We start from the raw sequence: 72,089 nt of genomic DNA, 5'->3' as shown, positions 1-72,089 counted from the left end.
AAGGGACAGAAGTGGCAGGGGTGCCCAGATACTTGCGGGCCAGGACAGAAAGCTGTGGATGGGCTCCCTCATGAGTGGACCACCACTGTAGTGGGCAGTCTGTTTCACTGATGGTGGGCTCTGCCCTGTAGCGGGCCAGAGCCCCGTTGGGCCCCTCTTCATCCTCTGATTCAGAGTCTGAATTAAACAGCAGGAGGCTCCTCTTCCTTGCTGGCTCCTCTGTGGGTTCTGGAGTGGCTCTGTTTGGTTCTATTCGCAGCAGTGCCTCAATGCTGGTCCACACACCTCCTCGCTCTCCTCTTGGTAGACACTTTAGGTCCTTAGAATCAGAATCAGGTTTATTGTCACATCACAGATTTACAGAGTAAAAAGATGGGTGAAATGAATGTTCATACATGGTTCCATAGAAAGAAAGAGGGGGGGGGGGGGGGGGTCAGGGGAAAGGGGGTCAAAAAGAAAGAGAAAAGAAAAACAAAGAAGACCATTACACATCACCTTAAAGCGTGGGCCGAGTGCTGTAGCCACCCTGGGCCATCCATGGTTGAGTGTATCTTGGCGTTGAGACAGGTCCTTTATAAAGTCACCCTTGAACCTCACCACATAGGCTGGGTCGTCATCTGAGACCTCCATGGTGTGGGTCAGGTGGCGGAGAGCAGGTAACACAACAGAGCACGAGACATACGTCTCACCCCCAAGGAGCTCAGTCACATATCTGCAGAGGATAGTTTAGGAAAGTGATTAATTATTGTGCCAGTTAATAGTAGATTAAAAACAGTAGCAACTTTATAATAGTCATAGTGATATTGATATTCAGTACAATACATTTAAAAACAGTTGGTGGGTGTTTACCTGCATGGTTTAAGGAGGGTCTCGAGCCTCTGCAGTCTGTCCCACTCTGCTGTAGTTAACATGGTGAGCTTGTGCTTCTGTTTGGCTAGAGTAACCTTCACAGCCTCTTGATTCTTCAACAGACGAGAGATCATGAACAGTGTCGAATTCCACCTTGTGGAAACATCCTGTATCAGTGGCTCTTGGTCTTGTTCTAGTTGTGTTTGCTCCTTGTGCAGTTCCTCTGTGTTTGAGGGGCTATGTTTAAAATGCCCCACTATTTTACGGCATCTTGCCAATGTGGCTGTGAACCCGCTGTCAGCAAGGCAAACTGTGATGGTCCTCTGCAACACGTGAGCAACACACGGCATGTGCTGGAATGTGAGCTGTCTCATTGCAGCGATCATGGTTCGGGCACTGTCTGTTCCGATTGTGGTGATTTTTTGTGTGATTTCCCAGGCCTCTGCCACAGACTCAAAATCTCCTGCCACGTTTTCAGCGAAGTGCCTAGTGGTTCTCTTCTGGATAGTTAAGGCAAATGAGTGAAGACGCCACTTGACGTCAATAAAGTGTGCCGTCACACCAAAGTAATTTGAATTGCTTACCGAGGTCCAATGATCCCCAGTCAGGGAAACACAATCAGCTTTCTCCAATAAATTCAATTTGTCTTCCTTTTCATTGTCATAAAGCTGCTGTACTCTTTTTGTCACTGTCTTTCTGCATGACAGCTCGTATGTTGGGTCAGACGATGCAATCTGTAGTACATTTTGCAGGCCCTTATCTTCTACCACTCCAAGTGGTCTACAGTCGAGTGCAATCCAGTGAGCCAGGCCGTTGGTTATCTTTTCAGACGTGGACTTAGTTACCCTGGTCCTGAAACCAGTCATCTGGTGGAGTGTGGGTTGGGTGTGGGTACTTGTACTCGGAGTCAGTCTAACATCCACGCTAACTCCTACGTGTTTTGCGTTGAGGTGATATTTAAGGCTCGATGTGCTGCGGTGATACGCAAATTCCTTGTTGCATAGCTTGCACACAACCATACTCTTGTCGACGCTTCCATCCTTTCGTTTTTTAAAAGAAAATTTCCCATCCACGGGGCCAAGCAAAGCGGTCTCGTCAGCTTCTTCGTTCATGTTCACTGTGGTTTGTTGTTGTCGGAAGTCAAGAACGCTAGTTGGTGCTCTAGTATAATCGGTCCGTCGAAACTCATTCATTCAAAAACATTCCGCGGTGCAAAAATAAGTGTGGTTAAAATGATGTTATTTATTTTTTGCCTAATTAATCTTAATTAACGTGTTAAAGTCCCGTAATTAATTAATCTTAATTAACGCGTTAAAGTCCCGGCCCTAATTGTTATTATTGCTCAGTTCAGTTTTTAATTGTAGCGTCTGTTCTCTATACTGAACTAAATTATTTGGATTACTATAAAACAATCAAAATGATATCGATATGACTGTTTATAATTTCATACAGCTATATCTATAACGAAAAAACATTTACAGACATCATATACGTCATTACATTTTTGTAAAATCACAGGCTTGCTTATCCCATGCGAATGCGCCATGCAAAATTCAGATGTGGGTGGGTAATTTCTAGATCACACGAGGTCCCCAGATAATACTAATCCCGTGCGATTAGGGCTTTATTTTAGACTAATATGCTTGCACTCTGTCACTGACTAGATAGGTATAGGTCACTCTTTACTAGGAACATAAGATATTTTTGTATAATCAGGACCAACATACATTGTATAGTTTGACATTTGCTCACAAAATATTTCTTACAAAAACCTCAGTAGCATGTAGTCAACATTAAGAATAGGGATGTGCCGATGAGGACATTTGCCACTGATTAATCAACCGATTAAACAACACCAGTGAGTGTTATCCATTAATCCTGTACATTTATCAAGAAAAGATGTATTTGTCATTAGCCAATTTTCCATCCAATTTTTCCACTGTTTTGTTATCGACAAAGTGAATATGCGTAAAAAAAAAGAAAAGAAAACTGCGCAATTTGGCGTCTCCAGCCTGTTTCCATTCCATGGGCCTTTTACCGATAACGTGTGCGAAATGACGTCATCCCTAAAAAAACCCTGCATTTGTCCCATTGTTCTATCACTAAAAAAAATCATTTCCATACATAATTTCACGTATAATCGCAAATCATATCATATCTTTTGTCCCAAATATTTGTAAAATGCACAGAGTAATTAGAAGATTGAAATGTACTTACTTTTTTCAGAATAATAGGCCTATAACTAAATGAAGAAATATTAATCAGAAGATCACAGAGAAGTGGGACAGTTTGTCTGATAGGACCGACTAACTAACTGCCTTTATGACGAAGCTCATGGGTTGTGACACAGGGCAGCTCATTTGTCTGAGTGCCTGAAGTTGAAAAAAAAAAATCAACTTTGAGCGGAAAAGCACCTGACGTCATGACGTTTTTTTTCTATTGTCCAATCGAATGAATGGAGAGGCGGGTGTTCCGTTATGGTGACCGTTACCTTTATAAGACTGACAGGACAGCTGATTCGGGGGTTTCTTAGCAACATAAAAAAAAAAAAACAACACAGCACACTGCGCTCTCGCGTTTTCGAACCTGAAAAACACGTTCTGTGTGATCGGGCCTAACACTGCATTTAACAATGCATTTATCTAATTCTGATCATTTTTATTCCAGGACTTTGGCTGTAGGAATAGAGATTAGAACTGGTACTTGTAATATAGCTCGTCATTTGTTTACCTTTTTGGAATACATTTCTCCACACGTCATCAACACTACTTACAACATTTAAAATACTGAACATATCAAACACTATCAGCATTCATTATGATATTGGGACACATCACTCACCTATGTCATTCAATTCATTTATGACAAGAACCAACCCACTGGCGGTCACTACATCAGGAAACACATCTTTATCCACCTCTGTACCGGTTTCATCTGTAACAGTCACTGCAAGATCTTCTGGTATTGAGAACTTCTCTTTCACTGCAAGCAAAGATGTTTGTCAATTTTAGGCAATGCTTTATTCACAACTTGAAAAAATATATACACCATTATTAATAACTTTAAATATCACTCACCCTCTGCTATAAACAAATCAAAGCAAGCCTCTGGGATTTTTATGAACTTCTTCTGATTTCGAAATTGTGCTTTGACAATCATTGTAATTTTGCGTCTGAACTCCTGGCTTGGAGAGGAAGAAACACCTCTTACTGGTTCCCTTTCGAGGGAACTCGCACTGCATCGAGACAACGCTTTGGGGATGCTCCCTTAGCATCAGCGAATCTGAAACCAGAATGCCAACTAGGCCAATCCGATTGGCGTGCGTGATGACGTCATTGTGACGGCATACCCGGAAGTATAAAAGGGGAGCTGGAACGTAATGGCAGTTATTGCTCTTCAGCAAGCGCTATCTGTCAAACTGTTTGTCTATTTACTGTTGTATGTCAGTGAAAGTGTGTGAAATGGAAAAATGTGAGAATGTGAGAGAGTTTAAGCAGTGTGTGCATCCGTGTCCCCGTTTCATGTCGGGCTCGGATACAGACCTGCTTTGTGTGCATTGCCTGGGCGTTCAGCATGCTCAAGCGGCTCTCGAGGGAGCCGCTTGTGAGCATTGTGAAAAGCTGACGCTCAGGGTGCTCCGCTCTCGGCTGGCCGCATTTGATGAGGCCGGCCAGCCTCGTGAGCCCCGTGGTTCTGGACCCGCGGTCGCTGAGGCGGCTCGGCGTTGCAGATCATGGGGCTCACAGCGGGACTTGTCAGAGGGTTTCGGGACTGCTGCGGCACTTTCCCGATCCTCCTCTGACAGTTCAGAGGATCTTCCTCCCCGTGTGGAAGCCCGCTCTGCGGCTTCTTCCCCCGGGGTGGGAGGTCCGGTGCTTGTTCTCTCTGGTTCCGAGGAGCCAGAGGAACTAGGCACCGAGGCGGGGGATGAAGCAGCAATTGTTTCATCGCTTCATCCACCCGCTCAAGAGGAGCTGGTCGAGGTGTTGACCCGGGCTGTGGCTAAATTAAATTGGCCACAAGAGGCTCCGGAAATCCAGCCACCCAGGAGGCTGGATGACCGGTTCCTCTCGCACCGGGTTCAAACACCTCGCCGGGGCCTGCCTTTTTTCCCGGATCTGCACACCGAGGTGTGCAGATCCTGGAGAAAGCCCTATTCTTCGTGTGTCTCCAATCCTACAGTGTTGGATTATTCCAATATTCTGGGGGCATGCGAGGCGGGCTATGGGGCGATGCCTCGGGTGGAGGAGGCTCTCGCGAGCTATCTTTCACCCGACTCTGCATCGTCCCTTAAGGCTCCGGTTTTGCCCACCAAACCCTGTCGGGACACCTCATCTTTGGTGGGCAAAGCTTATATGGCGGCTGGTCGGGCTGGCGGTTCCCTGCACACTCTCTCGGTGTTGCAGGCCTACCAGGCCGATCTCCTCAAAGAGTTGGACGAGGGGGATGGTCCCTCTCCGGAGGACATTCTGGAACTGAGGAAGGCTGCAGATTTGTCTCTCCGCGTCACCAAGGAGACGGCCCGCGCTATCGGCCGCTCCATGGCTTCCATGGTGACTGTGGAGAGACATCTCTGGCTGAATCTGTCGGGGATAAAGGAGAAGGATAGAGCTTTTCTCCTGGACTCCCCGATCTCGCCTTCTGGGTTGTTTGGAGACGCGGTTAACGCCGTCGTTTCCGGACACCAGGAGGCGAAGAGACAGTCGGCAGCCTTCCACTAGTACCTCCCTCGCCGCTCTAAGCCGGGGAAGGCTGGCCCTAGCGGGCAGCCTCAGCCGTCATCCAGCTCCTCGCACCAAAAGGTGCAAAAAGAGAGCGTCGCATCTAGAGCCCCTCCCCCGGGAGCCTGGCAACAGAGGCGACGCTCTCAGCAGCAGTCTTCAGCTCCTAAGGGCGATCTACGGAACGTCCTTCAGGCGCGGAAGGCTGCTGGGAAGAAGTCCTAGCTGCGGCAGGGCTTCAAAGAGCGGTCCCTCCCGTGGAGAAACAACCGAGGTTGTTTCCTCCACGGCGCTCTGGGGAAATCGATGTGGTAATCCCGCCGTCTATGACGCTTCGGGCCACATCGATTTCCCGCGAACGCATGCTGCACCAGCCGCCTCTGGAAAGACCTGCGGCTGGACAGCTCGCGCGTCCGCACACGGAGAACCGTTCCCAGCTACTTCCTGCCGGTCAGCCGCTTCAGGAGGTTGGGAACGGGAACCGTGCAACACCCGACACCAGCCTCGAGAGTACCAATCAATATCGAGTGCTTCCCTTTGGCCTAGCCCTCTCCCCACGCACATTCACGAAGTGCATGGATGCAGCCCTGGCTCCATTGAGACTTCAGGGCATCCGTGTGCTGAATTATATCGACGACTGGCTCATACTGGCCCAGTCGTACGAAGTGGCGGTCCGGCATCGAGATGTCGTTCTGAACCACATAAAGTGCCTGGAGCTGAGACTCAACACGAAAAAGAGCGTGTTGACGCCGTCCCAGAGGACAACGTTCCTCGGGGTCGTGTGGGATTCGACGACGATGCGGGCACAATTGTCTCCCGCGCGAGTCGAGACCATACTGGCGATGGTTTCAGAAATAAGGCTAGGCCACAACATCACTGTGAAGCACTTTCAGAGAGTGCTGGGGCACATGGCAGCAGCGTCCAGCGTCCAGCGTAATACCTTCTGGCCTGCTGAACATGAGTCCCCTCCAGTGGTGGCTGAAAACCAAGGGATTTCCCCCCAGAGGGAATCCTTTCCGTATGATCAGGGTAACGCGCAAATGCCTTCGTTCTCTAGTCATATGGAAGAAACCTTGGTTTCTGTCCCAGGGGCCAGTGTTGGGAGCGTCCTGTTGCCGGAAATCCGTTTCAACAGACGCCTCCCTCACTGATTGGGGCGCGGTCATGGACGGCCGCTTTGCGAGGGGCCCATGGGAGGGCCGTCATTCCTCCTGGCACATAAATTGCCTGGAGATGATGGCGGTCTACAAAGCTCTCAGGAGCTTTTTCCCGGACCTCCGCGGCCAACATGTCCTGGTACGGACAGACAATACGTCTGTCGTAGCGTACATCAACCGCCAGGGGGGATTGAGGTCGCGCCCTCTTTACAGACTGGCGCGTCAAGTCCTCCTGTGGTCCCAGGGGAAAATATTGTCCATCAGGGCAATGTATGTCCCAGGGGTCCAAAATCAGGGAGCAGACATCCTGTCGAGGCAGGGGCTGAGGCCCGGGGAGTGGCGACTCCACCCAGAGGTGGTGGAGGCCATATGCAAGAGGTTCGGCCCAGTGGAAGTGGATCTGTTTGCGTCTCGAGAGACGTCCCACTGTCCACTGTGGTTTTCCCTCACGCGTCCAGGATGCCATGGTTCAGACGTGGCCGAGGCTGCGTCTGTACGCATTTCCCCCGATTGCTCTGCTCCCGGGAGTCCTGGAAACTTCTGGTAGCACCCCGTTGGCCGACTCGAGTTTGGTTCTCGGATATCATAGCTCTGCTAGCAGGTCAGCCGTGGGAGATTCCTCTGAGGAGGGATCTTCTGTCTCAGGCGGCGGGTACGATATTTTACCCCCGCCCGGAGATTTGGAACCTATGGGTCTGGCCCCTGAGGGGACCAGGTACGTAGAGGCTGGCCTATCGGCGGAGGTGATAGAGACCTTACTCAGTTCCAGGGCTCCGTCTACGAGGAGACTGTACAGCCTCAAGTGGAATGTATTTTCCACTTGGTGCAGGGAGCGTGAGGTGGACCCAGTTAACTGCCCGGTGGCTTCAGTGCTGGAGTTCCTCCAAGATCGCTTCTCTGCAGGGCTTACCCCGTCCACACTCAAGGTGTACGTGGCTGCCATTGCGGCTTTCCACACTCCTATGGGTGATGGGCCTCTGGGTAGGCACCAACTGGTTGTACAATTCCTCCGTGGGGCTCGGAGGATGAGGCCTGCGGCTCGGTCCAGAGTTCCAACCTGGGACCTGGCAGTGGTTCTTGAAGGATTGGCTGAGGCCCCCTTTGAACCATTGGAGTCGGCTGGACCAAAGGACCTGACCCTTAAGGTGACTTTTCTCCTTGCCATTACCTCTCTCAGGAGAGTGGGAGATCTCCAGGCCTTGGCGGTAACGCCAACCTGCCTGGAGTTTGCCCCGGGAGGAGTAAAAGCCATCTTACACCCTAGGCCGGGCTACGTGCCTAAGGTGCCTTCAAGGGTGGTCAGGTCATTGGTCCTGCAGGCATTCCATCCTCCGCCTCACGTGACGGCGGAAGAGGGGAGGCTTCACCTACTCTGCCCGGTTAGGGCTCTTAGAGTTTATCTGGCGAAGTCTGCACAGTGGAGGAGATCGCTGTTGGTGTGTTTTGGCTCACCGAAGAAGGGATTGCCTGCGTCTACTCAGACAATCAGTAATTGGATTGTCCAGGCGATTACCATGGCCTACCAGGTGCGCAGTTTGCCTTCACCTGTGGCCGTGAGGGCTCATTCCACCAGAGGCATGGCCTCTTCGGTGGCCCTTCTTTCTGGGGTCCCCTTGCAGGATATCTGCGAGGCGGCCTGGTGGGCTACCCCACACACTTTTATCAGGTTCTATAGCCTGGATCTCCCTACGACGCCTGGTGCTAGGGTGCTCCAGTCCTAGCTGTGCCCGGTCTCCGGCTTCACACTAGGGCAGGTGCTACCCTTCGGTGTGGCCTAGTGGGTACTCGTTCCCCAAAGCGTTGTCTCGATGCTCGAAAGGGAACTGCTCGGGTTATGTATATAACCCTTGTTCCCTGAGAAGGGGAACGAGCACTGCATCCCGACGCCACACCTCGGCGCGCCTGGAGCGCATGCTTCAGAGCAATTACTACCGCCATTACGTTCCAGCTCCCCTTTTATACTTCCGGGTATGCCGTCACAATGACGTCATCACGCACGCCAATCGGATTGGCCTAGTTGGCATTCTGGTTTCAGATTCGCTGATGCTAAGGGAGCATCCCCAAAGCGTCGTCTCGATGCAGTGCTCGTTCCCCTTCTCAGGGAACAAGGGTTATATACATAACCCGAGCAGTTTTCTATAAATACAATCTGATTCCATTTGAAACAAAATTTGTAAAAATATCAAAATATTAAAAAGATTTTCAAATAGGGCAGCACAATATACATCAAAATGATCAATATTGTTACCGTGAAACAGTTTGCCATACCGCCCAAACCTCTATCAAAATGGTGTGTCCTTACCCTTAAAGTGTAATTTCCTTCCAGAACACAGTAATCAGGCCTACGACTTTGCTTGGAACTGAAAGAGAAACCCCAAGGGACATTTCAGAAAATATTCATCTAGAAACAATTATGTTTTACAATACAAATACATATTTTTGGCACAAAAAACGATGACAAGCAGACAGACGTTCACCTTCACAATGTAAGAAAAATAACTTCCCACTACTAACGTAGTTTGGACAGATGCGTTCGACACGGAAAAAAAAGGCTGCACTTTATTGCAGGCCATTACACAGTAACGTTAACTGTTATTTAAAAATATCTGTTGGTCAACTTTTTTACTGGCAACTGATCGTTTCAGCCGTAGGGAGACGAGTAAAGAGCAGTGCCTTAATATAATTTCTACCTCTATTCCACTACAAGACAGCAGTAAAGGCTACTGCCACTTTAAGACCTAGTGCATGGATATGCATCGTCTTTCTCAACTGTATAAAGTTTACTTAAGGCATATATACAGACTATGTCTGCTAGAATACTCATCAAGATGGACATGTTGACATACTTTTTGCGAGAGTTTGTCCGTTCAAGAGCAAGACTTGAAAGAGAATATTTGCGCGCTGTGAGACGTGTGCACGCTCTCAGATGAGTGCACACAGACACATTTTCTCACAGCACGCGACTTCTCATTCGCGTCTTCTGGCACTAAACCCGGGTGATGACGCGAAAATGACTGGTCATATTCGAACATACGGCATGCAATGAACAAAGCAAATACTAACAAATACCGTCTTCTGATCCTTAAACTTATTTAATTCACTACAAAAAAAATCCATTGGTCAGAAAATCCTTCCACACTGCTCAAACATTTCACATTAAACGTACCATTTAGAAACCACTCTCATAGAAGCACGGTCAACAAGCAGCAGGAATCCTATTAGAATTATTTAAAATCATAATTTGTTTTAGTCCAATGATAATCTTGATAGTGATAAAACACAGCAGACATTTGTGAGAAGTCAGAAGTGCTTCGCGCACGTGTGACGCTTTGTCGAGTGTGCTCGGAAAGAACATTCCCGAACGTGCCTACAGCGAATACATTTTTTTAAAACGTGCGCAGGCATAACGAAAGATGACTCTAAGCATAATCAAGGCTTAAATCGTTTATAATAAGGCATATGAAATGGGTTAATTAACTAAAATCACACGTGAGCTCACTGGCTGTCTGATCTTAGTTATTCGTTATTATAGTGGTTTTAAATCGAACAACGGATGACTACGATTAGACATTATAAATATTGGAATCAATTTACATTATATTTTTCATTTATCTATACTAGTATCAAGTGAAAATATCAGATACTTACCACCACTCTTTCAGTAGTAAAATGGCGTCCACCCGCACGAGGTCTGGTTCAAAACGACGTTTTGCATGTAAACTGGGGTGTGGCTTGGTTAACTCTAAAATAGAGTTAAGGTTTGGAACAACGTAAAATTACACCAACACTAATTTAAAGCTGACACTTCTGGTGTTAAACCCAATCTGTTAAGTGTTGATGCAACACTTTATTGTAACACTTTATTGTAACACTGGAGAATCAACACCGGTGAATTTGCTGTGCACACACACACACACACACACACACACAATCACACGCACTCACACACACACACACACACACACACACACACATGCACACACACACACACACACACACACACACACACACACACACACACACACACACACACACACACACACACACACACACACACACATCTGTGCAGGCAGACACACACACAGCCAAAATACATCAACATTTTTTTATTTTATTCACCTCTTAACATTCTTTTGTTTCATTTTCTTGTTAATTTAATACATTTCTTAAAATCAGTTTGTTGTTAGACTCCCTTCTTTGTAAACTGTCATAAACTGACTATATCAAGACAATTAATCCTAATCCCATCAAATTTGTGAGCGAGAACTGTAGTCTGTACATGCATGTGGTACTAAATACATTTTCCATTCTGTCCAGGAAAATGTATTAATACAGAGTTTTTTCATTAATTCTGGAAAACATCCTTATAACAATGACCTCGCATGTGATTGGAGGAGCCCGACGAGCTTCTCGCCCTCGTCCAATCACGTGCGAGGTCATGGCCATGACGCGTACAAAACTTGAAGACGAGCTTTAAACAGACGTGTTTTGGACTCTTTTTTTTATACATTTCCTGTGTTTTTGCTGCTTTGCTTTTTCGTGATCAACAATGACAGGACACCGTCTCGCCTTCAGCTCCCCTTCAACTCCTCTGCATGGACGCGGCCAACTTTTTAGACTATTTTTCAGCAGTCTGGCGTCTTCACAACTCTGAGGCAAACTTCAGGCGCTATGAACCAGAGCATGGGTAATGTAACGTTACGATTTAAAGAATATGCTTTTATTCAGCTGTATAAGGAAATGGATGCGTTAATAGATCCGAGCTTTAAACTGCACATTTTGTTTACACAGACTATCCTCTCCTCATAACGAAGCCGTGACCTCTTATCTGCTTGGAGCAATTTCCGCGAGTCCAGATTTAACCGCTGATCACGACGAAATTGTGTGTAAGTATAACTTCTAATGTTTTTCTCATTCCTTGTTTAATTTTATCGTGACTGTTTTTATTAATACCAGTCTCATGTAATTGTTTTCCAGCTGCCTGTAAGACGTATTATGAATCGACACGCCGGAGCTTCAGATACAAACAACCTGAACTTACATCGCAGACGGAAACTGCAAAGTTTAGCTCGGAGTCGATCAAGAAGAAAAAGGGTAAGATTTATTATATTAGATCCGTTTTTTGTCAATGTGAGTATTTTTCAGGTTGCTTATTGTCTTTATGGATTGTATTACAGTTGCTGGAAGCGAGAGTGTGCTGGCTGGCTGAGGATGAACATTTGGACATTTGGAAGTCCGCGACCATTGAACTCATATCTGATGAGGAAGACGGCATTGTTGATGGGGTGTCTGGATGGATTGTGCGGCCACCGCCCTCTCGCAGCCTGGAGCTCTCCGAACTCTGTGCCACTTTGCAATCCAGATTAGAGGCGATACCGAAATACAGGGCAACTCACCATATACGCCTGTGTTTCCCGAATGTTTTGGGCGCTTCTTTTTGACGTTTTTGGAGGACAACATAAGAGACATTACTGCTGCACTGTATATAGTTGTGTGTTTAACAATAAAGCTCTTTCTTTGAATAAACAGCTGTGTGTTTATAAATGAAGCTCTTTCTTTGAATAAACGGCCGGGTCCGGGCAAATTTTCCAATATATTCCTTGATGGTATGAATAGTGTAGTTCATAGCACAATAACATTAATATAAAACATAAATTATTACAACATAAATTATATATTTATTATTATTATTATTGGGGTTTACATTTATAATGAGCCAGGGTGACCAATAATGATTGGTTTGCAGTGATCTGCCAACCAATCACGAGGGATTTTTCTTGTTTAAAAGTAGTGGCTTCAGCCAATACTGAGTGAGTAAATTCAAGTCAGGCCGTTGACTCTCTGGTTTCGCTGCTATTCATATGCTAATTAGATGCGGTCTCTGATGATAGGTCTCTCCGTGGGGGGCTCTCCACCTACGTCATGGTTCGTTTACGACAATTTGTGGCACAGACGAACGCGACGTTCGCTGCCTCTAAATTGTCGAAAACTGCCGAAAATTAGGGAGATTTCCGGGAGTCTACAGGCGTTTACGGGGTCGAAAATCCCACTTTTCATGCAGTGTTGGGTGGTACAGGCTGGTGACGGGTCTGTGCAGACAACAGGCCACTGGGCTGGGACACAGACGGGTAACTGGCTTGTACTAACTGCAGAGCGCTGGGTTGGGGTACAGTCTGGTCCGGAGCCCTCTCTGGACTCTGGGCACGGGCCGGAGCCCTCCCTGGACTCTGGTCAGTGGCTAGAGCCATCTCTGGACGCTGGTCAGAGACAGGGGACGTCACTGGGCTTTGGACGGAGACATGGGGCGTCGTAGGGCTCTGGACGGAGACAGGGGATGTCCCTGGGCAGAAGGCCCAGATGTGGTGGCCATCCCAGCTGAAATCCTCACCACAAGGACGTCAGCGGCTCACACAGAGCAAAACGCTGTGTCCTCCAGCCTCGATGCCAGTCTGCCTATCTCTGGGTTGCCCTAAAGTCCTCTTCCGCAGAGACCATGGCCACCGGGTTCTCCGACCTGGTGACCGCCGCCACCAATGCTGAGCCGCTCAGCTGAAGTGCATGCATGAACGGAGTGGCTCTGATAGTCCCCCCCAAAAGAAGATCATCATAATTTCTGTGTGCTTCACTCATCTGTAGCCACCATCTGCGCCATCGATCGACCAATCTGTCTGCTTGGTGACCCGGGGAGCAGGTCTGTGGTGCGGCGCAGCTCCCGCTTGAGGGAAAGGCCATGGCCCTGGTCCAAGTCCTTCTGCAAATTGCCTTGGTACACTTGAAGTACTGCCATGGTGTGCAGTGCAGTACCTGTCTGACCTGCTGCCGCATATTCACTGCCATTCAAGCGAGAGGTTGTCTCTAGTGGCTTTGAAGGCAGGGCCGGAGCTTTCAGCGTCGATGCCTTAGCTTCACAGTTTACACACACAGCCCCCTCAAGGACTGAGTGTGCATGCTCCTTGCTCAGACACTGAACGCACAAGTTGTGTGTGTCATTGGGTGTCAAAAACCTTGGAAACCAAACTATTTCATTACATTGCTTCCTAGAAGTGTAGCCCTTAACCCTTGTGCACTCGTTATGGTCCGGGTCAAATTGACCCTAATTGGATTCAATACAATTCCCCAAAAATCACACTATGAAAAAACACATACAATCAGGTACAAACAATTCACTTTTATTATCAATACTTTTCACACATTACCAAGAATAAATATATGAATTTACGATTCATAAAAATACTTTTAACCACTATTTTTAATATTGGCCCTTGGGACACTTGCCTTTATATATTTAGAACAATAATATCTTAGTCTAAACCTAAAGTAATCTTGACCATCTATATAGCATTTTAAAGCTTTCAGACTCATATTTGGTGACTGATTTTCAAAAGAGATGACAGAGCAGTAGATAAATAGCGATAGATTCGTCATTTGTGATGCGGTGCCAAACTATAATGCGCGCTCTGACTCTTTCCATACGTTTTTTTTATATGCATTTTAGAGATTGAATTCAAATCAAATATTAACATTACTGCCCAAACTACTTCTGAATAGAATGTCTACTTCATAGATATTTTGAAAAGTATGAAAATATAACGTTCAGATCACTCAAACCATATATGGAAATCGAAGAGTCTACATGTCATCTAGTGGAAAACGTTGGTACTGCGCACAAAAACATATTTTTTTGAGATAACCTAAAATTTGGTAAAGAATTTGTTCAGATATTTAGCTTTGATTTTCTTGAGGTTTTAGAATTGAACATGTTTTGTAAAATGTATATTTTATATAATATATATATATAAAAAATATATATATTTATTTAACTTAATTAAAACTTTACTTTTACGACTTATACAGTGATGGCCGATTTCAAAACACTGCTTCATGAAGTTGTTAATCTCAGCAAGACACTGGCACTGCAGGACTAGAGTTGAAGAGCAACAAAATGTTTTGTATTTTGTGTCTGTACAGTTGCTTTTGAATAGCTGTCCTATATGGGTCAAATTGACCCACAAACTGCAAGAGTGTATAACATTTTCATATGCACATGTAACCCGGGTAACCCTGGCCACCAGTACACAAGTTAAAAGTTGAAAACAACTAAGGATGAGCGAAACATAAGTGTGTTAGAAGGACAGGAGAATCACCCAATCACCGATTGTGCTGTAGTGACAGACACTTGAATGGGCCAATAGCAGCAGCGCATCTAGTTCTCGCCTGCGCCTCTGTCAATGCATGCAGCGGATGAGAGAGAGTGAGTCAGAGGAAGCAGCTGTACGGAGCGATCTCTAGAAGCACGGAGCGATCTCTAGAAACACGGAGCGATCTCTAGAAACACGGAGCGATCATTCTGGAAAAAGAGTTAAATATAATGAAAGTATTGGATTTCTGAGTGGATGCGATAACTGAGAGAAGCTGCCGCCGAAGTGAGAAGAGGACGAGAATTGGAAATAGAGGCTGTCGCGGACACGCGGAGCATCAAAGCATTGTCAAATTAACTTATTTTTCCTTTATATTCTTTCCTTGGTGAGTCATATCTCAAATATTAATTTGATATGCAAAAAGAAAAGTGTTGCAAACTCTGAAGTGAACTATTAGAGTGTTTTTGAGTGTGATATTGGTGTTTGCATAGACCGTGTTCATAGCGTGCAAGCCAGAGCTAGTTTGCATGTGTGCTAAAGCTAAACGCATGTAGAAAAGGCTAACGAGAAATGTGACGGTGATGTTTAAGTGTCAATGTGTTCAATAAGTGTTGAAATATTGAGTTAATGTGTTCTTTAAAGTACATGCATGTCATTTTGTATATGAGAGTTTGAATTGAACATTGAATATTGTTTCTGCCTTGTGTTTTTACAAGGCTGGGTTTTTTTGAGAGATTGAGATCATCTATGGGAGTTTTCCTGTCCCATTCCGGACACGAGACGCAATTTAAGCGTATACACATGGCGAGCCACCCACGGATCTGATCTGCATGTTGAACTGTGTGTTAGAACTCATCGAAACTGGTAGGATAATTCCTCTTTGTTGCTTTTGAATAATTAGGACCTGGACTCGTTGCAATCTGCTTGTATTTTTCCTTCATTTTTCCATCTGAATCTTCAACGAACATTTGACTCTGAACTGAATCACTTGAAAGGAATCGATCTGAATCACTTGATTCATGCAATCTGAATCGATTCGCTGAATCTTGTAACTGATTCTCTTTGAAAAGAATTTGAGAAAAGTGATCTGTTTGAAATTGTACATTGAAATTCAGAACACATTTTGTGCATTTAGTTTTCTTAAGTGTTTGAACACACTTTGAAGTTATTGAGTACAACTTTTGAAGAGTTTTGAGAACATTTTCTTTTAGTTTTGTTCAATTTTGTTGGGTCACAAACAAACTGACACAGTGTTTACTTTTTTCCAAATGTTTTATTTTATTCTTTTATTGAACAAATTGTAAGAAAGTTGATTACCAACTCATTTGAATTGTTCAAACTACTGAATCCATTACCTGAAAACCAAAAGAGTGATTTTACAAATGTTGACATTTCATTGTGACATATTGAAATAATTGCTTGCATTTGCTTCAGGCAAAAGAAAAAAGACTAAAAGAGAAGAAATAGATTATTTTCTAATACAAATTCTCAACTGAATCAAGAACAAGCCTTTGTGTTGATTTTTCACCTACCTGCTGTGCTGTCTTCCTCTCTCAGTAGTCGCACCTGCCTTCTGATCCACCGGCCCATATCGAACGCTACAAAAGTGTGACACGTCAAACACGTTACACGCTACAACCTTGGCGAGCCAGCCAGGAGAGGGGGTGCAGCAGCGACTTGAGGTGAATAATCATTGTGATAAACACGTGCAGTGAACCTGACAGAAATGGATGTTGTGGAACGAGAGAACGTTAATGTGAAAAATGCAGTGATTGTCAGCGGCGTAACACCGTCTGAATTGGATAAAGTTCTAGAGGCATACCTATTGAAGTTTGGCTCTATACAACGCAGCTTGCTAATTGATGATCCACACTCTGAGTTTCATCATAGTGCAGTAGTTGAGTTCTCGCACAACTCTGCCATGTGCAACCTTGAGCCACACCTGCCGTTAACCATAGTGAGCCCCACTGATCCAGACACTGTGTTTCGTGTGCGCACACTGGGTAGTGTTTACACCCCCACCGTCAGTAGCGCTGCCGCAGAGTACTTAGAGAAATTGCAAGTAATAGTTAGTGCCAATGGAGAATCCCTACAAGATGTGCTCCAACGGGAGTTGATAAGGGTGAGTGGCATGAGAACTGATGCATCACCAAGAGCAGACCCTGGGCTTGTGTGACCAGCACCCCCCAGCGATTGGAAGAGTGTAAGTCACCTTCTGTGCTGAGAACAGAATTTGAAAACCCAGTCAAGGCAAGCATAGGCGCTGCGTCGCCTCACTGTTCAAACGACCCTGATGTCAGCTCTGCTGAGACAATATCTGTGAAATTGGGTAGAAAGAGGGTAGTGATGGAACACATTGTGAGGACAAGTGATCCTGTGTCCACGCATAATGCTTCATTCCGCCTGAAAGCTTTCTCTAGGAGGAGCCCTCGTCCAAACAACGAGCCTGATTTTGACACCTGGCGGGCAAGTGTTGATTATCTGTTAAATGATCCATCCCTTCCTGAGTCACACAAGACATGCAAAATTCTAGATAGCCTGTTTCCACCTGCTTCAGACATTATCAAGCATGTGAACCTGAATGCCCCATCGTCAGAGTGCCTCAAGCTGCTGGAGTCCATCTATGGATCGGTGGAGGACGGAGACGAATTATAAGTTTATAAGCACCCTGCAGAATCCTGGCAAAAGGTTGTCTGCCTACCTCCACAGATTGCACGTAATCCTGAGTACTACCATCAGACGAGACGGTGTTGCAGAGAGTGAACGAGACCGCTGTCTGTTGAGGCAGTTCTGCCGTGGCTGCTGGGACAACGCCCTGATAGCCGACCTGCAGCTCGAAAAGAGAAAAGCAGACCCACCTCCTTTTGCTGAATTGGCAATACTCATCCGCACAGCTGAGGAAAAGCAAACATCAAAGGAGGAGAGAATGAGGAAGCATTTGGGTACGAGTAAGCATCCATCAGTTCCCCTTAAACTGCGTACAGCAGCACACCAACAGTCTGCTTATTGCAGCACATCGGAGGAAGACGCTGATTCCCCAGCTCTTGCTGCTCCTAATCAGAAAGCCTCTAAGCAGAAGAGTAAAACTCAATGCCCTGAAACGTTTGAAGTTGGTGCTCTAAAGAAAGAGATTGCTGCACTTCAAAGCCAGGTTGCGGCCATCAGAACAGCTGCTAATCAGGATGTGAAAGAACGAGCTCAAGCAAGTGAACTTCAGGAGTTGAAAGGACAGATAGCGGAGCTAAAAATCCAAGTCACTACTTCCGGTGCACAGAGAAACCAACCTGAAAGTACCCCTCATCTGAGAAGCAGTCTGAGTAGATCCAATGTCAGAGAAGTCGATAGAAAGGGTAATGGGAGGCCACAGTATGGAGAAGCAAGCACCAACCGGCCTCGCCCATGGTATTGCTTTCGCTGTGGAGAGGATGGTCACTTGGCAGTCAACTGTGAGAATCCCCCCAATCCACCTAGGGTTGAAGAGAAGAGACGTAAATTAAGAGAAAGACAAGCTGAGTGGGATCTCCAAAATAGAACTACCACATTGCCTTTAAATTAAAAGTGGTCTCTGTCGCTGGGCGGACGGGGACTGGGAGAAAGAAACAAAGCCCTATTCATCGAGTGTTTAACAAGCATGCTAATGTCGGGAATTCTTTGAAGTTACCAGCTGGACTAATAGGAATGAAATGCACTGCACAAGTCAAAGTCGAAGGGAAGGAAGTGAACTGCTTACTAGACACCGGATCTCAGGTCACGACAATTCCTCTGTCTTTCTATAACAGTCACCTGTCTCAAGATTCTATGCAGCCATTAAATCGTCTGTTGGAAGTTGAAGGAGCAAATGGGCAGGCTGTTCCCTACCTGGGGTATGTCGAGTTAACCCTGAAGTTTCCTCAGGAGTTTTTAGGAACGGAGGCAGAAGTTCCGACATTGGCTTTAGTGGTCCCAGACTTGACACATGGGCCTCAAATCCTCATCGGCACCACGGTCTTGTATGCAAATCATGTGCAAGGAGACACGCCCAAGGTTAAGTCATACTACCATGGGTATCAAGCTGTAATAAGGATCCTGGAAGTTAGACGTCGAAGAGCAGGAACAAGTGTCTTGGGACAAGTAAAGGTGAAAGGAGGCATGCCTGAAGTGGTATCGGCTGGAAGTACAGTAGTTCTCGATGGGTACGTCAACATCGTTGGACCGCTGTCAGAGACCTGGGTGACAGTAGAGCCTTCAGCCTTATCTCCTTTACCTGGTGGACTGTTAGTGGCGAGTTGTCTCCATTCCTTGCCTCTGAAGTGTAACGTCCAGATACCAGTTGTGTTGAAGAATGAGACTCAGATTGATTTAATGATCGCGCCAAGAGCCGTGCTAGCTGAAATTCACGCCGTCCAACATGTGATTGAAGGAGAAAAGCCCATGCATGATCCTATGTACAAGGATGTGAATCCCATGAAAGCAGAGATCGCTGTTGACTTCTGTGATTCCTCTCTATCATGTGAATGGAAGAGGAGAATAACGGATCTAGTGAACTCAATGCCTGATGTATTCGCACTGCATGATCTGGATTATGGCCACACTGACAGGGTAAAACATCACATCAATCTCAGTGACAACACGCCTTTCAAGCAGAGGGCTAGGCCTATCCACCCCCAAGATGTTGATGCAGTAAGGAGACACCTCAAGGAACTACTTGATGCAGGCATCATCAGAGAATCAGAATCTCCCTTTGCTTCTCCGATAGTAGTAGTAAGGAAGAAGGACAATGATGTGCGCTTGTGCATCGACTTTAGGAAGTTGAATTCCCAAACCATAAAGGATGCGTATGCTCTGCCAAATTTGGAGGAAGCCTTTTCAGTTCTAACTGGCTCCAAATGGTTTTCAGTCTTAAAATCCGGCTTCTACCAGATCGAGATGGAAGAGGCTGACAAACAGAAAACAGCGTTCGTATGTCCATTGGGGTTCTGGGAGTTCAACCGAATGCCACAAGGGGTTACAAATGTGCCGAGTATGTTTCAACGGCTGATGGAGTGGTGCATGGGCGATCTTAATAGAAGAGAGGTATTGGTCTTCATTGACGATCTTATAGTCTTCTCTAAGACTCTGGAGGAACATGAAGCCCGGCTTCTGCAAGTTCTGAAACGCTTAAGAGAGTACGGACTGAAACTCTCTCCTAAAAAGTGCAAGTTCTTCCAAACGTCAGTCCGATACCTGGGCCATATAGTGTCCCAAAGAACAATTTGGAGACCGATGGACCCAGGAATGCCAGCAAGCGTTCAATACCATCATCGTGAAGATGACTTCAGCTCCAGTTCTTGGATTTGCCGATCCCAGCCTTCCTTACTTGCTAACTACTGACGCTAGTACTACCGGACTTGGGGCCGCCCTGTATCAAGAACGAGGGAAGAATGAGGGTGGTTGCATTCGCAAGCAGAGGACTAACCAAAAGTGAGGCTATATATCCAGCACACAAGTTGGAGTTCCTAGCGCTTAAGTGGGCTGTTACTGCAAAGTTTAGTGATTACTTGTATGGAGTGGACTTCACTGTGCTAACGGACAGCAACCCACTTACCTATATTTTGACATCTGCGAAGCTCGATGCGACCAGCTATAGGTGGCTGTCCAGCCTGTCAACGTTTAATTTCAAGATCCAAAATCGTGCAGGCAAGCGAAACCAAGATGCAAACGGGCTCTCAAGGCGCCCTCATGACAGGCCCTTGGAAGATTTTGTGTCTCAGAAGGAGCAGGAAAGAATCAAGCAATTCACCCTTCACCATTTAGCAGAATCAGAACAACCAACAATTCTGCCTGCAGCGGTGAAAGCCCTCTGTGAGAGACACCAAGTGTACCAGAGCTGTAATGATCCTGACCTTTCATCCTTTCAACCTACCGTGTTTGAGTCACTGTCTCTCGGCGTTGGTGCAATACCCCAAGAGTTCCAGCAAGAGGACGCCCATGGTCTTCCAGTTCTTCCCCGACTCTCTGAAGAGGAATTGAAGGAAAGACAAAGAGTTGATCCAGAGCTTAAGGTAGTCATCAAAGTCATCAAGTACCTGGAGTCTGGGAAGAGACCTGTTAAGAAGGTTGAACCTGTGGATGTAGCTTTGTGGCTGAAAGAGTGGAACAGGTTGGTGTTCAAGAATGGCGTATTATTCAGAAGGAGACAGGATCGAGGAAGTGTGTGATACCAACTGGCATTGCCAGTGGACCTCTGGGAGATGGCTTTAACAAGCCTGCATGACGACATGGGCCATCTAGGAATTGAAAGGACGCTGAACCTGGCTAGGTCCCGGTTTTATTGGCCGAAGATGGCAACAACTGTGGAAAAGAAGATTAAAGCCTGCAAACGCTGTGTGAGGAGAAAGACCCCTCCTGAACGAGCTGCACCCCTGGTGAATATAGTGACCGGCAGACCTCTCGAGCTAGTCTGCATGGACTTCCTGTCGCTGGAGCCTGATCGGAGTAACACGAAGGACATTCTAGTGATCACCGATCATTTCACCAGGTATGCTGTGGCAATACCCACCAGGAATAAGAAGGCTCAAACCGTGGCAAAATGTTTGTGGGACAATTTCCTTGTCCGTTACGGGTTTCCAGAGAAACTCCACAGTGATCAGGGGCCCGACTTCGAGTCAAAGCTGATCAAGGAGCTATGCAGCATAGTAGGCATCCGGAAAGTGAGGACGACCCCTTACCACCCAAGGGGAAACCCAGTGGAACGCTTTAACAGGACGCTGCTCCAGATGCTGGGAACCCTTGGTGACAAAGAAAAGACCTACTGGAAGGACTTTGTGAAGCCATTAGTCCATGCGTACAATTGTACACGTAATGATTTGACTGGATTCTCACCTTACAAGCTGATGTTCGGGAGGCAGCCCCGGCTACCAATTGATCTGGCTTTCGGTTTACTTGCTGATGAGTCACCCCTGTCTCACTCCTGTTACGTGAGGGATTTGAAGAACCGTTTGGAGGAAAGCTATAGGGTAGGAACTGAGAACTCCTCAAAAGTGGCAAGACGCAACAAGCAGAGATTCGATGAGCGAGTGGTCGCCTCATTCCTTGAAGTTGGAGACCGTGTTCTGGTGAGGAACGTCAGGCTGAGAGGGAAGCATAAGTTGGCGGATAAGTGGGAGCGAGAGGTTTACGTTGTGGTCAAGAAAGCCGGTGACTTACCAGTTTACACTGTTCGACCCGAGGGAAAGGAAGGGCCACTTCGCACATTGCATCGTGACTTGCTACTGCCTTGTGGGTTCTTACGAGAAGATAAACCTGATGAATCAATCAGGCCAAAGATACCTCGTAGGCCTAGAAATCGAGCCAATCCTAGCACAGGAGAGTCTGGAAATGAGACTGAGAATTCTGAATCTGAGGATAATTCAATGAATTGCTACGTACCAAGATACTTACCAAGTATTGAAAGCAGAATCCTCTTTGATTCCGGACCTGTGGGGCAGGCAAGAGGTGTACTGACAGCAGAAGTTCCTCCTGAAACGAGAACTGTGATCAGTACAGAAAATGAGCATCCTACTCCAGTAAAGGCGCAAGGGAGTTTACCTGACCTATCTGATGATAATGATGATGTAGGTAGAAGTCCGCTTGATGAGCCTGAAAAAGAAAATTCACAAATGATGAACCCTACAGGAACGGATATGTTGGGTGACACACCTGTGGAAAATGAACAGCAGAGACGGGACTTGAATGAACTCTTGCCTAGAGTCTCCAGTGAAGTGGATGAAAGGAATGGTGCATTGTCACAGGATGGAACTACCAATTCAGGGAGACCCCAGGATAACTTAATGGAGGCTGGGCAGAGCCTGGAAGGTGTCCTTAGACGCTCGCAAAGACACAGTGAGCCGCCAAAGAGGCTGCAGTACCCTAAGTTGGGTAATCCCCTTTCTCTGGTTGTACAGTCATTGCTGCAGGGGCTCAGCACAGCTTTTGCTGTATCATTGGAGGAGCCAGATTCTCATGGGGGTACCTGTCTTGAAATGCCTGGTGGATATTCTTCTGCAGTGATTTCGCAGCCCAAGGGATGCAGAGGGACCTGCATATCTTCAAGGCAGGGAGGATGTAACCCGGGTAACCCTGGCCACCAGTACACAAGTAAAAAAAATGAAAAAACTAAGGATGAGCGAAACATAAGTGTATTAGAAGGACAGGAGAATCACCCAATCACCGATTGTGCTGTAGTGACAGACACTTGAATGGGCCAATAGCAGCAGCGCATCTAGTTCTCGCCTGCGCCTCTGTCAATGCACGCAGCGGATGAGAGAGAGCGAGTCAGAGGAAGCAGCTGTACGGAGCGATCTCTAGAAGCACGGAGCGATCTCTAGAAACACGGAGCGATCTCTAGAAACACGGAGCGATCATTCTGGAAAAAGAGTTAAATATAATGAAAGTATTGGATTTCTGAGTGGATGCGATAACTAAGAGAAGCTGCCGCCGAAGTGAGAAGAGGACAAGTATTGGAAATAGAGGCTGTCGCGGACACGCGGAGCATCAAAGCATTGTGAAATTAACTTCTTTTTCCTTTATATTCCTTCCTTGGTGAGTCATATCTCAAATATTAATTTGATATGCAAAAAGAAAAGTGTTGCAAACTCTGAAGTGAACTATTAGAGTGTTTTGAGTGTGATATTGGTGTTTGCATAGACCGTGTTCATAGCGTGCAAGCCAGAGCTAGTTTGCATGTGTGCTAAAGCTAAACGCATGTAGAAAAGGCTAACGAGAAATGTGACGGTGATGTTTAAGTGTCAATGTGTTCAATAAGTGTTGAAATATTGAGTTAATGTGTTCTTTAAAGTACATGCATGTCATTTTGTATATGAGAGTTTGAATTGAACATTGAATATTGTTTCTGCCTTGTGTTTTTACAAGGCTGGGTTTTTTTGAGAGATTGAGATCATCTTCAAGAGTTTTCCTGTCCCATTCCGGACACGAGAGACACAATTTAAGCGCATGCACATGGCGAGCCACCCACGGATCTGATCTGCCTGTTGAACTGTGTGTTAGAACTCATCGAAACTGGTAGGATAATTCCTCTTTGTTGCTTTTGAACAATTAGGACCTGGAGTCGTTGCAATCTGCTTGTATTTTTTCTTCATTTTTCCATCTGAATCTTCAACGAACATTTGACTCTGAACTGAATCACTTGAAAGGAATCGATCTGAATCACTTGATTCATGGACTCTGAATCGATTCGCTGAATCTTGTAACTGATTCTCTTTGAAAAGAATTTGAGAAAAGTGATCTGTTTGAAATTGTACATTGAAATTCAGAACACATTTTGTGCATTTAGTTTTCTTAAGTGTTTGAACACACTTTGAAGTTATTGAGTACAACTTTTGAAGAATTTTGAGAACATTTTCTTTTAGTTTTGTTCAATTTTGTTGGGTCACAAACAAACTGACACAGTGTTTACTTTTTTCCAAATGTTTTATTTTATTCTTTTATTGAACAAATTGTAAGAAAGTTGATTACCAACTGATTTGAATTGTTCAAGCTACTGAATCCATTACCGGAAAACCAAAAGAGTGATTTTACAAATGTTGACATTTCATTGTGACATATTGAAATAATTGCTTGCATTTGCTTCAGGCAAAAGAAAAAAGACTAAAAGAGAAGAGATTATTTTCTAATAAAAATTCTCAACTGAATCAAGAACAAGCCTTTGTGTTAATTTTTCACCTACCTGCTGTGCTGCCTTCCTCTCTCAGTAGTCGCACCTGCCTTCTGATCCACCGGCCCAAATCGAACGTTATAAAAGTGTGACACATCAGACACGTTACACGCTACACACATTTCACATGTTGAAGCTTTGCATGCATGTTAATGACCCTAAATGAGAAAAGGTCACACAATTTCAAGAAAAACAATGTGGGTTAGATAGTATTTCAGATAGATTGATGATAGCTAATTTTTACCATTTTGGCATACAAAAAATATTTCTGTATTGAAAAAAATGGGGAAAAGCTACTTTTTTTAAGCTTCATAGGTTAGTAAAAAACGTCTCGGTTACGTATGTAACCCTCATTCCCTGAGGAGGGAACGGAGACGTACGTTAGTGACTAACGAATGGGGGTTTCGCTTAGAAGCCAATCATCTTCGAGTATTCAACAGCGCCCAATGGCAGTGCCAATGCCATGGGCATGCGGAATTTGCATGCGTAACTCCGCCCCACCTCGTGGGTATATAAGGAAGTACGCTGGCAACATCACATTATGTTACTGCTGCAGGAGCCAAGACTGAACTCCGCGTTCCAGGCAGCACAGCTGACGTGGCAAGGAAACGTACGTCTCTGTTCCCTCCTCAGGGAACGAGGGTTACATACGTAACCGAGACGTTCCCTTTCGTTCAGTCACTACGACGTACGTTAGTGACTAACGAATGGGGGATCCTATACAACAACGCCACTCAGCTGTCATCCAGTGCCCTGCGTAAGTGTGAGTACCCTGTCGTAAGACTAGTACGGACGAAGGACTCCCACTTATCACAGGATTACCAAGGTACACTGGGAAGCATATCCCAGTGAGGGAATGCCAAGATGCCTACCCGTAGGGAGGACTTAAGAACACACATATGACCCGCTAAGGGCTGCATATGGAAGATCTCTAGGGTACCAGCCGAAGGTGGATTTTTAACCCTAGGGGTGGCAGGGACTTGCCAAGGGAAAGACACCTGCTCGCTGAGGAGGCTTATGGTGGAAATACTCGTGTGGGGGTCGCCGGAGGGGAACCATGCACACGGAGCACCTGGCCGGACATGAGGGTCTGGGCTCGAAAGGGCAGACTGAACTGATGTCGGCGTGAGCAGTGCTGGAGGAGCTCAGGGCTCTCGGGGAGCTCACCTAAGGGAAAATATCGCACGTATCCAGTCCTTGGAGTGGAATGGCGAGCAAGCGAAGACACCTGAGCCTGGCCCATTACCGGCCACCCGTAGGGGCGAGTACATAGTCGGACACTGGCTCCACTCGGAGATTGTAGAATCTGGCGAATGTGTTGGGTGTCGCCCAGCCTGCAGCTCTGCAGATGTCTGTTAGCGAGGCGCCATGCGCTAGAGCCCAAGAGGAGGCCACACTCCGGGTGGAGTGTGCCCTCACACCAAGGGGACATGGTCGGCCTTGCTGCTGGTAAGCCAAAACAATGGTGTCCACTATCCAGTGAGACAACCTCTGCTTTGAGAGAGCACTTCCCTTCCGCTCTCCACCATAACAGACAAAGAGCTGGTCTGAGGTCCTGAAACACTGCGTCATGTCTACGTAGGCGCGGAGAGCGCGTACTGGACAGAGCAATGCCAAGGCTGGGTCTGCCTCCTCCAAAGGCAGCGCTTGCAGGTTCACCACCTGATCTCGGAACGGAGTGGTGGGAACCTTGGGCACATATCCGGGCCGGGGTCTCAGGATCACGTGAGAGTTAGCCGGCCCGAACTCAAGGCACGCTTCGTCAACCGAAAATGCTTGCAGGTCCCCGACCCTCTAAGCGAGGCCAATGCGGTCAGCAGAGCCGTCTTCATAGACAAGAACTTAATCTCAGCCGACCGCAAAGGCTCAAAGGGAGGCCTCTGCAGAGCACTTAAGACTACTGAGAGGTCCCAAGAGGGAACGAGAGGAGAGCGAGGAGGATTCAGTCTCCTCGCCCCCCTCAGGAACCTGATGATCAGGTCGTGCTGCTACTTACCTTTTTGTCTCCCAGGAGATCGTGGTAGGCAGATATTGCGGCCACGTACACTTAAGGGTGGAAGGAGACAGCCTTCGTCCCACCCCCTCCTGGAGAAACGAAGCACAGACCCGATCGGGCATATCCAGGGGTCTTCCTGGCGGGAAGAGCACCATGTGACGAAGAGGCTCCCACTTCAACGCATAGAGGTGTCGTGTAGACTCTGCCCTAGCGGAAGTGATGGTAGCGACCACCGCAGGTGGAGGGCTACTCAAACCAGCCGCGTCCCGTCCAGAAGCCACACGTGGAGCTTCCAGAACGCTGGACGCGGGTGCCAAAAGGTGCCCCGTCTCTGAGTGAGGAGTCTCAGAGGAATAGGCCAGGGAGGGGCTGTCGCAAGGAGTAGCAGTTCTGAGAACCAGGTCCGGCCGTGCCAACGGGGCGACCAATATGACCTGCTCCTTGTCCTCCCTGATCTTGCACAGTACCTGTGCGAGAAGGCTCACTGGGGGAAACGCATAATTGCGTAGCCCCGACGACCAGCTGTGCGCCAGTGCATCCGTGCCGACCATAGGTCAGGGAATAATACAGGGAGCAATGGGAAGAGTCCTGGGAGGCAACAGGACTACCTGTGCGTCGCCGAACCGTTCCCATATCAGCTGGACCGTCTGGGGATGGAGTCTCCATTCTCCAGGAAGTGGCTGAAGCCGTGAGCTCGTAGGCTGCACGGTTCAGGACTCCCGGGATGTGGACAGCATGAAGGGACCTCAGATGCTTCTGACTCCAAAAAACGAGATGGCGGGCGAGTTGAGACATACGGCGGGAGCGTAGACCGCCCGGCCGTGTCGTCTGTCCTGACTAGTACATGTTGACCCTTCAGCAACGCTCGGAAGCGGTGCAGGGCGAACCGTACTGCCAGCAACTCGAGGCAATTGACATGCAGAAGGCGCTGGGGTCCTATCCAGGAGCCCGTGGCTGCTTGTCCATTGCACATGGCACCCCAGCCCGTGGATGATGCATCTGTTGATACAACAAGATGCCTGGAAACTCGTTCTAAGGACACTCCGGTCCGTAGAAAACTGAGGTTCGACCACGGGGAGAGAGTCTGTAAGCAGGCCCGAGTCACTTGTACCCGGAGCGTGCCAGACCGCCATGCCCATCTCGGGACTCGATCGCGTAGCCCGTGCTGAAGCGGTCTCATATGAAGCAATCCGAGCGGCGTTACCGCGGCTGCAGATGCCATATGCCCCAGGAGCCTCTGAAACAGTTTCAGTGGAACCGCACTCTTGCCCTCGACTTGTCGAAGGGAAGTCAGCAGAGACTGCGCGCGCTCGCTCGAAAGCTGCGCGCACATGGCGACCGAGTCGATCCATACCGAGAAAAGAGATCCTCTGCGCGGGGCAAAGTTTGCTCTTCTCCCAGTTGACCCGAAGGCCCAGACGGGCTAGGTGATGGAGCACCAAATCTCTGTGTCCGCAAACCTGCTCTCGAGAGTGACCCAGTATGAGCCAGTCGTCGAGGTAATTCAGGATGCGAACCCCGTGCTGCCGAAGGGGCGCAAGGGCTGCCTCGGCAATCTTCGTAAAGACGCGAGGGGACAGAGATAGCCCGAATGGTAGAACTGCGTACTGATATGCCCGCCCCTCGAAAGCAAACCGTAGGAACGGTCTGTGTCGAGGTAGAATGGAGACATGGAAGTAGGCGTCCTTCAGGTCGATCGCTGCAACCAATCGTCTGGACGAACGCATTCGAAAAGGCGTTTCGCTGTCAACATCTTGAGCGGAAACCGGTGGAGGTAACGGTTCAAGACGCGCAGGTCCAGGATCGGTCAAGCCCACCGGTCTTTTTGGGTACAATGAAGTACGGGCTGTAAAACCCGGAATTCACCTCGGCTGGAGGGACAGGTTCGATCGCACCCTTCGCCAGTAGGGTGGCAACCTCCGCTCGCATGACGGGGGCATTAGCCCCGATCATAGTGGAACGGACTCCCCGGAAGCAGGGAGGAACCTGCGCGAACTGAATCGCGTAGCCGCACCTGACTGTCTTTCGCGACCCAGCGGGACAGCCCTGGAATCTGAAGCCAGGCTCCCAGGAACTGCACCAGCGGGGTCAATCGGACTACAGGTGTACCCGGAGTGGGGCAGCGATGCAGCGTTACCGACCCGGACAAGGGAGGCTGTTGGGCGTCCCGGTGTGGGGGTGCGGTTAACGGCTGCGTCCTGACAGAGGAGACCAGGGAAGGACGCGCGTTCCACTGGGGTCTGCTCTGCCAGGAGGCTGGCGACAGAGAGGGATGCAAGTGGCGGGACCCGTGGGTGGCGCGCACTGTCATCACCGGTCTCTGGGTCCTCAGAGACAGGAACATGAGTTCTTCCCAAGCGCTGCTAGCCCGGGGGCCAGCAGCGGAAGGATTTTCCCCCGGCCCTCCACCGGGGGAAGGAGAGGCCCTGCTACCATCCCCTGGGAAGAACTGGAACCCATCTCTGAGTTGTCCACCTCCAGCGTGGCGTTTAACCAGTCTGGGGAGCGGACTGGGCGACATCCTCAACCACCTCCACGGCGCGGCCCAGGTTAAGGCTGCTGCTGGGGCCGGGCGGGAAGAGGGAGGGCGCCCTCGGCGGCGAGCGGACTGAGGCGACTGAGCCGGCGGCTGGTGCAGCAGCTGGCCGCCGGGGCAGTACGTGTTACAGCCTCAGTCTGCTCTGGGGCGGCCGAGAACTGTTGGGCGCAGTTCCCAGCCGCGCCGCCGAAGAGGCCAGCCTGGGATATGGGTGAGTTGAGGGGGCGGGCCCACTCAACGTCCTCCAAATCACCAGGTAAGGCCAGGTGTTCTCCCGGACCACAGCTGTGGACATCTCCCAACCCAGGGAGCGTGTGGCCACCTTCACCGCCCGGGGGCGGGATCAGTCGCGGCACGCAGCTCAATGAAGAGCCCTGGGTCGGCTCCACCCTTGTGCATGTGCAACGGGGCGGCGGCCTGCCCGTAGCTCTGCAGGACCACGCCACCGAAGTAGACGAGCCCACAGGCTTTGGGAGGGTGCTTAGGACAGCCACACCACGCCACGTCAAGCCCTCTGTGGACACCGTAGTGCGCAACAGAGAGTTCAACAGTGGGGGTGAGGGGGCCCCAGTGTACCCTAGGCCGCGGCCCCATCAAGGGCAGAGAAGGCGGAGGAGGCCACCAAACGATCGCGGGAAGCACGGGGACTTCCAGGACCGCGTGATCTCCTCATGCACCTCGGGAGCGAAAGGCATTGGGGGCGGGGCCCAACAGCTGTCGGGTGCCGTCCCCAAAAACCAATCGCGCAACCATGAGCACTCGCGACTGGGCGGAGTTCCACACCAGCGCGAGACTCGCGGCTGCCCGAGATAACATGGCTGTCAACCTTAGGTCGGATCAGGCAGCGCTGACACACCCGGAGGCGGAGCACAACTCCTAATCGTCATCCCCAAAGGACTCCAGCCCACCTTGGGATGCGGCGATCGACATCTCACTGCTATCTGGAGCGTGGACGAAACGAACGAGGCGTCAGAGACGGGCCGCTGTTTCAGTCCAACACTCGCGGGTTTAATGTGCGAGAGGGGGCGTGGCCCGAGGAATGATCGTCGGGGTTCTTAATACCACGGCACCGCACTCAGGTCACCCTGGCCACCAGCCAAAGTACCACCTCACTCGGAGACGGTAGATTGGGGTGTGGCAGAGGGGACTCTCTCTCCTCACGGAGATCACTGAGTCTCGACCGCAACATCGCGATGGTCACGTTCCCGCAGTGGGAACATGACGCATCCACAAACACTGCCCGAACGTGCTGAAGCCCAAACACATCGAGCAGTGAATGTGCCCATAGACAGCAACGGAGATCGATCGCACCCGGAAGTGCACGGGCGAACCGTCTTGAAAAAGACGTGCCACGCGCAAGCTCTTTTTGTGAGAGGAAAGCTCTGCAGAGTGCCGAAGCGCCCAGGGAAACACACACACAGCTGTTGCAGATCACTGCACAGATCAGCAGGCAGGCAGCATGAGATCGCTGGAACGCGCCGTAACACCAACACCCTGGAGAACCGCTGGTCTCGAAGACTGAAGAGAAGACTTCAGAATTCAGGCTTGTAGGAGTGAAGAGATCCTCTTGGCTCCAAAGCAGAAACATAATGCGATGTTGCCAGCGTACTTCCTTATATACCCACGAGGTGGGGCGGAGTTACGCATGCAAATTCCGCATGCCCATGGCATTGGCACTGCCATTGGGCGCTGTTGAATACTCGAAGATGATTGGCTTCTAAGCGAAACCCCCATTCGTTAGTCACTAACGTACGTCGTAGTGACTGAACGAAAGGGAACTAAAATAACAAAATATAACCAAGAAATTTTATTATTTTGGGTCTCTACAATTGCCTTAGAGCATTAAAATATGCGTGTCTAATTGACCCGTGAACATCACGGACGTAACCGTACTTTTGTGTGTATATGTCAAAACACATCACGCAGGGCTCGACATTAAGCATGTTCACATGCTTGTCCTTCGGACAAGTAAATCTGTCATCCACTTGTCACAGTAAAAAATGTGCTTGTCCGAAAAAAAATAAATAAAAAATTGTGTGTGTTGTAAATAAAATTTATTCTGAAGCAATATTCTCACCAGTGTTCAATCAGCTTTGACATATGCATATTTGTGATATTTTTACCTTTTATAAAGGGCATTTTCCCCTAATCTTATTAACCTCTTAACAAGCGCCCCATTTTTGTGGAATTTTTTGAAAACGATATACCCAAATGAAAATGTCTGCAGCTCTTAAACCCTATGGTCTATATTCATAAACCTGGTCTTATTTTAAACTAGACACTTGAAATATTGCTACCCAAGAGTCATAATAACTCAAAGTAATATGGGAACAGAGTAATATACATGTAAATATACATGTAAGTGACTCACGTTTTTTGTTTTTTGTTTTCACTTAGGGAAAAAAATATTATAATTTAATGTTAAGAGCCTGAAAATAACCTAAATATAAAACTGAATGTCTAATCATGTCATGATTCAAATATGAGGATGATTCTCTCAGTAATGTGGCTTCTGTGAGCTTTTATGTCAAGAAAAGTCTAGGCGTCATTTCAAAAAGGCCATTTATTTCAGAACATTTGCTATTGTAAAGAGTAGTTTTTCATTCAAATAAATCTGCAATAAACTGCAATATACTACTAATTATAATGGATAAACAGTTACTGAAAAACTAAAGCAACTATTTACAGAGATTACAAAGTGTAAAAAACTCATTTAGCTGATAATAAGTGTCAGTGAGAGTCTGCGCGCTCCACTGCAGTTGCGCCATGGAGAACGCGCAGACAGCGCACAAACAGTATTCACCAAAGCCTACTTACGCAAACTGCGCAAGATAATGCCTTTTGATTGGTTACTAAGTCCATCAATCAAACCTTTGTTGAAAAGGCATTGGCTGGGCACCGAGTGCCTTTATCCAACGAAAACCATGGGCGCAATGATTGACAGCTCACCAAGCCTGTAAGGCACTTCCTCTATATGATGCATCCCAGAAGAGTCTCTGATTGAAGGAGAGAGACGGGGGAGGGTTTAAAATACGTGGGAGAAGCCATTCTAGCAGGGGGAGTTTGCCAGACACGGATTAGAATCGATATTTCATTGAAAATGGACATGATTGATCACGCTAACTCAAAACTCTCTTGCAAACAACGGAGGATTTTTAGTTTTTTCCCTATTTTTTCGTTGTTTTGGATTAAAAAGTGGGATGCATTTTGAAGAATGGACTCTTACACAGAGATGTATGCGGGTGTTTATTGGATTCGTCCGATCTGATCTGAACGACAGGAGATGAAAGATGAGTAACGCTGATATTATGCTAATGTTTACATGGACGGTCCTTTAGCATTTCATTTAACCCTTTCCTCTCTGGTGTATTTATTGCAAAAACAAGTTCAGAACATGAATCTTGAGTGTTTTAGCTTTCAAATGATGCATAGTTTGTGATAGTTGATTGAATATTTTGTATAAAACAAAAGTAAATAAAAGTACACACCCCCCCACTTCCGTCAACCCCCCCGTCCACGATCCGATGCGGGTTAAGAAGTTAAATATAGGCTATGATTCAGATTTCCTTTTATATTCTTAAATTGGATCAATAAATTAAATTAGAAGACGACACTGGCTGTTACCAGTCAAATGAAATAATTTACACTGAAAAATTACAACTGCATTAAATAATGTTATGAGATTGTTTTAAATATTTTTTGAATATACAAATAAGAAATGTTGGAAAGATGAAACTAAACAACCAGTAGGTGGCAGCAGGTGACCACATGAGTGAGTCATTGAGTCGATTTGTTCAAACGCTGATTCATTCAAGAATGAGGCTGTCGTTTACGAATAGTTCATTGAATCTTTGATTCTATCGATTCATTCAAAACGCTGAATCATTCACTAACACGTTGTTGCTGTGACACTCGTTCTGCTGTGATCTTTTGGAACTATTTTCGCTGCTGAAATAGAACAAAAACACTCAATATTGCATCAAAATGTAAGTGACGTAATGTTAATAATTGTTTATGGAGCTGTCATTTGAAATCAGTGTCCTTTTCAGTCGTGATGTTATTCAGGAAAACAGCACTCTTGGTAATGTGACATTGCAACTGTATCATGTTAAATAAACTCCACATTTCTACATTTTTACGGCAATGTGTTAACTGAGTTTCTCTGTATGAGCGGTGCACATATGTTTTGATTTCTCCTCGAGAGGCTGCACGAGCGTAAACAGTGCGTTAGTTATCGTCAGTTCATTATACATTATTATCATTCACTGTCAATCGCCACTTACAGTAATGAATGCAGAATCATTCTTGCATTTGGGTGATTCCCTAGTTATTTTTGTTTATGACGTTTTTTTAGGCTACTTGTCCGTCAAAATTATCTTTCACTTGCCCCTTCAAAAAATCCACTTGTCCCGGACAAGCGGACAAGCGTTAATGTCGAGCCCTGATCACGTGTTGAAACTTTGCATGCATGTTCATGACCCTAAATGAGAAAAAGTCACAAAATTTAAAGAAAAAAAAACATAGGTTAACTGATATTTCTGACAACTTAAAAATCAAAACGGGTCAAATTGACCCGCAACATAACACAAGGGCTAAGGCCATTAACAACACTATTGTATTGTTTCAAACACTGTGATGCAACATACAGGACAACTCAGTGGGTTGACTAATGAAAGTAAGTGAACAGAGGAATCATAGAATCAATGAGAAGACTAGCAGGAAGTTCAGCTATGTATTGTTGGCGTTTACTATTTGAGTGTCCTTCTTGCTATAGAACAGGATGGCCATCAGTGCAGTTAGTAATCAGTGCATTGCTCTCCCCATTCTCATTCATGACACCACAACCTTCCCTTCCCATCGCCCTGTCGTGTTCTGTGTTGCTGTTTGCCATTTTGGTGTTTAGGTCCCCCATCACTATCCTCATGTCGTGTCTGGGTGTAGTTTCCAGGATAGCCTGCAGTTGTTCGTAGAATTCATCCTTCCAGGTGTCATCGCTGTCATTTGTTGGCGCATAGCACTGGATGATAGTTGTGTTAATTTGCTTCCCCCTCAGCCTTATCTTCATGAGCCTACTGTTGACAGGTTTCCACTCTATCAAGCTCTTCTCTACTCCTTTCTTCAGAATGATGGCTACTCCATCCCTATGTTGGTGGTCATCTCTTCCTGAGTACAGCACTGTTTCCCCTGTGCTTGTTGTGAGTCTCCCTGATCCTGTCCATCTGCTTTCACTTACTCCTAGTATATCTATGTTGTATCTTCTCAACTCTGATATCACTTGTGCTAATTTGCCTGTATCGTACATTGTTCTTACATTCCAAAATCCTATCCTAGTCTTAAGTTTGGCGTTCAGAATTTCCACCTTCCTGTCACTGGCTTCCTTTCGGCTTTCACCAATGGCATTCATCCTAGCATCTGATGTTAACCCTGGAAGTCACACCCAGTAGCGTTGATTCCTTCTGTTGCTGTTTCCGTAACGTGCTTGTTTTTACAAGACAGCGTTGTTAGACCTGTGCTAAACCTCCAACCTGGAGGACCAGTGGATTGCACTTTGTCTGGCCTCTACCCTTTGACCTGTCCAGCATGGGTGACCCTACCAGGAGTTAAATCTCCCGCTGGTATAGCTCTTGGGGTCATTGAGACACACAAGCTCCCCGAACACTACAAGATTGCAATCCAACGGGGAGAGGAACCACATGAGGATGAGTAAATGATGACAGAATTTTCATTTTTAAATGAACTATCCCAGAACTATAACAGTCTGGAATTGCAGTCTGGAATAAAAGATCCGCATTTAAATTATTTTTTGTGGACAATTATTTTTATTGAGTAGTCAGTTCAATATGAAGAAAATACAGCATATTAGATTATCACCACTTCCCCACCCACCATCACCCACTTCCCCACCCACCCACGGTAGACATATATTGTACTGGGGAATTACAAGACAATGCAGTGGAAAAGGTAAAATATCTGATCATCAGATAAATAGAAAATATACATAGATACAAAATAAATTAAGAATAAAAGAAGAAACAAAAGATTTGACAATATCAAAGGTAGCTTTCCAGGTCTTCAAAGTCTTTGTCTTTGCTCCATGAATACGAGCTGTTGACAGTTCCAAAGAAATAATATCCAGCAAAGATAGGCCCCATACACTCCTGCACATCGTATGTGGAGGAATCCAGCGACTGACTAACATTTTCTTTGCAGCAGTGTGAGCAGCTAAAAGTAAGCTTCTCTGTTGTGAAGACAATGCCAGATCAAAGAAGTTATTTAAGAAGAAGAGTTCTGGAGTCAAGACCATATCCTTATCTAACGGGAATGATTTGTCATGAGCAAGCTGAGACCAGAAGTGAAAAAGTACAGGGCATTCCCAAAACATTTTTTACATTTGAACCAAGAACCCTCTGCGGACATAAATTACAATTTGGGGAAGGTGACAGATGCATATAGAAATGTTTTAAAGGGGACAGATAAAGTCTATGTAGAAGTTTCCAATGGATCATCTGATGATTTGGATTTTTTGAGGATGATGTAATTGTCTCCCAGGCTTGGTCAGAAAATTCTTTTTTTAAATTAAAACATTTCCCCATTTAAATTCTTCATAATGTGTCCAGTGCCTAATTCACATCCCTGGCTATATATGTAAAATATAATTTGAGTAGGATTTTCAAAGGATTTGCTGCCTTTACTATCTTTACTATTTTAATATTCACATTATATTACCATCTGACAATGTGGGAAAATCAGACTAATTAGCCTGACTTAGTTCTGCTTTGTGTCCTGCCTTATGATATTATTGGTTATGTTTTGAATCATTCATCCATACTAATTATGTCTATAAAAGTGCAAATACTGTATCAGGTCATGTGTATTTGGCATTCACAGTTGAGCTACATTTTAGGTATGCTTCTCTTTCTTTACACACTCCTGCTCTTCCATCAACTTCATACGAAGGCAGGAAACACTGTTTGCCGAATAATGGGAGATCCTCAGTATCCACTGTTTTCCAAGGATGGAGACATAACCATTGGAGCACTTTTTCCAGTCCACAGCATAGAAACTTTACCTTCATTTGAATTTACGCAAAAACCTCAGCTGATATCATGCTCCAGGTTCGTTACATTGGAAAAATTAGAGAAGATAGTAAATTTAAAACAAAAACATATTTAAAATGCATTATATCTATAAATTAATGGCTATTCAAGCATTTTTTTTTTCTCCACCATTTAATGTTTAATTTCACAGTGTGTATCTGAGAGATTTTCGACTGGCACAAATTATGATCTTTGCCATTGAGGAGATTAACAGAAGTAAAAGTTTGCTCCCAAATGTTTCAATTGGTTATCGAATACATGATACCTGTGGTTCAAGACTCTCTACCATGAGTGCAACTATGGGACTGATGAATGGTCAGGAGTATGTACCAGGACACAAATGCAATGGACAGTCTCCTTTACATGCTATCATAGGCGAATCAGAGTCTTCTGCAACAGTGATTCTGTCTAGAACTACAGGACCTTTTAAGATTCCAGTGGTAAAGAGCAATTAGCAGAAGAAGTTTAACTCAATCACAGATGACTATATCACTGTTTCCTGTGCTTTCTTTTTCAGATAAGTCACTCTGCTACATGTGAATGCCTCAGTAACAGGAAAGATTACCCTTCATTCTTCAGGACTATGGCTAGTGATTACTACCAGAGCACAGCACTTGCATACATAGTCAAGAACTTAGGCTGGTCCTGGGTGGGAGCTGTGAACAGCGACAATGATTATGGAAATTATGGAATGGCCATATTTCTGAAAATAGCCCAGGAGGAGGGCATTTGTGTGGAGTACTCTGTAAAATTCTACAGAACAGAGACAGAAAAACTCCAGAAAGTGATGGGCACAATAAAAAAAAGCACTGCAAAAGTGATTGTTGCATTTGTCTCCCTTCCTGAGATGGGCTTACTTATTGATCAGTTAAGTATTCAGAACATTACAGGCCTCCAAATGATTGGTGTGAAGTCATGGATAACTGTAAAGAGTTTGATCACTCCAAACAGTTTCCGTGTGCTTGGAGGGTCACTGGGGTTTGCAGTGAGAAAAATCGATGTTGAAGGGTTTGCAGATTATGTCATAAAAGAATTTTGGAAAACAGCGTTTCCATGTTCACAGAGTAAAGGTAATTATTCTCAACATGCCTTAAGTTGCAGCAGATATGAAGATCTACTTTTGCTAAAAAATTACAATGAAGATGTGCCTGAACAAAGATATGTAAGCTATGTCTACAAAGCAGTTTATGCTGTGGCTTATTCACTACACAGTCTACTTAAATGCAAAGAACAAGAAGGATGTGAAAAAGGCCTGACAATACAACCACAGCAGGTAAAAGATTAGACAGTTGAATAAAAATGGAGAAAATGAGAGAACAATGTGTTAAAATGCCTCAGTGATAATATCATTGTCTTTTTTTCTGCTAGCTTGTTGAGGCTCTGAAGATTGTGAATTTCACGATAAAGACGGGGGATCATGTGTGGTTTGACAGCACTGGTGGTGCAGTAGCCCAATATGACGTTGTCAACTTGCAGCAGGACTCAGATGGATCAATACAGTTTAAATCAGTGGGATACTATGATGCCTCACTGCCCCCTGACCAGCGCTTTGTGCTTAACACTGAAAACATAATCTGGGCTGGAGGACAGGTAGAGGTAAATGAGAGTAATCTGTTTGTCTGACAGGGTTTGTTTTAAATAAGACACTCAGTAGATTATTGTTGAAGTGAAAGCATTTTTTTTTTTTTGTAATTAAAGAATGGAAAAGTAATGGAAGTTTAAATTTACTTTTTTACTTTTTTTTAACTTTTACCTTTTAAATGTATCACATAATAAAAGTACTAAATATTTTATTTTATATAAAATACATATTTTACAAAATCATTTCAACTAAAATTACTATCAAATCAAAGCCATATTGTCTAACCAAGCTGTATTGCAAATTTGATGTTGATATCACAGAAAAATAAGTTACTATGAGAATTAGTTTTGTTGTCACCCACATTCCATTAATTATTTTAACATTTCTGTCCCAATAACTCTTCTATCAAAAAAAAAAAAGAAACCTTGAGACTTTTATTGAAAAATTATAAAGAAGGTTTGATCATATAGTTTTGAGACTTTTATTAAAAATTATAAAGAAGGTTTGATCATATAGTTTTGAGACTTTTATTAAAAATATATAAATAAGTTTTGATCATATTAAAGTTCAAATGCATTTTGTACCGCCCATTAATTTAGAGTCATGGCAACACAACTTTTTTACAGAATGAATTTTGAGTTCGTAAGCTTTTGAATGATACCTAATTTATGATGATTACTAAATGATATGAAAAAAGTTGATAAATAAAAAGAGTGCCAAGTGACAGTGACAGTTAAGTGGTTTGAACTAAGGAAACATAATAAGAAAAACTAGAAAAGAGAACCTTTATGAAAGGCATGAAGAACACATAATTATATGGGTAAATATAAAACCCTATTCTCAAAACTCTGCACCCATTGAAAGGTTAGGACAGATAATATGGTTCCACCACACAAAACTATTCAAATTTGTGCATGTAATTTGGTTTGAATGAAGTTAGCATGCCATCAACTTGCCCTTATAAGTCACATCTATGAGTCAACAGTACAATATTTTTCAAATCATTAACATTAGTTAGGGCTTAAGACTATCTTGAAAATAAACAAATAAGTAATATTTTAATAGCATTTATTGTTTATTTATGTTTGTTAATAATGAATTAATTAAACTTAATGAACATTACATTAATTCCTGATAGACAGGGTTAAACATTCTTCATATGTCAAATTTATGTTTACTAATTGCTCAAATTAATATCACTTCATGACATTAATTAGCACTTGAAATATGGCAATAATGTTTTTATTACACAGAAAAGGCTTCACCCTAGTCCCAGACTACTTAGTTTTTTGTTTTAAACGTTTTAGCAATTTTAACAGCATATCTTAAATTTATAAAAGATACTTAAATGTCCTAATTGAACTAAGGCCTAATCCTGGCTTAATCTAATCCATGTCTGTGAAATCAGGCTTTGTAAAACATTCCCAATTAGTTAAATTTAAAAACTAAAGTTATCTTGCTGCCTTAAAAACATTAGTAAACTCAACTTGAAGATAACCTTCAACTCACAAATAGCCAACTTATTTTAAGTTTAAATTTTAAAAACTTTTTCAAAATCCAGAACTAGAAGATAATAAAAAAGTTTAAATAACTTAATGGAGCCATCATATTGTACAGTGTAGGTTGACAAACACAACAGTGTGTGTGTGTGTGTATGTGTGTGTGTGTGTGTGTGTGTGTGTGTGTGTGTGTGTGTGTGTGTGTGTGTGTGTGTGTGTGTGTGTGTGTGTGTGTGCTCAACTTCTATAATAGCACGTCCACAGCATTCATAATACAATAGCTCACAATACATTATTATAATTCATGATATAAAGTCACACAATTCTGTAATCACTATTACTAATAAATTCATATTTTTCAGATTCAGTATTGATATACCAAGGTACATTTTTGGACCCACTTTATATTAGGTGGCCTCAACTACTATGTACTAACATTTAAATTAATAATTTGATACAATGCACTTATGTACATACATGTTTTCACATTGTACTTACATTTTAAAAATGACCTGCATGTAATTATATCTGTAATTAATTTCTGTAGTTACATTTATAATTACACTGTTGACACTTCCCTTACACATAACCATACCACCACACCTATCCCTAACCTTATCCCTGTATCCCACCTCAATATCAGCAAAAGTATTTTACAATACAATATGAACACAATAAGTACACTGTACTTAAATGTTTATGTAAATCCATAGTAGTTAATAGGGATGCAACAATACAGTTAGTCCACGGTTCAATACATACCTCGGTTTTTAACCACGGTTTTCGGTTCGGTTCGGTTCGGTTCTGATGGCTTGTCACATCAGTTCCCTTTCGTTCAGTCTCTAAGACGTAACGTTAGTGACTAACGAATGGGGGTTTCGCTTAGAAGCCTATCAACTTCGAGTTTAGAGAAAACGCCCAATGGCGTGCCAAGGCCATGGGCATGCGGAATTTGCATACGTAACTCCGCCTCACTGCGTGAGTATATAAGGAAGTACGAAGCAATATCGCATTATGTTCTGCTTTCGGAGCCAAGAGAACCTACCTCTTCACTCCTACAGCCTTCTGAGACTCTGTCAGCTTCTTCGAGACGAGCAGCTTTCCAGTCGGTGTTGGTGTGGCGGCGCGTTCCAGTGATCGCATACTTCCTGTCTGCTGATCTGTGCAGTGGTCCGCCTGACAGCTGGTGTGTGTTTCCCTGGGCGCTTCGGCATCGACTGCGAGGCTTTCCTCTCACAAAAAGAGCTTGCGCGTGGCACGTCTTTTTCAAGACGGCTCGCCCGTGCACTTCCGGGTGCGATCGATTTTCCGCTGCTGTCTATGGACGCATTCACTGCTCGAGCGTGTTTGGGCTTCAGCACGTACGGGCAGTGTTTGCGGATGTGTCACGTTTCCATTGCGGGGGCGTGACCATCGGGATGTCGCGGTCGAGACTCAATGATCTCCGTGAGGAGAGAGAGTCCCCTCTGCCACACCCCAATCTACCGTCCCCGAGTGAGATGGTACTTTGGCTGGTGGCCAAGGTGACCTGAGGGCGGTGCTGTGGTATTAAGAACCCAGACGTTCATTCCTCGGGCCACGCCCCCCTCTTATACATCGCTTCCGTGAGTGTTGGATTGAATCTACGGCCCGTCTCTGACGCCCCGTTCGTTCAGTTCACGCTCCGGATAGCAGTGAGATGTCGATCGCCGCATCCCAAGGTGGGCTGGAGTCCTTTGGGGATGACGATTAGGTTGTGCTCCGCCTCCGGGTGTGTTAGCACTGCCTGATCTGACCTAAAGTTGACAGCCATGTTATCTCGGGCAGCCGCGAGTCTCGCGCTGGTGTGGAACTCCGCCCAGTCGCGGGTGCTCGTGGTTGCGCGATTGGTTTTTGGGGGCGGCACCCGACAGCTGTTGGGCCCCGCCCCCAATGCCTTTCGCTCCCGGGGTGCATGAGGAGATCACGCGGTCCCGGAAGTCCCCGTGCTTCCCGCGACCGTTTGGTGGCCTCCTCCGCCTTCTCTGCCCTTGATGGGGCCGCGGCCTAGGGTACACTGGGGCCCCCTCCCCCCCACTGTTGAACTCTCTGTTGCGCACTACGGTGTCCACAGAGGGCTTTGACGTGGCGTGGTGTGGCTGTCCTAAGCACCCCCCCCTAAGCCTGTGGGCTCGTCTACTTCGGTGGCGTGGTCCCGCAGAGCTACGGGCAGGCCGCCGCCCCTTTGCACATGCACAAGGGTGGAGCCGACCCAGGGCTCTTCATTGAGCTGCGTGCCGCAACTGACCCCGCCCCCGGGCGGTGAAGGTGGCCACACGCTCCCTGGGTCGGGCGATGTCCACAGCTGTGGTCCGGGAGAACACCGGGCCTTTACCTGGTGATGTGGAGGACATTGAGCGGGCCCGCCTCCTCAACTCACCCATATCCCAGGCTGGCCTCTTCGGCGGCGCGGCTGAGAACTGCGCCCAACAGTTCTCGGCCGCCCCAGAGCAGACTGAGGCTGTAACACGTACTGCCCCGGCGGCCAGCTGCTGCACCAGCCGCCGGCCCAGTCGCCTCAGTCCGCTCGCCGCCGAGGGCGCCCTCCCTCTTCCTGCCCATACCCCAGCAGCAGCCTTCACCTGGGCCGCGCCGTGGAGGTGGTTGAGGATGTCGCCCAGTCCGCTCCCCAGACTGGTTAAACGCCAGGATGGAGGTGGACAACTCAGAGATGGGTTCCAGTTCTTCCCAGGGGATGGTAGCAGGGCCTCTCCTTCCCCCGGTGGAGGGCCGGGGGAAAATCCTTCCGCTGCTGGCCCCCGGGCTAGCAGCGCTTGGGAAGAACTCATGTTCCTGTCTCTGAGCACCCAGAGACCGGTGATGACAGTGCGCGCCACCCTCGGGTCTCGCCACTCGCATCCCTCTCTGTCGCCAGCCCCCTGGCAGAGCAGACCCCAGTGGAACGCGAGTCCTTCCCTGGTCTCCTCTGTCAGGGCGCAGCCGTTAACCGTGCCCCGACCCCGGGACGCCCAACAGCCTCCCCTGTCCGTGCCGGTAACGCTGCCTCGCTGCCCCACCCAGGGTACGTCTGCCGTCCGTATGACCCCGTTGGTGCAGTCTCTGGAAGCCTGGCTTCAGCTTCCGGGGCTGTCCCGCTGGGTTGCCCGGACCGTCAGGCTCGGCTAAGCGATTCAGTTCGCGCAGGCTCCTCCCCATTACAGGGGAGTCCGCTATACCGTGACCGGGGCCCATGCCCCCGTCATGCGTGCGGAGATTGCCACTCTACTGGCGACGGGTGCGATCGAGCCTGTCCCTCCAGCCGAAATGAGGTCGGGGTTCTACAGCCCCTACTTCATTGTACCCAAGAAAACCGGTGGGTTACGGCCAATCCTGGACCTTCGCATCTTGAACCGATCCCTTCACCGGCTTCCGTTCAAGATGTTGACTGCGAAACGCCTTTTCGAATGCGTTCGTCCTCTCGATTGGTTGCAGCGATCGACCTGAAGGACGCCTACTTCCATGTCTCCATCCTTCCTCGACACAGACCATTCCTACGGTTTGCTTTCGAGGGGCGGGCATACCAGTACGCGGTTCTCCCTTTCGGGCTATCTCTGTCCCCTCGCGTCTTCACGAAGATCGCCGAGGCAGCCCTTGCGCCCCTTCGGCAGCACGGGGTTCGCGTCCTGAACTACCTCGACGACTGGCTCATACTGGGCCACTCTCGAGAGCAGGTTTGCGGACACAGAGATCTGGTTCTCCACCACTTAGCCCGTCTGGGCCTTCGGGTCAACTGGGAAAAGAGCAAACTTTGCCCCGTGCAGAGGATCTCTTTTCTCGGTATGGAGATCGACTCGGTCGCCATGTACGCGCAGCTTTCGAGCGAGCGCGCGCAGTCTCTGCTGACTTGCCTCCGTCAAATCGAGAGCAAGAGTGCGGTTCCACTGAAACTATTTCAGAGGCTCCTGGGGCATATGGCATCTGCAGCCGCGGTAACGCCGCTCGGATTGCTTCATATGAGACCGCTTCAGCACTGGCTTCGCGATCGAGTCCCGAGATGGGCATGGCAGTCTGGCACGCTCCGGGTCCAAGTGACTCGGGCCTGCTTACAGACGCTCACCCCGTGGTCGAACCTCAGTTTTCTCCGGGGCGGTGTGCCCTTAGAACGAGTTTCCAGGCATGTTGTCGTATCGACGGATGCCTCTGCCACGGGCTGGGGTGCCATGTGCAATGGACAAGCAGCCGCGGGCTCCTGGACAGGACCCCAGCGCCTCCTGCATGTCAATTGCCTCGAGTTGCTGGCAGTACGTTTCGCCCTGCACCGCTTCCGAGCGCTGCTGAAGGGCCAACATGTACTTGTCCGGACAGACAACACGGCCGTAGTAGCGTACATCAACCACCAGGGCGGTCTACGCTCCCGCCGTATGTCTCAACTCGCCCGCCATCTCATTTTATGGAGTCAGAAGCGCCTGAGGTCCCTTCGTGCTGTCCATATTCCGGGAGTCCTGAACCACGCAGCCGACGAGCTCTCGCGGTTTCAGCCCCTCCCGGGAGAATGGAGACTCCATCCCCGGACGGTTCAGCTGATTTGGGAACAGTTCGGCGACGCACAGGTAGATCTGTTTGCCTCCCACGACTCTTCCCACTGCAGCCTGTATTATTCCCTGACCGAGGGCACGCTCGGCACGGATGCACTGGCGCACAGCTGGCCGCGGGGCCTACGCAAATATGCGTTCCCCCCAGTGAGCCTACTCGCACAGCTCCTGTGCAAGATCAGGGAGGACAAGGAGCAGGTCCTTTTGGTCGCCCCGCACTGGCACGGCCGGACCTGGTTCCCCGAACTCGTACTCCTTGCAACAGCCCCTCCCTGGCCTATTCCTCTGAGACCGGACCTCCTTGCTCAGAGACGGGGCACCCTTTGGCACCCACGTCCCGACCTCTGGAGCCTCCACGTGTGGCTCCTAGACGGGACGCGGCAGGTTTGAGTGGCCTACCACCTACACCATCACTTCCGCTAGGGCAGAGTCCACTCGGCATGCCTATGCGTTGAAGTGGAACCTCTTCGACACCTGGTGCTCTTACCGCCAAGAAGACCCCTGGAAATGCCCGATCGGGTCCGTGCTTGAGTTTCTCCAAGAGGGGCTGGAGCGAAGGCTGTCTCCCTCCACCCTCAAAGTATATGTGGCTGCAATATCTGCCCACCACGATCTCTTGGAGAACAAAAAGGTAAGTCAGCACGACCTGGTCATCAGGTTCCTGAGGGGAGCCAGGAGATTGAATCCTCCTCGCTCTCCTCTCGTACCCTCTTGGGACCTCGCAGTAGTGTTAACTGCTCTGCAGAGACCTCCCTTTGAGCCTTTGCGGTCGGTTGATATTAAGTTCCTGTCTATGAAGACGGCTCTGCTGACCGCATTGGCCTCAGTTAAGAGGGTCGGGGACCTGCAGGCATTTTCGGTTGACGAAGCGTGCCTGGAATTCGGGCCGGCTAACTCTCACGTGATCCTGAGACCCCGGCCTGGATATGTGCCCAAGGTTCCCACCACTCCGTTTAAGGACCAGGTGGTGAACCTTCAAGCGCTGCCTTTGGAGGAGGCAGACCCAGTCTTGGCATTGCTCTGTCCAGTACGTGCCCTCCGCGCCTACGTAGACATGACGCAGTGTTTCAGGACCTCAGACCAGCTCGGAAGAGAGCGGAAGGGAAGTGCTCTCTCAAAGCAAAGGCTGTCTCACTGGATAGTGGACACCATTGCTTTGGCTTACCAGCAGCAAAGCCGACCGTGTCCCCTTGGTGTGAAGGCACACTCCACCCGGAGTGTGGCCTCCTCTTGGGCTCTAGCGCATGGCGCCTCGCTAGCAGACATCTGCAGAGCTGCAGGCTGGGCGACACCCAACACATTCGCCAGATTCTACAATCTCCGAGTGGAGCCAGTGTCCGACTATGTACTCGCCCCCCCGAGGGGCCGGTGATGGGCCAGGTTCAGGTGTCTTCGCTTGCTCGCCACTCCACTCCACGGACTGGATACGTGCGATATTTCCTCAGGTGAGCTCCCCGAGAGCCCTGAGCTCCTCCAGCACTGTCGACGCCGACATCAGTTCAGTCTGCCCTTTCGAGCCCAGACCCTCATGTCCGGCCAGGTGCCCCATGTGCATGGTTCCCTCCGGCGACCCCCACATGTGTATTTCACCGTAAGTCTCCGCAGTGAGCGGGTTTCTTCCCTTGGCGTGTCCCCGCCACCCCTAGGGTTAAAAATCCACCTTCGGCTGGTACCCTAGAGATCTTCCATATGCAGCCCCTACCGGCTCATATGTGTCTCTTAAGTCCTCCCCACGGGCAGGCGTTTTTGGCATTCCCGCACTGGGATATGCTTCCCAGTGTACCTTGGTATTCCTGTGTTAAGTGGGAGTCCTTCATCCGTACTAGTCTTACGACAGGGTACTCACACTTACGCAGGGCGCTGGAAGACAGCTGAGTGGCGGGATTATATTGGGACCCCCATTCGTTAGTCACTAACGTTACGTCGTAGTGACTGAACGAAAGGGAACGTCTCGGTTACGGATGTAACCCTCGTTCCCTGAGGAGGGAACGGAGACGTAACGTCCCCTTGCCACATCAGCTGTGCTACCTGGAACGCAGGAGTTCAGTCTTGGCTCCTCAAGCAGGTAACATAATGCGATATTGCTTCGTACTTCCTTATATACTCACGCAGTGAGGCGGAGTTACGTATGCAAATTCCGCATGCCCATGGCATTGGCACGCCATTGGGCGTTTTCTCTAAACTCGAAGTTGATAGGCTTCTAAGCGAAACCCCCATTCGTTAGTCACTAACGTTACGTCTCCGTTCCCTCCTCAGGGAACGAGGGTTACATCCGTAACCGAGACGTTTTTTGCTATTTTATTTTAAGCGACAGGAACAACAAGAGGTTAAGGAGAAAAAAGACTATTTTTTTATTTCTTTATTTTCTTTCTTTATTTATTTTACTTAAATAATTGAAAAACCTTACTTAAACTTAAAACTTTACTTTAAAAAATAAAAACCTTGTACACATTCCTAGTGTATTGTTAAATATAAGATAAATATATATAAAGATTTACACTGGCAGCTCAGAGCAGTACAGCAGCATTTAAGTATGAAATTGAATGAATAAATGTAAAAATAAAACACTACATAGACTTCACTATAAAATATACAGTGATTCTTATTAAAGCTACTGTATTAAAGTTTTTCAGTCAAGAGCAGTGAGTGATTTTCTCTTTGTCTTTTGATGTTGTATTAACATTAAAGGGATAGTTCACCCAAAAATGAAAATTCTGTCATCGAGAAATGAATACAGGTTTGGAACAACATTAGAGTGAGTAAATAATGACATCATTTTAGAGGTGAACTGTCCCTTTAAGGACAGCGTGTTCACTGGCTGCCCTGCTGTCAATTTAAGACCTTCCTGCATCTAATATACAGACACACGCCGATTTTACTTTCACTTTAGACATAACCGACTGTGTTTATGTTAACCTTGTATGTATTTGACAGTATTAGCGCAGTAAGACTACTACTTAGTTCGCTATTCACGTGTTTGACAGGCGTTGAGTGCGCGCGCTCGGAAAAGCGCATGTTTAACCGGTACGCCTGTAAAACGCATGCAAATAATGAACTTTCTTGATTGTGAATAACTATAGTGTTCCGTGAGTATAACTCTACCACTAACGTGTGATGTGAATGTATGTTGCGTTGTTCAGTATTGGGATGGAGGCAAATTATAGAATTTGTAGAAAAATAACCGGAAAAACGCGATTCACAAGTGCGTATTGAACCATGAATGCCATACCGAACAGTTCAATATTATATTGAATATTGTGGCATCCCTAAGTTGTTAAGGCCACCTAATATAAAGTGGGACCCATTTTTTAATGCAGAAGCCAAGGTCTGTGTGCAGTGAGAGCTGTCCTCCAGGCACTAGAAAGGCTGCACAGAACGGTAGACCTGTCTGCTGTTATGACTGTATTCCATGTGCAGAAGGAGAAATCAGCAATGAGACAGGTAATCTCTAGTCCACCTCAGCTTCAAAGAAAATTGGTTAGTTGCTCTTTTACTGCTCATAAAATAAATTGCTTTCCTTTTGTTTCTGACTAGTAATTACAGCTTCCTTTTCCAGATTCAAATAACTGCAAGCAGTGTCCAAGGGAATACTGGTCTAATGCAGAGAAAAATAAATGTGTGTTAAAAAATGTAGAGTTTCTGTCATTCACGGAGGTAATGGGTATAGTGCTAGTCTTTTTCTCAATGTTTGGAGTAGGATTAACTGTGATGGTAGCCATCCTGTTTTACAGCAAGAAGGACACCCCCATAGTAAAAGCCAACAACTCAGAGCTGAGCTTCCTGCTGCTCTTCTCATTGTCTCTGTGTTTCCTCTGTTCACTTACTTTCATTGGACGACCCACTGAGTGGTCCTGTATGTTGCGTCACACAGCATTTGGGATCACTTTTGTCCTCTGTATCTCCTGTGTTCTGGGGAAAACAATAGTGGTGTTAATGGCCTTCAAGGCTACACTTCCAGGAAGTAATGTCATGAAATGGTTTGGGCCTTCACAACAACGACTCAGTGTTCTTGCCTTTACACTTATACAGGTTCTTATCTGTGTTCTTTGGCTAACATTGTCCCCTCCATTTCCTCACAAAAATATGACATATTATAAGGAAAATATCATTCTTGAGTGCAGCCTAGGTTCTACTATAGGATTCTGGGCTGTGCTGGGATATATTGGCCTACTGGCTTTGTTGTGCTTCATTCTAGCTTTTCTGGCTCGCACGCTGCCTGATAACTTCAATGAAGCCAAATTCATTACATTCAGTATGCTCATTTTCTGTGCTGTGTGGATCACATTTATTCCAGCTTATGTAAGTTCTCCTGGAAAATTCACTGTAGCTGTGGAGATATTTGCCATTTTAGCCTCAAGCTTCGGTTTACTATTCTGCATATTTGCACCTAAATGTTATGTCATCCTGTTTAAGCCTGAACAAAATACAAAGCAAAATATGATGGGGAAAACAACATCTAAGTCCTGCTGAGAAATAAATTAACATGTCTTTATTAACATTTCAATGTTTTATTTTTGGATTGTTTATTCAAAGACAAAGACAAAGTTTTTACTGATTTATGAAATTCACAAAAATATTTACTCATAAACTGATACAATTAAAACTTTTAAATTAAACAAATAATTATGCAGACATTAACACCCCATTTACTGTCTTAGACATACATTCAACTTTTATAATTTCTGTTATTGTACTTTATAAACAGGATAAAGTGTTGAAATACTGACAAATCTAAGAAATGCCTAACCCTTGTAGCAAATTAGCTCAAAAGGGAAATATGAATAATTAATCATAACTTGTTATAATTCCACAGCCCCCACCGGGTTGATGAAGTAACACTGAGGCTAATCTGACCGATGATTGCAGAAGTGTTTTCAAAACAACAAATCTCACTTTAAACTACAATTCAGAATGCAATCTGGATGGCTATGGAGGATGTTAAATCCTCCCTGATTGAGCTCCGCCAAGAAGTGCAATCTCAATTGAACACAGTACGTGATTTGGTATCAAAGGTAGACATTAAGATTCAGAGTGAGAAAGATGAAGAAAGATCTAAATGTGCACAACAGAGCAGCAAAGCCTCACCTTGAAAATCACAGAATAAGAGGACAGGTCTCAGACAGGTCTTGAAGCCTGCATTGACATAATCACCCATTTAAAGGGCTTGTTAGGGATAGCAAAGAAATTAACTCCGCATTTTCTCACTTCTTTTCTATACTCTATACCAGTCGTTCTCAACCTTTTTTCAGTGATGTACCCCCTAACCAGCGCAAATAAAAAAAAGACTTAAAACAGAGCACTGTGCCATTGGTGTCTGATTTATTCAACTTTGGAACAGATAAACACATACAAAATTCAAACATTTAAAAAAATAAAAAATAAAATATTTTTAACATTTTAAATGATAATAATCCATGACTAAATTTATTGCAAATATTTATCATCACTAAAATGTAGTGATTCAAACTAATGTAGTGAAAACAGTGACCATATAACCATTTAAAACTCCATAAATGTGCAAAACACTGCTCATTTGTAGTGGTCTCAATTGAACTATTTGAAAATAAAAATATATAACTAAAAAAAGAAAGACATAATTAACTTAATTAAAATAAATACAGATTTGTGCACCTAAAAATAATTATCAACATAAAGTGTCCTCTTTTGGTATCATAGTAAAGATCTGTTCTCACAAATAAATCGTTAACTTAAATAAAATTTAAAATTAATTAATTAACATTAATTTTAAATAAAAGCAGAAATTGCTAAAAATAAATAAAATATCTATCTTAAAATATCTTTTTAAGAATCAAAAAGAAGACTGACATCTTAACTGAGTGTTTTTGCACTTTTAGTGAGACACTTGGGCTTGTGCTTCACTGAGGATCTTTTTCATTCTTGGTGGCAGGGAGGCAATTGCTGTGATCAAGCTCTTCTCCAGGCGCAGTCTGTTTCTCTGCTTTGTTTTGATCACAGTCATTGTAGAGAAGGAGGCCTCACATAAATATGTGGAGGCAAAGGGTAGTAGCTGCTCCAAAGCTTTCTGTCCCAGGTCAGGGTGCTCCTGCTTCACACACACCCAAAACTGTGAAAGTGTGGACATGGCAAACTTCATCTGGAGGCCACGATCAGATGACACTTCCAAGAGTTTTTCCTGATAGGTGACAGGGAGCTTGCTTCGGTTTGCTTCGGACAAGAGAAATGGGTTTCTCACCCAATCCAGCTGTGCAGATTTCTCCTCCATGTCAGGAAAGTAGGAATGAAAATCCTGAATCAACTTGGTCAAATGTCCCACTATGACAAACTTGACTGGAGCTCTGTCCACATCCTCACTAGAGAGAAAATCATCCAGCTGAGGAAAGCAGGTAAAATCCTCCTGTTCACAGGCCATTCTCCACAGCTCTGTTCCCTTTCGAGGGAACTTCACACTGCGTCCACTAGGGACAGCTTTGGGAACGCCCACAGCGTGATAGCGTCTGATGCACGTATGTCAACTCAGCCAATGGCAAGAGTGAGCGTCACGGGTGGGTGACGTCACTTCCAGGAAAGGATAAATATACATCCGGTCCGATCGCACTTCAGCATATCTGCCTCAGCTAAGCGATCTGTGTGAAAACTGTCTCTGTCTATTTATTGTTGTCCGTCAAAAGCACAATAATTATCAGTTTAAAAATGGCGAATGCATCAGTATTCAAACAGTGTACTCCTCCGTGTCCCCGTTTCCTTACGGGTGGAGATACACATGATTTGTGTGTGATGTGTTTGGGAGTGGAGCATGCTCTGTCAGCCTTCGAGGGGGCTGATTGTGAGCATTGTGAGAAGCTGCCGCTTCGCATGCTCCGCTCCCGCCTGTCACTCTTCGAGAAGGGTGATCAGGATCGCGTTCCCTCTGGTTCTGGACCCGCTGCTGCTGAGGCACAGCAGAGAAGGACATCATGGGGATCGCAGATGGATCTCTCGGCGGGGTTTGAGACGAGCGCGAGCGCTCTTTCTCTGCCTTCACCCGAGAGATCTGTCGCTCAATCTCTGGTGTCGGAAGCCCGCGCTGCGGCTTCTTCCGCCCAGAGTGAGAGCCCGTCGCTTCAACACTCCAGCTCTGAGGAGATGGATGTGTTGAGCGTCGGATTGGGGGAAGATGATTCGCCATCTCTTTCCCCCGCACACGAAGAGCTGGTGGAGGTGATTACTCGCGCTGTGGCGAAGTTAAATATTGATTGGCCAGCCGAGAAACAAGGCGCTCGTCCGAAAAGCAAATTAGACGAGCGCTTTTTGATGTCAAATGTGTCACCTTCACCACGGGGTCTTCCTTTCTTTCCTGATTTACACAGTGAGCTGTGTAGATCATGGAAGAAACCATATTCATCACGTCTTTTCAGCCCTCAAGTAAAAACATACAGTGATATAAGGGGGCTGAAAGAATATGGTTATGGGGCGATGCCTAAAGTGGATCAGACGCTTGTGAGTTATCTGTCCCCTGCGTCGGCATCGTCCCTGAAGGCCCCCACGCTCCCCACTAAACCATTAAAAACAACATCAGGGCTAGTGGGGAAAGCGTACACGGCAGCAGGGCAGGCTGGTGCGTGTTTGCATACAATGAGTATTTTGCAAGCGTACCAGGCTGAACTGCTGGGGGATTTGGATGGCGGTGAAACAGTGAGCCCTGAGGCAGTGCGCGAACTGTGTCGGGCCACAGATTTATCTCTGAGAGCCACCAAGGAGACCGCTAGAGCTATTGGGCGGTCTATGGCAATGGCGACAGAGAGACATCTGTGGCTCAATTTATCTGAAATCAAGGATAAAGACAGGGCTTTTCTCCTTGATGCGCCAGTTGAACCCGCTGGTCTGTTCGGCGACGCTGTAAATGAGGTCGTCGACAGATTTCAGGAGAATAAAAAGCAAGCGGAGGCTTTTAAAAAATATCTCCCGCGCCGCCACCAACCCTCTGGGGCTGCTGGGCGTGAGCAGCCCCAGCCGTCTAGCTCTTCGTACAGGCAGCAGCAAAAAGAGAGTGTCGCATCTCGTGCTCCACCACAGAGATACGGTGGGCCAGGTCGGCACTCTCAGCCGAAGCCTTCTAAGCCGAAGACCGACCTGAGGGTCGTGCTCCAGGCGAAGAAGGCTTCAGGCCAAAAGAGGTCCTGACGCCAGCAGCGTCAGGTCTCCGAGGGCGCCCCCCCGCGGGGTGGATTGGTGTTCATCTCAGTATACGGTGCCCACTCCACTTCGTTGCCCTCAGGGGACCGTTCTGCCAACCCCGCCACCCTTGGTGCTTCGGGGCGCAGCGGTTTCCAGCGAGCTCGTGACTCGGCGTCCACAGGACAAGGTGTCACACTCACAGCCTCCAAGGAGGTTAGAAATGCAGCCAGATCGGTTAGGTGCTGCCAGTACACTTCAGGCCACCGAGATGGTTGCAGTGGAAATATCAGAGACCAGCCTCGAGAGGCTGGTTCCCTTAGTAGATTTTCTGGCAGAATGGAAACGTCTACCAAATATATCGCTATGGGTCCTGCAGACGGTAGAAAAGGGGTACAGAATTCAGTTTGGGTTCCACCCACCTCGTTTCAATGGAGTGCTGGTAACATCAGTACGTCCCGAGCAGGCTCTGATAATGGAACAGGAAGTAGAAACCTTGTTAAAAAAGGAGGCTATAGAACAGGTCCCTGTACAGAACAGAGAGTCTGGTTTTTACAGCCGGTACTTCTTAGTTCCGAAAAAAGGATGGAGGGTTGCGCCCCATATTAGATCTTCGTCGTCTGAATTGTACAGTCAGAAAACTAAAATTCAAGATGCTGACGCTAAGTCAGATTGTGACACAAATCAGATCCGAGGATTGGTTTGTCACAATAGATCTGTAGGACGCATACTTCCATGTCTCCATCCTTCCACAACACAGGAAGTTCCTGAGGTTCGCTTTCGGGGGCAAAGCTTACCAGTATCGGGTTCTTCCATTTGGTCTAGCTCTCTCACCCCGCACGTTCACGAAATGCGTAGATGCAGCTCTGGCCCCGCTCAGGCTGCAGGGCATTCGCATTCTGAACTATATAGACGACTGGCTGATTCTGGCACAGTCGCAGGAGATGGCGGTTCGGCATCGAGATGTCGTCCTCGCGCATATTCAAAAGTTGGGGTTGAGGCTGAACGCGAAGAAGAGTGTGCTTTCTCCAGTACAGAGGACCACTTTTCTAGGCGTGGTTTGGGATTCCGTAGCAATGCGGGCAGTGCTTTCACCCACGCGCATTGCTGCGAATCTGTCAGCTGTAAAGAGAGTCAAACTAGGCCAGTCATTCACTGTCAAGCAGTTTCAAAAGTTGCTGGGGTTAATGGCAGCGGCGTCCAACGTAATTCCTTTTGGCCTGCTGTACATGAGGCCCTTAAAGTGGTGGCTCAGGACCAGAGGGTTTTCCCCGAGGGGGAACCCTTTTCGTATAATCAAGATCACGCGGCGGTGTCTCCTCGCCTTGGTCATATGGAAGAAAGCCTGGTTCCTGTCCCAGAGTCCGGTGTTGGGGGCACAATGTCGTCGAGTCACCCTGACGACAGATGCCTCTCTCACGGGCTGGGAAGCGGTAATGGAAGGCCGCTCAGCTCAGGGTCTGTGGGGGGACCATCATCTTTCGTGGCACATCAACTGCCTGGAGATGATGGCAGTCTTCAATGCGTTGAAGTTCTTCCTCCCGGACCTGAGGGGCCATCATGTGTTGGTCCGTACTGACAACACATCGGTGGTTTCCTATGTAAATCGTCAGGGGGGTCTGCGTTTGCGCCCACTGTGCAAGCTAGCGCACCAGATCCTCCTGTGGTCTCTGGGGAAGTTACTCTCCTTGAGAGCAATCTTTATCCCGGGGGCCCAGAATATAGGAGTGGACATCCTGTCAAGACAGGGGCTGAGGCCAGGGGAATGGAGACTTCACCCCGAGGTGGTGAAGCTCATTTGGGAGATTTACGGCCAGGCGGAAGTGGATCTGTTTGCGTCTCAGAATACGACGCACTGTCCACTCTGGTTCTCTTTGACTCATCTAGCTCCTCTGGGACTGGATGCCATGGTACAGACGTGGCCGAGGCGGCGTCTGTACGCATTTCCCTCAGTTGTTCTGCTCCAGGGAGTTCTGGAGAAAGTTCGCCGGGAGGGGATAAGTCTACTGCTAGTAGCTTCTTACTGGCCGAGCCGGATTTGGTTCTCGAACCTTGTAACACTGCTCGATGGCTCACCTTGGAAGATTCCGATCAGGAGGGATCTTCTATCTCAGGCGGAGGGCTCAATATTTCACCCCCGCCCAGAAATGTGGAACCTGTGGGTTTGGCCGCTGAGGGGGCCGAGCTCATAGAGTCTGGTCTATCTACCGAGGTAGTGGAGACCATTCTTAGCTCCAGAGCTCCATCCACGAGGAGACTATATGCCCTGAAGTGGAGGTTGTTCACTTCTTGGTGTCAAGAACGACAGTTAGATCCAGTCAACTGCCCTGTTGGTTCAGTGCTAGATTTTTTACAAGAGCGATTCTCTTCTGGGTTGACCTCTGCTACACTAAAGGTGTATGTTTCATCTATTTCTGCTTACCATGCCCATGTGGATGGTATTACTGTGGGGAGGAACCCATTGGTAACTTGTTTTCCTTCGTGGCACTAAGAGGCTGAGGCCTGCGGTGCGCACTAGAGTTCCTACTTGGAATTTGGCTATAGTGTTGGAAGGCTTATCTGCGGCTCCGTTCGAGCCACTTGACATCATCTCAGAAAAGTTTCTGACTCTGAAAACCATCTTCCTTCTTGCCATCTCTTCTATTAAGAGAGTAGGAGACCTTCAGGCCTTATCAATATCCCCTTCGTGCTTGGAGTTTGCACCAGGGATGGTTAAAGTTTTCCTTTACCCTAGATTAGGGTATGTTCCGAAGGTGTTAACCAATGTTCCACGGCCTATAGTGCTGCAGGCTCTCTGTCCTCCTCCATTTGTTAATCCAGACCAGGAAAGATTGAACCTTATATGTCCAGTGCGAGCACTGGATGCTTATGTCCACAGAGCTGCCCTGTGGAGGAAAGCGGATCAATTGTTTGTTTGTTTTGGACCTCAGAACAGGGGTCTCCCTGCGTCCAAACATACAATGAGCAAGTGGATAGTTGAGGCTATCTCACTGGCTTATGGGTCTTCTGATCAGCAGTGTCCCTTAGCTGTCAAAGCCCACTCTACTAGGAGTATGGCGGCCTCTAAGGCCTTGGTATCGGGGGTTTCCCTCAAAGAAGTCTGCGATGGGGCCGGTTGGTCCTCGCCTCTTACGTTTGTGAGATACTATGATCTTGACCTGGAATGTGCTCCAGGTTCTTCAGTGCTCCTGTCTTGAATGTGCCACAGTTTCACACGACAGGCATTTGGTATTATGGCGTTTTGGTATTTCGTTCCCAAAGCTGTCCCTAGTGGACGCAGTGTGAAGTTCCCTCGAAAGGGAACGTCTCAGGTTATGACTATAACCATAGTTCCCTGAGAAGGGAACGAAACACTGCGTCCCTTTTCCATACTCCCTGCATCCCTGTGATCCCTTGCTTCGGCAGTTTAGCTGAAGTGCGATCGGACCGGATGTATATTTATCCTTTCCTGGACCTGACGTCACCCACCCGTGACGCTCACTCTTGCCATTGGCTGAGTTGACATACGTGCATCAGACGCTATCACGCTGTGGGCGTTCCCAAAGCTGTCCCTAGTGGACGCAGTGTTTCGTTCCCTTCTCAGGGAACTATGGTTATAGTCATAACCTGAGACGTTTTCTTCAGGAAACCACCCACCTTGTCATACAGGTTTAAAATGCTGGTGTCCTTGCCCTGCAGAGACATATTCAGTTCGTTCAGTTTGCTGAATATATCTGCCAGATAGCACAGCTTTGCAAGCCAGTCTGTGTCCTGGAACAAGGTGGCATGGGGAGATCTGTGCTCAATCAGAAAGGTGTGTACTTCGGATCTTAATTCCAACAGCCGGTTGAGTATTCTCCCTCGAGAGAGAGCCAGCGTACTTCTGTGTGCAGCAGCAGTTGTGTGTGTTCTGCTCCCATATTTTCACAGAGGTGGCGAAACAGGTGTGCATTAAGTGGCCTTCACTTAATGAAGTTGATCACTTTGATGCTGCTGTTCAATACGTCATGCAATTCAGGGCTGTCATTGATGCTGCCGCGTCTGTTCAGACTCAACTGCTTTCACAGAAAGCGGCATTGACAACATTAAATATATTCTCTCCTGTTGTTTTCCCCTCCAAACTTTTACAGAATAGTATGTTATTATAATATATATAATTTATATAATAAAACATATATAAATGTCGTCAGTATCAACGTACCTCACAAAAGCAACAAGTTGTGCATTTCCGCTGACATCTGTGGATTCATCCAGCTGGAGTGAAAAGGAGTTGCTAAGTTTTCCCACAACTTGCTCGACAATGTCTGTTCCCATTGTATCTACTCTGCGGCAAATAGTGTCATTTGACAAAGGCTCAGTCTTTATTTTCTCCGCTGCGTTTTTGTCCAGCATAGTCTCAGCCAGCACTACAGCCGCTGGAAGGAGCAGGTCTTCAGCGATAGTGAATGGCTTCTTGGCTTTAGCTACGAGCAAAAACATTGCATGGGAGGCCTCCAGGGCTTTGGCTGATGTTGTGGAGGCCTTCAGCATCGTGTCTTGAGATGATCTGAATTCAGACAGTTTCCTCTTAAAAAAGTCAGGTGGCTTACCAACGTGACATTTTCAAAATAATTGCTGCTACGCTTCAACCACGACTTCATGTTTGATCCAAGTGATTGACAGGCGATGCCAGGCGGCATTTGACAAGTTGGGTCAAACCATCCTGGTATGGGGGTGACTAATGGGTTTTTAGGATAATGAAATTGAATAGCCTACTGAATATAAAATTCATTTTATTAACTTATACTTATATTTTCCTGAAATATTTATTAAAACATTATTTTAAAGGATTTTTGCATGCTACTTTTTAAATATATGAATATTTTAAAATCTCACGTACCCCCTGGAGTGCCTTCACATACCCCCATTTGAGAACCACTGCTCTATACATCCAAACTCAATCCCACAAGTCCAAGTTGTACTACTTTTATGCAGTCTCTTATTTTACCTCGTCTTAGTAATGAAGAAGCTGAACTTTTAGCACAGCCAGTTACCTGCTACAAGGTGCTAAAAAAGGCAAAGCAACAGGCTTAGACGGGATCCCAGCAATTTTAAATATTTATTTTTATATTTATATTTATATTTCTAAATATTTATCTTATATACAATGGTACATAAGTAAATTAGTTTATCCAGATCAGACTGGCTTTATGCCAAGTAGATTAGAGGTGGATAACCTTTGAAGACACAAATCCTGGGCTTGTCCCACTCCAGCTGCATTTCTTTCCTTGGATGTGCAATTGATAGGCTAGAGAGGGACTACCCCTGGTCGGTTTTGGATGTGTATTGCCTTGGCAAAGGCTTTGTGAACATGATAGGTTCGGTTCTATATTAAAACCCTATGACTTCTGGTGTTACTAAGGAACTGCATTCTTTACCCTATAGTTTACAACGAGCCACAAGACAATTTGTCTTTATCCCCAATGCCATTTGCACTGTCCCTCGAGCCACTAGCCCAACTAAGACAGGACCATGTCTGTTCAATTTCAGTTAACTCTTACAAACCAAATGTATCTTGCTATGCTTATGATACTTTCCGAATTTTTAATTGTATCATAGGGCCTTTCAAATAAAATGCATTAAGGTTTGGATTAACCCACTCTCTAGGGTTCCTGGGAGACAGATGGTTACAAAATATACTGTTCTCTGGGCTAAACAACAAACAAAGTATGCAAGCTTTTGATGCAATAATTGTCAATTTTAAACTGATGGAAACATTTATGGAGCAAATGAGATGATAGGTGATTAACAAGACACAGGTGAATGACATAACTAAGTAGACAGACTGGGGAAAACTAGGTCACAGGAACTTCAACCAAAAACACGAAGAAAACAGACATATAACAGTTCGCCCCCATCCTCGCGCCATAACAAAGTCCAACAGATGAGGGAGGTGGGCCTGGAGAAAACAGAAAAACAAAGTCCAGGAAAAGTGACACAGTTCATGGAGGCATGGAAAGTGGGAGGAGCCAGAGAGGAGCCAGGAGCAGGAGAAGCCAGGTGTAACACCAGGAACCAGCCAGGACGAGGCCCCAGGGCGGAGTCGGAGGCGAGAGGAGCCTTGTTGTTGCCAACTCGATGGAATACACCCATCAATACGACAGACGAGGATACCGCCACCAACGATGAAGCCACTGAATTAAGGAGCTGCTGGGACAATGAGCCCGCGCAAGACCGAGGTGGAGAAAGGATGACTGCAGGACAGAAGCTGAGCTGGTGGGACAGAGGACAGAGGCGTAGCCAGACGGGGCAGAAGGTGCCGGCAGGTTGATGGTTGACCAAGGTGGAGAGACAAGGGAGCCCAGAGAACTTGTATGGCCAAAGATTTCTGGTTGATCAGACGGAGGGAGGAGCCAGGGTGGAGCTGAAGTGACGATGGGCCGCGGTGGAGTGCAGGGCACAGAGACTGGCAGCTACGACAGGGGATCCTCTGCGCCAGATGGAGCTGGTGATCTGAGGACACAGGGAGATGCATGTGGGCAGAGCATGTGGGCTGAAGGACAGCATGGAAGGCAGGCTGATGAACTGGCTGCTTGAGGAGGTGGGATATGGGCGGGACTCCTTTCCCAGCCCTCAAGCTCCATGAGTACTCACTCCACAATGCACAATGTTGCCGGCTCACGCACCTGGTCAGACTCTCGCTGTGGTCTGGGCTCCGGGGTGATGACTCCACTCAACCTCTTCCTGGGTTGTGCAGAAAACTCGAAGATGAAGAAGAACTAGAAACAGGAACTTTAATAACAGGAAATAACAACTAAGGAAACTAGCATATAAACCAGGTTAACATCAGCGTAGACGGACAAACACTGTGGGATAATTGAAGGCTAAAAATACAGAGTAAGGCACCGTCGCGTTTAGCTGTATACGTAAAAATTTTGTTTCGTATCAGCGTTTCTTCCACACGGATCCGGCGTTTTGTGAGCATGAAACTAATATTTTTTGATACCGGGTCCCAGAATGGATAAATCTGAAACCAACACCCTTGCATTTTCGTATGTACAGCCAATCCGTATATATTTTGTGAAACGATGATGTCATCACACCACGTCTGGCACAGTAAAGACTAGAATACAAGTATAGGCACTGGGCATGCGCACATCAATTTTGCGTCATTTGATTACTGTATTTGCATTATTGTAAGGGTAGGTTTAGAGTTGGGGTAGGTGTAGGCGTTAATAAAACACAATTTGGTAAGAAGCAAATTTATTTATTATTTTATCGTAATATTTTGCCTCACTTCCAACCGTGGCAGTACCCCTTCTAGCCACAATTCTTCTTCTCCGTTTTTAGTGTATTTCTGTGGCAGAATTACAGCGCCACATACTGGTCTGGCATGTACGTATACTACATCGCTTTGAGTCGGTTTCGTATGTATGCGGATATTTCTTGAGACGAGGGGAGAAAAAAAGATCGGATAGGGAAAGCTCTGGCTTCATGTGGAAGTGGCCTAAATGAGATGATAACAAGGTTATTAACAAGACACAGGTGAATGACATAACTAATTAGACAGATTGGGGAAAACTAGGTTACAGGAACGTCAACCAAAAACACAAAGAAAACAGACATATAACAATGTCCATTTGGTATGATAATAATAATATTCGTTCGGGAGGTGCACCATTTTTTGGAGGCTGGATGCAGAAGGGCATTTATACACTGAAAGATATATCTGGTCCTAAATGCATGTTAAGCTTTTAAGAACTGTGTGGGCGGTATGGAACAGAACCTTCTTCTCTGTTTTTATATTTGTGCCTAAGGTCGGCCATGAAGACCTATGGGTGCCCTGAGGGGAAACGCTTTCCATATATCCAATCATTATTTGGTTTTATTTTGTCCTCTTCTAGTCACTTCACTTCATGGATGTACGGAAAGGCCTTAGAGGCTACAGCAAAATGCTTTAACTATAGAGCATGCATGGGAAAGAGACTGTGAAAAAAGGGGGGTATCATGGACTGGGGAAGAGTATGGCAGAACATTCTTACTTCATCTAGAAATCCCAATCAGCAACTGATTCATTATAAACTTCTGTCACAGAACTTATTGGACTCAAAAGATGTCATATTGACTCCTCCTGTAGTCCCTTTTGTGACAAATGTCCTGACCAACAACTAAGATCCTTTTTCTATATGATGTGGGGATGTGAAAAGGTTAAAAAAATGTTAATGAGTTATATTCTATCTAATCAAAAATTATTGAGTATCCTATACTGGTGAACCGCTCTGTATTATTACTGAATGATGATTCTCAGTTGAATTTCTCTAAGCTGCAAAAAATAACAACACTGGCTCCCACTGTTATGATATTCAGACTCAGAGAGCACAACGGGAGAATAGTTAAACACCAGTTTATTGATGGTGGAGAGAGAATGGTAAAACAGATTGATATCTGATAGAAATAGCGTGATGAGGGATGATGAGATGAATGTAATAGTCCTTTCCTGGAATATAGCAGAGTGGTAGAGTGATGGATGAGAAGCACACACCTCAGTTGCTGATGACCAGGAGGAAACCACGGTGACAGGGAAGTGCACGGAGACAAAGGAGGGAGACAATAGAGATGGTGACAGAGTGGAGATTGTGGAACGCTGGAGAAGGAATAGGAATCTTCTTAGACACATTGTCAACCGGTAAGAAGCATATAGAGTGTCAGTCTAGTATCCTCTTTGGAGAACAGACAATAGCTGGTAAATAGTCAGGAAGTGCATAAAGACAAAAGACTTAATGTATCAAACACTTACACGGCCTGACGTAATCTCCTTAGAATTTCCTCAAATTTACTTCAAAATGTAAAACACAAATATAGATAATGTTTTCAGTCATATTCTATTACATTGGAACCTAGATATAACAATGTATAAATTTGTAATCTTACATTACAGCAGTTACAGTATATATATATATATATATATATATATATATATATATATATATATATATATATATATATATATATATATTTTTTTTTTTTTTTTTACTATGCTGCATCCTCTCTTCGGTTTCTCACTTGTAGCTCTATTATGCTAAAGTTCTGTTTGCTAATTGTAAAACTGTGTGACAGGTGTTTGCCCATTTGAAGAGTCAGTGTGTATATTTGAATGGCAGTGTGTTCCTTGTGAAAACAAGAGATTTTCTGCATGAAAATTGTGCCAAATGCAGAGAATTGTGTGTAGTGTTTTGAAAAAAGTTTGTTTTAGAACGCTTCGGTTACTAACGTAACCTCGGTTCCCTAAGATGAGGGAACGAGTATTGCGTTTGCTAAACGCTATGGGGGAATTCCTTTCCTCGAGATATTGAAGCAAAATTTTTATCCAAAAATACCATGTACACGCCGTGCAGCTGCACAACTCTCAGCAGGAAGCAGCTGCGTGCTGATTGGCTGTGCCGCTGCAACTGCAGCAACCTATGGCGAGACCGCGGGACGGACCAATCAGGTCCTTCTAAATTCCCGCCACAAGGGGCAACAGAATTTGCATAGCCAAGGGTATATAAGACCCTGTCTCGCAAGGTTAGTCAGGTTAATCGACTGAAGCGACTCCTGAGCAAGTAAGCAAGCATGGTCAAGCAAACGCAATACTCGTTCCCTCATCTTAGGGAACCGAGGTTACGTTAGTAATCGAAGCGTTCCCTTACGAGAGTACTCTCGTATTGCGTTTGCTAAACGCTATGGGGGACCAATGCAAAACACTGTGCTTGCTTAACGGCTCTAAAGCCGACGACACCAAACCCAGGCCAACCTAGGTGGGCCCGTAATATGATATCATGAAGTCCCAATATGAGCCAGACTTGAGTCGGGCCCTTAATGTGAATGACACACGAGATACGCGTAGTAAATATATGTAGACCAGACATAGTCGGGCCAAGAATAGAGAAAGGCCAGATAATTCGAGCCGTATAAGGAATGTGCTATGACTTATACAATATTTAACCCAGACCGGACTTTTCGAGCCTTAAGGGGTTAAATCTGTACACAGCAAGAAGCCCAGCCTGTAAGGCCGGGACATCTAAATTATAAAATCTGATAAAAGTGGACAGGGAGGCCCAGCCTGCCGCCGCACAGATATCATTCAGAGAAATGCCAGTAGACCAAGCCCACGAAGAGGCCATGCCTCTAGTAGAATGGGCTTTGATGCCTAAAGGGCAGCTGAGATCATTAGACTCATAAGCCAGTGAGATAGCATCCACTATCCATCGTGACAAGGTCTGCTTTGTAACCGCGCACCCTCGGGTGCGGCCGCCAAAGCACATAAAGAGCTGTTCAGTTTGCCTGTAAGCAGCGGAACGCTCTATGTATATCCTCAGCGCTCTGACAGGACAGAGCAAATTAGCATCTTCTTCATCTAACGATGATGAAAGTGCTGAAAAAGAATGACCTGTGCTCTGAACGGAGTTGAAAGCACTTAGGTACAAATCCATGTCTTGGTTTGAGGACGACTTGGAGTCGTTTGGCCCAAATTCCAGACAAGAGGCGCTCACAGAGAGCGCGTGCAGATCACCCATTCGCTTAACTGACGCGATCGCTAACAGAAAAGCGGTCTTTAGTGACAGGAGCTTTGAGCTCACCGAATGCAGAGGCTCGAATGTAGAGCTCTTCATGGCATCCAGGACCCGGGACAGGTCCTATATAGGGACTGAAGGGGGGGTGAGGTGGGTGAAGCCTTCTAGCCCCTTTAAGGAAGCGATCAATGAGATCGTTCTTTCCCAGTGACAGTCCGTTCACTTGAATGTGATGCGCTGCTATAGCGGCCACATAAACTTTGAGCGTGGAGGGGGAATGACCCGCGTCCAGAAGCTCTTGTAAAAAATTCAGCACTTCTGACACTTCACAATCATGCGGGGTCAGACTTTGTGCTTTACACCAGTCCGAAAAGACTGACCATTTGCCTGAATAGAGCCGCCTGGTCGCGGGGGCTCTAGCTTCAGTAATAGTATTCAATACATTTTCAGAGAGGTTCTCATGTACCCGTTGATGGGCCAGACATGAAGCGCCCATAGATCGGGACGGGGATGCCAGATCTGCCGTTTTGCCTGCATGAGGAGGTCTCTCCTCAGCGGATCGGCCACGGAGCTGCATCTGACATCTGACTCAGTGGTGAGAACCAAGGTTGATGCATCTGTCGAGATAACTTCCCACTTCGTAACAGTGCCCAAACTCATGCCCGTCTGGTACCAGTACGCGGCGATTCAACCAGTGCTGTAGGGGGCGCATGTGCAACAGACCTAGTCTGAGAACTGGCGCCGCCGAGGCCATGAGACCCAGCATCCTCTGAAAGTGTTTGAGAGGAATGCGTGCACCGGACCTGAGGGGAACCGCTCGGTTCTGAACAGAGAGCGCGCGTTGTGACGTCAGTCGCGCACTCATCTGCAGTGAGTCCAATACTGTTCCCAGAAACTAAACGTTCTGTGTGGGAGACAATGAACTCTTTGCCACGTTGATTCAGAGTCCCAAGCATTCTAAATGGTTGAGAAGCCAAGATCTGTGGTTTAATAACTGTATCTCTGACTGAGCTATTATGAGCCAGTCGTCGAGATAATTGAGAATTCTCATTCCCTGAAGCCTCAGCGGTTAGCGCCGCTCCATGCACTTCGTAAACGTGCGGGGAGCCAGAGATAGACCAAAAGGTAGCACCTTGTATTGGTATACTTTCCCCTCGAAGGCGAATGTCAAGAATGGCCTGTGATGAGGGGCTATTTGTATGTGGAAAAAGGCATCCTCTAGATCCACAGTGAAAAACCAATTTCCCGGGCGAATGTGCGCGAGGATTTGTTTCATTCTCAACATTCTGAATGGGCGCTTATAAGGGCTTTGTTCAGATGTCTGAGATCTAGAATGGCCTGAGACCACCACCCTTCTTTTGGCACAAGGAAGTAGCGACTGTAAAAGCCTGACTCGCTCTGTGAGGGGTGCACGGTTTCCACCGCTCCCTTTATTTAACAGTTTGATATTTCGGTTCGAAGCACGTGACTCATGTCACTTCTCACCGCTGTCTCTACCGCAGTGCGAAAGCACGGTGGTCTGCGAGCGAACTGTAGCGAGTAACCTTGTTATCGAAGCCAAGGGTTAAATTAATTTGTGGGGCGGGTCACTGAGTAACAGGGACCTGTTAGCCCGGTTGCATTGTGCTAGTAACACTGTGAGAGGCGGCGTGCACTGAATGGTGACGCACGCCTTATTTGGGTCGCCGTGGAAGTGGCGCTTACCAAGGGGATTGTGTTTGTGTACAGAAGAGCACGTTGCTCACGGGCTCGTAGACTGTGGAAATAGTGTTCCCAGCCGCCTGAGTGCAGGGGGCCGGAGAACGCAGAATAGCGGCGAACGCTTTAATTGTGTCGCCGGGGAAATGGTGCATGTGTACAGGCGAGCGCGTTTGTTTGCGGGCTCGTCGATTGTGGGAATGATGTTTCCAGCCGCCTGAGTGCAGGGAGCTGGGGAACATAGGGAAGTGCTTGAGTGTAGGTGTACAACTTTGATGTTGGCACCTGCCTATAGATGAACTTGTAACACTGTGTTTGGATATTGCATTCTTGCGGATTAGTCCACATGCACGTTAGCGGCAGGGCTAATGGATAGCACGTGCTCTGCAGGCGCGGGTCTGCCTAGCCACTAGAAAAGCTCTGATTCATTGTAAATAATGTGTGGTGGCGCGCACTGTATAATGGGCGCCACTACATTAGAGTACTCGCGGCGTACGCCAGCGAGCGAATTCACAGAGGTAAACGCATAACAGCGTTAATGTGCAACCGAGCCTGTTTGACCACAGGCTAGTTATTGCAATATTACATCTCCAGTCACCTGAACTAAGGGAACTGGGAGAATATCAGGTTTATTGAGTGATTTTGTGGCACTGAATTAACAGTGCTTATGCATGTAGTGGACATATTACCTACAGTGTTGAACCACTCCAGCCGCCTGAATAGGGGGACTGGGAGAAGTGATATTTGAGGAAAAAAAAAAAGGCGCAAGCTTGGCAGCCATTTTATGTGCTCTAGACGGAGAGCGTATGTTATGACGCGCTCTAGTCAGCGACCGCGCGCTGTGCAGAGAGCGCGCGCTGCCATATAAGGCGCTATCCGCGTGGCGGCAGTATAACATTCTCTGTCCGCTGCCTTTTTCAGGGCGGCGGAAGTGAGAGAAGAAGGCGAGTGAAGAGCCTGTATGTCCGCGGCGCCATTAGCACGGCGGGGATATAACATTCTCTGTCTGCGGCCATTTTAGAGCGGCGGAGGGGAGAGAGGAAGGCGAGTGAAGAGCTCCGTATGTCCGCGGCGTCATTAGCGAGGCGGGGATATAACATTCTCTGTCCGCGGCGCATTTCAGCGCGATGGAATGAGAGAAAGGGAGAGCTCTGTATGTCTGCGGCGGGGATATAACATTCTCCGTCCGCGGCGCTTCTCAGCGCGACGGAACGAGAGAAAGGGAGAGCTCCGTATGTCCGCGGCGCCATAGAGCGGCGGGGATATAACATTCTTTGTCCGCGGCGCATTTCAGCACGACGGAACGAGAGAAGAGGAGCGCTCCGTATGTCCGCGGCTTTATTTGAAGCGGTGGAAGACCAATGTTCTCTGTTCACGGCGTAAACATGCGGCGGACACGAGAGAAGAGAGGTGGAGAGCTAGTAAGCTCTTAGAAGTGCCGTTGGCAGCAACGCACACATCACGTGCACACATATACATAGTATAAAGGATATTTTGACGCCGGATGGCACAGCTGGAACAGCAGGTGGCTGAAGGCGGAGACCAGGTTGGAATCCGTCATCCTCAGGGCTGCAGGGATTCCGCTGGTAGCGTTTCGACGGCGGGCTTCGACCCGAGGCTCAGCGAGAGCAAGTCGCTGAAGAAGAATTAATCTGACTAACCTTGCGAGACAGGGTCTTATATACCCATGGCTATGCAAATTCTGTTGCCCCTTGTGGCGGGAATTTAGAAGGACCTGATTGGTCCGTCCCGCCCCACGGTCTCGCCATAGGTTGCTGCAGTTGCAGCAGCACAGCCAATCAGCACGCAGCTGCTTCCCGCTGAGAGTTGTGCAGCTGCACTGCGTGTACATGGTATTTTTGGATAAAAATTTTGCTTCAATATCTCGAGGAAAGGAATTCCCCCATAGCGTTTAGCAAACGCAATACGAGAGTACTCTCGTAAGGGAACTGTAATTTGAGTGTAAAGCAGGAATTGTGCTTGTAGTTAAGCAGAATTGGTTAAGGGGGTTGGTGCATGAGTTACATGTTGTGGTCATTGTGTCTCAAGTACCAGTATTTGTGTGTAAACAATTAAGAAAAACTGTAAAAGAGATTTTAAATCTAGATTAACCACTTTGCAGTCAAAGATCGCAGACGGCCCCAGATTACTATTGTTTAACATTCACTGCTTGTTAAAAGACCACACTCTTACTTTATCTGGACAAACTCAGTATCATTAGACAGATTAAAGACTCCAGCTTCGATATTTGAACACTGTTTAAGATAAAACTGGGTTGCAGTGACATTAATTTATTAATTTATGTCAGGAGTGCACTTTTTTTTAAATGTGTTGCAGGTCTGAATGACAGGAAAGGATGCATATTTACAAATGACATGAAGTTGACCAGACAAAACATGAAATATTTTGTGTTCATATTGTCTGCAATGAAATACAAGTCAAATAAAATTTAGAAATCACTTCTTCTTTTTTTATTTGCGTTTTCCATACTGTCCCAACTTTTTCTGATTTGGGGTTGTAAAACTTTTGGCTTACTAGCTATACTGCAAAATTAAGTCTTTTATACACTGAACAAAATTATAAACACAGCACTTCTGTTTTTAACCCCATTTTTCATGAGCCTAACTCAAAGATTCAAGACTTTTTCTATGTACACAAAAGGCCTTTTTCTCTCAAATATTGTTCATTCTCTACAATTCTGTCTAAATTTGTGTTAGTGGGCACTTCTCCTTTGCCGAAATAATCCATCCACCTCACAGGTGTGGCATATCAAGATGCTGATTAGACATGATTATTTCACGGGTCTGTGCAAAAATAGTTTTTTACTCTTTGTAAATTCTGTAAATAGTTGCTTTAGTTTTTCAGTAACAGCATATCCATTATAATTAGCAGTTTATTGCAGATTTATTTGAATTAAAAACTACTCTTTGCAATTACAAATATTCTGAAATAAATGTCTTTTTGAAAGGATGCCTAAACTTTTCTTGACATAAAATATTTTCTTTCCTTCACATTTTTTAGATAAGCACCCTCATATTTGCCAGCAGCCATATCACCCTGTAGCCCAAGACTGGTTTCCCACTGAAGCTAAGCAGGGCTGAGCCTGGTTAGTACCTGGATGGGAGACCAACTGGGAAAACTAGGTAGCTGCTGGTAGAGGTGTTAGTGAGGCCAACAGGGGGTGCTCACCCTGTGGTCTGTGTGGGTCCTAACGCCCCAGTATAGTGATGGGGCACTATACTGTAACAAGCACCGTCTTTCGGATGAGACGTTAAACACATGAGACGTGTAACCCCGGCATTCTGGCCAAATTTGCCCATTGGCCTCCGAATCATCCCCATATATATATATATATATATATATATATATATATATATATATATATATATATATATATATATATATATATATATATATATATATATACGATTGGTAACATCCCTCAGTCTCCTCTCCACCAATCAGCTGGTGTGTGGTGGGCGTACTGGCGCAATATGGCTGCCGTCGCATCATCCAGGTGGATGCTGCACATCGGTGGTGGTTGAGGAGATTCCCCCTTCTATGTAAAAGCGCTTTGAGTGAGTGCCTAGAAAAGCGCTATATAAATGTAATAAATTATTATTATTATTATATTTGAATCATAACATGATCAGACATTCAATTTTATATTTAGGTTATTTTCAGGCCCTTAACATTAAAGTATCATGCATTTTTCTCTAAGGGAATTTCAATAAAAAAAAATGTCACTTACATGTATATTTTACCTCGTTTTACTCTGTTTCTATACTAGTACTAGTTATATACTAAGATAAAGGACAGCGGGAGGTTCGGGGAGGAGTTATAGACCATAATATTAGTATTTTAATAGATATATGTACAGTTATATCAAACAAACAAACAAACATTACACAAACATTTGCTTGACCAGCCGCATCAGCAGCACATTGCAATATTATTTATTTACCTCAAACTCTCTTTGCAGAACACAATCCTTGCTCCCTAACCATTTCCTAAACTTTTTAATTTTTCTCCCTTTTGCTGCAAATCAGCGCACAGACAATTTGGAAGTTTCTGCCGAGCAGTCTATATTTTTAATAACAATTCCAGTCTCACGCGAGAACTCCAGTCTGACGCACGTGTGATCTCGCGTTGTTTCCTTCTCACTTCTCGTGTGTGCTTTGTTGTGAAACATAATTTGCGGACGGGACAGAGCTGTCAGCGATTATTCCTCTTGTACAGTCATGCAGTGTGAAACCCCCTGTCGCCGATCCATCGTGCAGTGTGAACACAGCAGTGACTGAATGCTGGCCCAGATAGTCATGCAGTGTGAAAAGAGCAGTGATCCGAAGAGTTTGAAAATCGTGCAGTCTGAACTAGGCATTATCAGACAATGACTCTGCAGGCAGCATTTTGTGCATGAAGGCACCTCACGAAACTAATTTCGGACAGACTTCTTAGGCAGTGTAACCGTTTAATGATCTACAGCAAAATAGAGAGAGCTTTGGTTGGAACTAAACAAATATTTAGCTACTATATTAGTAATTTCTCACTAGAAATGACACTAAGAAGTAGAAAATGTTGGTAAAAAACATAAATTTTACACACAAACTGATCAGCAAACGCAACTTTCGGATGACATCTTTTTTCCCCAGGTCAACTGTCACAGAATGGAAAGAACAGGATTGTGGGATATCAAAGGCAGCGAAGGATACAAAATGCTGCCTTCAAAAATCGATCAGATGAAGGTATCTCTGGAGACAGGAAGTGAAGCTAACATTATATTCGGACGTGCCTTGGTGCCTTGGTGCCTTCCTGCCTTGAAATGTGTCCTCCGAAGGCAGCATTTTCAAGGTTTGGAACCCTGGTGTGGAACCACCACATACCTTGGAAATATACAAGTGGTTGATACAACTTTGACACATTATAATGTTGGAAATATCCTAGGCTTGGGTGAACTCAGCAAAAATATTTACATTAACCCTTGTTGAAAACCCTATAACACTTGTGGTGTTCCCGTGCAAAAATGACCAGCCTTGTTTTCTTTCATTTAGGACTGGTTTTGTGTTTCTTCAAACTGATTAATCGTAGGCCTCATTTATCTAAAAGTAGGCAACAAATTTTTTGAATGAAAAAAGTGTTATTAATAATATACACTTTCATTCTCATTCTGTCACTTTCCATCTTACCCATGTATGTGTGATTGAGTGTTTTTTCTGTTAGTTTAGTTGTGTTCGTGATTTAGTTAATAAAAATTGTGCACAATACATATAATGTTCTGACTTCCTGTCTGCTAACAAATTGTCACCTAAATGATCGATTTTGTTACTCGCTTTAAGCGCTGTAAATGCTAAGGAAGAATAATTTTTCTGTGGCCATGAAAAATACTCTTCTCTTAGAATTAATTAATAATCAATACTGAGTGTTCACAGGATGAACTGATTGATTGTAATGTTACCCTGGCTGGTAACACTTTATTTTAAGGGTCCAGAATAATGCATTAGTTAAGCATTAATTAAGGGTTAACTTGTTCACAACTAAGCATTAGTTAAGCACGAACACACTAGTAATTAATGATTAACTTTACATTTTAAGGGTCCATAATTATGCATTAGTTAAACTAGTAATTAATGATTTCGCCTGCTTCGTCACAGATTGCGACATGCCGTGTTTTAGTGTTTGAATGAGAAACGCACGCGCCTTCAAATAGTGGAGTGAAGCTTAAATTAAATAACTTAAATTCTCTATATCACCAGAGAGGACTCCGACTGCAAAACATCGTCATTTGGACTACTACTGGTACCACTTTTGACATTTTCACAATAAAGAAATTATTGTGATTACACTTTTGTTATGTTTTTTCTTCATAAGTTCACCCTAACCTTACATACTTTTTAGAAATGTTTATATGTAGGTTTAGAGGTTTGAGTGAGATTAGTGGCTCAACATATAATTGTAATGCTATATTGTTACTAAAATTTAAATTTTCCAAAACATTTCTGCTCATTAAGTTGTATTGTCATTTTTTATTCTCTGTTTATGTTTGGGTTTAGGGATATAACATGTATCTATAAAATGGTAAAAGGGGAATTGTACATCTTTTTTTCATGATATAAAATATATTTTTCGGGGTTTTTTTCTGTAATGCATAATGCGTTTGTTTCAATGTTAACCTTACCATAAACCATGTATCCAAATATACAACAAAAGTATGTTTTGTGTCTGTAAAAGCTGCTTATTCTGGTCAACAAACTTAAATATCACTGAATAAGTGCCATAATTAATGAGGATTAAACTTTCACTTTAGAATAGGGGGTCAAATTGCCTTTATTAGTACTGTATTAATGGTAGTTAGGCTTAATTATTGGCTTATTCTTTGGTAATAAACTTAAATATCACTGAATGTAGAACATTATATAGAAACTGTGTCTGAACATAACTGTGTAGAACATTATATAGAAACTGTGTCTGAACATAACTGTGTAGAACATTATATAGAAACTGTGTCTGAACATAACTGTGTAGAACATTATATAGAAACTGTCTGAACATAACTGTGTAGAACATTATATAGAAACTGTGTCTATTCCTCGTTTAGTGAGGTCAAACATTAAATCTACTGTAGGATCTAGGAAAAATCTAATTGTGATTAAACCAGAAAATCTCAATATTAGTGAACAAAAACAATTTCTAAAACTAGGTCTTCTAAACATTAGATCGCTCACACCTAAGGCGGTTATTGTAAATGAAATGGTCACAGATAATAGTTTCGATGTACTTTGCCTTACTGAAACCTGGCTTAAGCCAAATGATTATTTCGGTCTAAATGAGTCTACTCCGCCAGGATACTGTTATAAGCATGAGCCCCGTCTGATTGGTCGTGGCGGCGGTGTTGCAACAATCTATAGAGATATTCTTAATGTTACTCATAAAACAGGTCACAGGTTTAATTCATTTGAAGTACTAGTGCTAAATGTTACGCTCTTAAATGTAAGAAAGAAATCCGTATTATCTCTAGCCTTGGCTACTGTGTATAGACCTCCAGGGCCCTATGCTGATTTCTTAAAAGAGTTTGCAGACTTTCTCTCAGATCTACTGGTCAACGTCGATAAAGCATTAATTGTTGGAGATTTTAACATACACGTAGATAACACAAATGATGCATTAGGGGCTGCATTTACAGATCTATTAAACTCCTTTGGGGTTAAGCAAAACGTCACTGGTCCCACTCATCGTCTTAATCACACACTAGATTTAATTATATCACATGGACCCAACCCAACCGACATAGATATTATACCGCAAAGTGATGATGTCACTGACCATTACATGGTAACTTGCATACTGCGTACTGCTGAAATCTGTCATGTTGCGCCACGTTATCGACCAGGCAGAACAATCCTTCCAACCACTATAGATAGATTCTCAAATAGCTTACCTGATCTGGCTCAGCTGCTCAGTGAACCCAAACAAACAGATGAACTAGAGGAAATGGCTAGCAGTATGAGCACGATTTTATCTAGCACATTAGAAATTGTTGCACCAATTAGATTAAAAAAGGTTAGAGAGAAACCTAAAGCACTATGGTACAACAGTGCTACACATGTTATCAAGAGAGAAACTCGTAACTTAGAGCGTAAATGGAAACAAACTAATTTAGAGGTCTTTAGAATCGCGTGGAAAGATAGTATGTCACGTTATAAAAAGGCCCTAAAAGCAGCCAGGGCTGAGCATCTCCGCAAAATAATCGAAAATAATCAAAATAACCCAAGGTTTTTATTTAACACCGTGGCTAGACTAACAAATAAACAAACATCGCCTGAGCAAAATATTCCGTTACAGTTTAGTAGTAATGATTTTATGAATTTCTTCACTGAGAAAATAGAAAGCATCAGAAACAAAATTGTAAATGTACAATCTTTAATGATGTCTTATGATTCAACCGCGATTAT

At 45.9% G+C, this 72,089-nt stretch overlaps 2 protein-coding genes across 2 annotated transcripts in view; one reads left to right on the top strand and one right to left on the bottom strand.

Annotated features, from left to right (window-relative positions):
* Window positions 1-1,961, bottom strand: part of LOC307131992 (E3 SUMO-protein ligase ZBED1-like) — a gene marked incomplete at both ends in the record, with an annotated part of 2,083 nt that extends 122 nt beyond the window's left edge. The window contains 3 exons of the mRNA XM_079826126.1: window positions 1-319; window positions 496-712; window positions 850-1,961. The exon at window positions 1-319 is cut by the window's left edge and continues 122 nt beyond it. Of these exons, the coding sequence (XP_079682252.1) occupies window positions 1-319; window positions 496-712; window positions 850-1,961 (1,648 nt within the window). The remainder of the gene's footprint in view (window positions 320-495; window positions 713-849) is intronic.
* A 34,015-nt stretch (window positions 1,962-35,976) lies between these two features.
* LOC307131991 (extracellular calcium-sensing receptor-like) lies at window positions 35,977-48,268 on the top strand (the record flags this gene model as incomplete). Its single annotated transcript, XM_079826125.1, has 6 exons — window positions 35,977-36,185; window positions 36,319-36,607; window positions 36,685-37,440; window positions 37,536-37,763; window positions 47,116-47,239; window positions 47,355-48,268. The coding sequence occupies 6 exons, from the start codon at window positions 35,977-35,979 to the stop codon at window positions 48,266-48,268; spliced, it is 2,520 nt and encodes an 839-aa protein (XP_079682251.1).
* Window positions 48,269-72,089: the final 23,821 nt, after the last annotated feature.

This window comes from Gobio gobio (assembly GCF_949357685.1).
Source record: "Gobio gobio genome assembly, chromosome: 9".
NCBI lineage: Eukaryota > Metazoa > Chordata > Actinopteri > Cypriniformes > Gobionidae > Gobio > Gobio gobio.
This window is presented reverse-complemented; position numbering and strand designations above follow the sequence as displayed.